The sequence below is a fragment of the Dioscorea cayenensis genome, chromosome 14 (genome assembly GCF_009730915.1).
Source record: "Dioscorea cayenensis subsp. rotundata cultivar TDr96_F1 chromosome 14, TDr96_F1_v2_PseudoChromosome.rev07_lg8_w22 25.fasta, whole genome shotgun sequence".
NCBI lineage: Eukaryota > Viridiplantae > Streptophyta > Magnoliopsida > Dioscoreales > Dioscoreaceae > Dioscorea > Dioscorea cayenensis.
Window position 1 is genome coordinate 11,766,830 of NC_052484.1, and position 72,089 is coordinate 11,838,918.

At 35.4% G+C, this 72,089-nt stretch overlaps 2 protein-coding genes across 2 annotated transcripts; one reads left to right on the top strand and one right to left on the bottom strand.

Moving 5' to 3' along the window:
• The first annotated feature begins 21,958 nt into the window (after positions 1-21,958).
• On the top strand, positions 21,959-38,036 carry LOC120275453 (serine/threonine-protein kinase BSK1-like). The gene is made up of 9 exons (XM_039282028.1): positions 21,959-22,607; positions 22,685-22,820; positions 23,660-23,793; positions 24,490-24,595; positions 26,630-26,715; positions 33,276-33,464; positions 37,022-37,183; positions 37,377-37,490; positions 37,620-38,036. The coding sequence occupies exons 1-9, from the start codon at positions 22,245-22,247 to the stop codon at positions 37,872-37,874; spliced, it is 1,545 nt and encodes a 514-aa protein (XP_039137962.1). The 5' UTR covers positions 21,959-22,244; the 3' UTR covers positions 37,875-38,036.
• Positions 38,037-57,460: 19,424 nt separating this feature from the next.
• Positions 57,461-58,105, bottom strand: LOC120276134. Its single transcript, XM_039282864.1, has 2 exons — positions 57,818-58,105; positions 57,461-57,574 (listed from the first exon to the last, which is right to left on the bottom strand). Exons 1-2 carry the CDS (start codon positions 58,103-58,105, stop codon positions 57,461-57,463), a joined length of 402 nt encoding a protein of 133 aa, XP_039138798.1.
• Positions 58,106-72,089: the final 13,984 nt, after the last annotated feature.

Below are 72,089 nucleotides of genomic sequence, written 5' to 3' on the forward strand. Positions count from 1 at the left end.
ACTCGAAAAGTAAGTGCCGGGAAAGACCCTTTTAGCTTTGTGGACGTAGCCTCCCGGATTTCCTTTTGTATGGGTTTGCGCCTCTAAACACATGCTTAGTCTGCCCGCGACCACTCTGCACTTTGCGGAGCTCGCCCACTTGGCCACCTTGTGCTTCTTTTCTGCGTCGCTGAAGTTACTCGTGCCTCTCCTGCGGCTTCGTCAGAACTCCAGCTCCTCGACTTGCGCAGCTCGAGTCTTGCGCTTTGCTGCCTTGAAAACTTCAGTAGTTGCATTTTGTCGCTTTACATGATGCATTTAGGTCTCGAGCCTTCAATGTTTTTCGAGCCTTGACCCATTTGATAAAGCGTGACCTTCCCGCAGCGTCACAGTCATTAACTTGATAATTTTGACTTGATTTTAAACCCGAACCTCGAAACTCATGAGAGACCTCATATAGTGGCTCAGGGAAAGCACCTTTTGCCAACCTTTAACTTTCTTTTCAATGAGTGCTGATCTATGGAGACATCTCTCTCTTTCTCTTTATGTAAAAATTTTCATTCATTCATATTCAAACGATCATCTGTGAAACTCTCATACTCATTCCTTCTCATTTCAAGAAAAGATACTCTTAACGAGTGTCACCTCTTCTATCTCTCCAACGGGTGTCAAAAGACTTCATGAGCTTAGGAGATATCTTTTAAGCAACTCCTTCTTTTATGAGTGTTGATGAGAGATATTTTGTGAACTTTTCATACCACTTCAAAGGATGTCTCTTTTCATTTCACTCTATCTGGAACGAGTGTCAAAAAGACTCAAAGTGAGCTCTTTCTGAAGAGAGGGAAGCCTGATTTGATGCATGAAAAATTTCCTTTACCCCAAGAGCGTCAAGACTAGTTTCAGTGGAATTAGTGAGAAATTACGATTTCTCAAGCTACCCCAAGAAAGTCAAGGTTTTGATAGGAATGAGAGAATCATGCAAAAATTCTCGTTACAACAAAGCTAAAAGCTCAAGGTGACATTAGAGAAAATATGATTCTTCCATGTTACACGAGAGCCAAAAGCTTCATGGTGCATTAGAGAAAATATGAAAATTCCTCGTTACCCCAAGCAGGCCCATGCTGAGGTGGACGAGAGAAATTTCACGGTAAATTGTCCTCATTACCCAAGTTAGTGCCCAAAGCTGCTCATGGTGGAATGAGAGAAAATTCTTTGAAAATTTTCTCTCGTTACTCCTGCTAGTTCGCCAAAGCCTGACTGAATCGATAGAGAAATTTCATGTAAAATTTGCGCAATATCCCAGAGAGCCAAGGCTCCAGGAATTAGCGAAAACAGATTTGCTTCTGTTACCCCAAGAAAGCCAAAGCTCATAGTGGAATTAGAGAAAATATGAAAATTTCTAGTTACCCCAAGAGAGCCAAGGCTCATGGTGGAATTAGAGAAAATATAAAAATTTTCTGTTACTCCAAGAAAGCCAAAGCTCAAGTGGAATTAGAGAAAATTTTATGAAAAGTCTCGTTACCCGAGAAAGTCATGGAATTAGAGAAATTTCAGGATTTTTCTAAAGGAAGCCTGCGAAGAAAATAAAAATTACCAAAAATACCCCCACTCAAATTCATCCTTTACTCCTCATCTCTCTCTTAACCCATCCTTTCATTTTCCCCATATTTTCCTTTCTTCTCTCATTTTACTCACCCTTCCATTTTTCCATATTTTTTTTCTCTCTTTTTCAAAATTCACCCTTCATTTTTCCATATTCTTGCTCTCTCTCTCAAATTCACCCTTCATTTTTCCATATTTTTCCTTCTCTTTTTGAGCTCACTCCTTCATATTTTCCCTTTCTTTCCTTTTTCACTAACTTTTCACCATTTTTCATCTCTCATCACTCATCCCTCATTTTTCAATTTTATTAATCTTTTTATCCTTCATCTTCTCTCTTTCTAACTCATAAAATCATCCTTCAATTTTTATATCCTTCATTTCTTTTCATCATTTTTACCAAAAATGCCCTCTCACCAATAAATCTCTTCCTCTATTCTTCAAAATAAAATATCATTGTTCTAAGGAGAACTATATGTAAGCTGCTAGTGGGAATAAAAAGCAGGTAGCCTGCAACACAGAACAAACAATGTCTTCCTTTCGAGCTTGCAGCCATTCATTTGTATAATAGCACTTAAAAGTGGATGCAATTATCCTCTGCTCAAAGCTTGTTTGTTTTGTCCCTTGATCACACGTACCAAATGATGAATACTATTCTATCAGTCTACTATCATCCCAGTGCATGGAAGAGAAATAACATGGTTATTAACCTTATCAATCACTTTCTTATTCTTGCCGTCTTTCTTCCAATACAGAATTCGATACTATACTGACTTAGCATGGCCTCTTTGGAATAGGAGGCGAAGGACTTTTGAATGGAGACACACCTTCATCTCCAGCCTCACAAATATCACAGCAAGGAATTGGCCTGGCTACTCTTTTGCATAGATTACTCTCTGTCTCAACTTAGCCAGCTCCAATAACCTAGAATGCTTGTACTCATTAGCTTCCATCTTCAACAGGAACTAGAGACTCTCAACCATCTTTACAGATGCACCTAAAGAATCCTCTGCATCTACAGCAGACATGCAAACTCTTGTGTCTCTCTTCATAGACCGGGCCTCGTCACTTCTCAATCTCTCATCTTTTTGCAGAACCTTTACTTCGGATAAGGATCCTAACGCCCGTTTCCTTATCCATTCTCCTTTGAGTGTTCTCACGAGGATCAATAATAAGGCCGAGAAGCTTATATTCTTGGTTCTCACGAGGAATATACAGCTTCTTATAGACTCTATGAGGCCATACAACCATCACCGATTGAAAATGGTTTCTGGCACAAACACAGTGAGGGAGAGAGAGAGAAGACGGAGGGGCATCGAAAAGAGGCTGTCGCACACCAGATCGCAGATTAAGTCAAGACCGGCTTTTTTGCTGTGAGTGCACACAGGAGCAACTTGGTACTCGTTGATGGTGGTTCTCGTGATGTTGGAGCGGAGGTGGGCTGTGAATGCACGCATCAGACCACTGACTTCGCACTCAATGTTGAGGACTTTTGAGGCCCGGATGCGCGTTGATGAGATCGTCGGCGTGTTTTTCATGGATGCGCACAGCGTCGCGGTGAGAGGTTAGGGATGGAAAAGGAAAAAGTGGAAGCTGGCCCCATATCCCCACTTGTAGACGTCGGTGACGAGGTTGTACAAGGTGTTGACGAACACAGGGACGCTGGTACAGTTGCCGGTTGTCTCCTTCGGTAATCGCCAAAAAACCGGCACTGCTTGTTCTTGTTCTGAACCTTGTTCCTTGTGATGGAACCCATCCTGAGGTCGACAGCGCACTTCCCCTTGACCTCGGCGGCGCCCATCGCCGATTAGATCCGGGGTTTTTATGGAGAAGATAATGATAAAATAAAGAGAGAGAGAGAAAAAGAGAGAAAGGGAGAGAGACACGAGAGAGAGAAAACCCGGGAGAGAAGAAAAGAGATTCATGCTAACTTGGATCATGATGCATGTACGTGCATGTGTTTTTAATGCATGAAAGAATCACAAAATGGTGGGACCCATTGCATTTTTCTTCTTAATGCATGAGAGATAGATCATGGGCAGCATATACATGCATGACATGCATTCAAAAATTATTCAAAAAGGTGGGACCCATTGCATTTTTCTTCTTAATGCATGAGAAATGGATCATGGGCAGCATATACATGCATGACATGCATTCAAAAGAAAAATTAAAAAGTGGGGACCCGTTGAATATAAATGTATGATCATGTTCATCATGCAAAAATAAGACACTTCATTATTTTTCCCTCATTATTTAGATGGGAAGTATTAAAAACAAATATTGTAACCTTTTCATTGTCGGAAATAATCCCGTTGTTTTCTACCGGCTTTCTTTTGTCATCCGTCAAACTCTCTTCGACTTCTTCACACCTTCCTCTCCCCCGCCTTCCTTTTTCTTCTTCCTTCTCCCTTCTCCTCTTTCCTCACTTTTTCTTTAGATCTCTCGTATCTTTCTTCCTTTTTCTTTTTCTCGCCTCCTCCTTGTCCCTTTTTGTCCCAAAAATCCTCAACACTCGAAGAATCTCCAACTCCCGGGAAGATATTTTTGAATTCAAAATTTCATATCCCTATCCATAATCTATATATTTATTTTTATTTTTATGAATTTCCCTCCCTTTTTTTATTATTGTTCATATATTTTGAAATTTTCAAATGAAAATATATATATGCTTATATATCTTTAAATATATAAATATATATATATATATATATATTCTCTTTCCTAGCATCTGCTCCCCAAAAATCCTCAACACCCCCTGGTAAAATCTTCAATCACGTGAGATTTTTTTAAAAAATTTAAATTCAAATTTTTCCAATTCTTATCACTTCTTCTTCTTCTGAATTTAAATTTCTTTTTAAAACTTCAAACTCCCTCTTTTTCCCTCTCTCTTTTTATTCATTTTCATTTTTATATAAATATCTTATTATTATTTTTTATTTTAATAATAAATTCCTAATGGAATTAGGAATTAAAAGAAAACCATATAAACAAATAGGTACTTGGAAAATTAAACTATTTATTTATCAAATTATAAAATTAATAATGATAAATATCATATCTCTTATTAGATTAATATTTTTAAAACAACTCTTAGGTTAATTCATCTCATAATAAATTTATGTCTTTTATTTATTTCCAGTTCATGTTTTCCTTAATCAGTTAATATTTTATATTAATATTTAAATAACTTTTCAAAATATAAATTTAGGGTAATTCATCTAATAATAAATTAAAGGTATTTATTAATCAAATTATAAAATTGATAATGATAAATAGTGTACTTTATCTTATTTTTTTAATTTTTATAGTCTATATTTGGAAATTCAAATTTCATTAATAAATCAATTATTCAATATATTATTTTGTTAATTTCTAATTTATTTGTTGTATTTGTTAATCGTGATGCTTTTTAATTGATTAGGTTAAGGACTATTTGGTTTATGCTAATGTTATATTACCACATACAGAGATTACTATAGTAATGAGATCGGGATAGCTATATGCCTAGGAATGTTGTGATAATTTATGATAACCATGTTTAGTTGAGAACTCATATTACATAGAAAAATTTTTAAATTTCCCAAAAATACCCTTGTATTTACAATTTTTAGCAAGTTCAAATTCAAAAATAAAATAAAATTTGAGGTCAAAAATAATTAAATTATAATATCAAAATTAGTTTTTGCATATTTTTTCTCAAAAATACTTTTTATATCTAAAAATTTTTGATCAAATGGAAAGTTTAATTTTCAAGTTGAAATAAAAATAAAATTTGAGGTCAAAATAATTAAATTATAATATCAAAAATTAATTTTTGCATATTTTTTTCCCAAAAATACTTTTATATCTAAAAATTTTTGATCAAATGGAAAGTTTAATTTTTCGAAGTTGAAGATATTCCCAAAATAACATTATTGAAATATCCAATGGGTAAATTATGCGTCTTTAGAAAATTATATATATTTTTAAACAAAGAAAGATATTTGGTCTTTAAAAACGTTTCGATTACCACCATCTTGGTCACTCTCATCATTGGGCTAAAAATTTATGCTTTGGCCCATCCCTAAAATTTACTCTTTCTGCCCGACTCAAACCCAAATCCAACGAGCCTCATGAAATGTTTAGGCGGCCTGGGCCTGCCCAAATGTTAAATTCGAAGCCCATGGCCCAAATCTCATGGGCTTGACTTGATGGATCAATTTTGGATCGAGCTAGGATCGGGCCTATTGTTATTTCTTTTTAACTTTTAATCAATTTTTATTTTACTTTTATATTTTTTATTGTAAAAATAAAAAAAAAATAATATAAGATGCGATAGTGATACCATATAAACTTATAAAGTATATTTTGAGAATTGATTATCAAATTATTCTCAAATATTCTTTCTCTTAAATTAGCTCCTCTAATTATGTCATTGTCTATTTTTTAATATGGCAAATATTTCAAATCTTTGTAACTTAGGATCAAAATATGTTCTTATCTTTTTAGATCATTCTATGATTCTATCAATGTATAAAATAGGGCCTATATATACTTGCTTGATCATTCTATCATTGTTTATTCTTTGTGAAATTTTTCAAATTTTACATTATTAATATTTAATAATAAATCCAATGGGTCAGCTCATGGGTCAGCCTGTTAGAGTAGCCCATATCCAATCCAAAGTTTGTTTGGGTCGGGCTTGGATTGACCTGTTAAACAATAACTTTAGATTGGGTTTGGATCGGGCTTAGGCCGGCCTTGGGCCAAATGATGAAAGTGACATCTTGGTAATCCAAAGTAGCCACCTATTTTGGTGGTAATGGGATTACCAAGTTTCTTAATAATATCCCAATGTTGGTAATCAGCTGAATGCCGAAAACATTACCGCAAAACCAAACGACCCCTAAAGATTCGATGGGATTGGTAATGCAATAGAAATTGTGAATGCTTGCACGCTATTGGTAAAATTTCTATTGTTGAAGATAACATTTTTATAAAAAGTAGGTGGCACTCAATTACTTTCGATTTCATGATTAAGATAAAAATAATGAAGAAGTAAAATAACGTATCCGTAATTTATTGATTTTCATTATTTTAGTATTTTTATAAAGGACAACTTTATTTGTGTTAATTTTGTCGGGTTTAGCTCCATTAGATTCAAGATTACCATTAAATTAAATGAAGATAATATAATTTATTTAAATTATATGCTATGAATATTAATATTACTGACTCATCATTAATATGGATATCAATAATTTCATTAAGTATATCATTAATCGGGTTTAATATAAATAGATTGTCAGTTTATATTTAATTTTTCATTGGGAAACAATAATCAATCCAGATTATTCTATAAATTAATTTAAATTATATAATAAAATTGTACCGCCCAAGAAGAAAATTAATTTATTTAAAAAAATAAAAATATTTAAGAAGGAAACCATTAATAGGCGCATACACACACACACATATATATATAACGAAATATTTTTAAATATTTTGTTTTCCCATACCAAAACATCTAAAATTAGATTCTTCTGAAAGTAATGTGTTACTTATATGTAATAAATTTATTACCATTTACTTATATATTCTCAATATGAAATTAATTTAAAATTTACTTAAAACTAAATATTTTTTAATTAAGAATTATAAAACTACTCAAGTGAAAAAAATTTTGTCATATCATTATTGTATTAATTAATTTGAAGAAAAACAAAGAATAAAGAATAATTTATGCTAGCAATTACTAATGTATATAAATATACAAATATAATTCAAAAACAATTACTATAGTTTCAAAAATCAAGAAACTTTGATATATGAATATAGTTGAATATGACTTTTTGATAATTGTTAGTTATTAGAGGGGTGTATTACAAGGGCATGAAAAAATATTTGTAATTTAGTTTTTTAAATTACTTACAAATTATTAGAGGAATTGTATGGCTAAACCACTAAGGTATTTATAATTTAATCCTAAATTAATTATGATTTATTGAAAACCATAAATTATAAATAAAATGCAAAGACAAGACCATCGAATTCATCTTTTGTATATGATTTTATCATGGCATTTTTACTAATCTACAAAGGATAAATATTTTTATCACTTAACTTTTTATTTGACTAATCCTTTAACTTCGATAAAAAGTAATATTATTTGATTGTAATATTTATTATGAATATTAATATTTAACTAGAAATCATCCACTTTTCATTAGAAAAATCAAAAATTAATTGAAGTGATTAGCAATAATTAGGATGAAGGTGCAAGGATATTGATGGGAATGGTAATACTTTAAAAATTATTGTGGATTCATGAGTACTTGTAGCTGTTGGATAAAACTGATAATGATTTTATAATTTGAAACATGATTGGAATGATATAATTTGACAATTAGTAGAGGTTAACTCGGACTATAATATGTGCTAATATCAAAATATATATATTAATATCTTGTGTAAAGCAAACTAGTCTTAGGAATAGTAAAAGTGTAAAACAGAATTTTATGGATTTTATGAATTTTTTATCCAGATTTTTCATTAATTTGATTGTTTTAGAACTTTATGGATTTTTTATTTAAAAAATAAAATATCGGGTGGCCCAGCTCAGCACCAGCCAACCCAGACTGGGTAGTACCCCTTATTGGGACAATTCTTAGGGGTAGGCAGATTATGTCAGCCCAAGACAGTCAGCAAATGGACTTTATTGGTCCAATTAACACCACCAGGTTTATTTTTTAAATTTTTTTTTAGACAAAGACCCCACGTTATCAATCAAACAATGTATGGAAAGATGAATGAAATCATTATTGTACCACTTTTCATAGGTCCATGCGTGATCCCTAATTAATGTATACAACTTGTGTATTTTCACTAAATAAATAAAAATTAAATATATAATATTAAAAAGCCTTTTATAAAAACAATTTAGATCCCACTCTAAACGTGGTAAAAATATTATATATATATATATATATATTTATTTAATTACCTAAATAAATAATTATACAGAATTATGCAAGACGGTGAATGCGCCACAGAAACGGTTTCACCCTTTTTCACCTCTCTCTTTTATACAATTTTACATTTTAACCCTAAAAATATTTTTATTATATTTCTGTATTTTTAATAGTAATACAATATTTTTACATTCTAACCCATAAAATCACCGTTTTTCCTTTGTATGCACAGCTACTGTATTTGTTTTTAGTTACTTATTTAGGTAATTAATTTATATATATATATATATATATATATATATTATTAGAGTCTCTAAACGCTCAAAACAAATGAATAAAAATGTAAAATGGTTTAATTTAGAACTGCATCGCTGTCGGTGCGTAGCCGCAGCGTTATGGAGAAGTGCGGAAATAAACATGTCTCTATGAGAATTTATTGAAAGTTCACACATCATCACTAAGCCCTAAATAAGGAAACTATAAATAATCGTTACAAAAGAAAAAAGATTATTATGGAGCAGGATGCACAGGTGGTTTAGGGGAAGGCATCTCATCAAAAATTTGCTCCTCATCCAAACCCTGCAAAGCTGAGATCTCATCATCATGACTTTCAGAGGAGACGCCATTCTTCCCAATAAACTCCCAAGGGCCATACAGATCATCTAAGTCGCTGGAAGGTCGGAGTTTAAAGAGATAGTAACATCCTCGCTGTTGGGATCAAAGCTCCTCCAAGGTAAAGGCTCCAACAATGGAGCTAGTCTTTGAAAAGACTAACTCGTGATAAGCACGCTGCCATGTTCCTTCCTCAAGAGAGACTCGAGCAAGATAAAAAGCCAGCCTTGTCAAGGTAACACTCGATCGCATATTCCTTTGATAACAATTTAAAGACTCACTGATATTCCTGACAACAGAGAGCTAGATAGATTGTCGCCCGGGTCCGAACGTCGACAAAGAGAAGATATCTCATCCTTCAACGCAGAGTAGCTTTGTCATTCGGAAGTTAAATCTTTCTCAAGAGAGTGATAGTCGAACATAAAGATGAAACCTTATCTCCGAGTCTCTTGTTCTCATCATTCAAGGTGGAACATTTGGATGCATACCCTCTCAAACTAGCAAGTTCCGCTTCTGAACTCCTTGTTGTGTTTTCGAAGGTCCTCAATAGTCAACTGCAACTTCTTCTGATGAATATTTGAATCTTCTACGCGTTGATTCAAGGATCTCATCAGCCCAAACACCAAAGAAGAACGTTGAGCAGCCTATCCTCAATAAAGAAAAAGATGTCAAAATTAAGTTATACGTAAGGAAAAGGTAAAACAAAAGAGATAAATACCTCAACCAAAAGACGTTCAGGAACATCTATATTCTCCAGCATATCGGCAAAATAGCATTCCTCATCTCGTGGAAGAATGGAAGAATACATCAATCTAGAAGCCACCCCAGGTCGAGTAATACTGTCTGTATCAACTAAACCAGGATAAAACCTAAAAGGTTCCCCTTTTAGAGTACTCCTAAGATCAGCATGATCTTTATATACTCGATGAATTGCCTGAGGTGGTTCTATGGGTGGAAATGTGAGATTGATAACTAAAAGAGACTCAGAGCGCAGTTCCCTTCTTTCACGACGCGAAACCACAAGGTTTGCAGATGATAGTAAAGGGTTAGAACCCTTTGAAGTGTCATTGTTGCCTTTATTTGGAGGGTTAGAACCCTTGCAAGTGTCAAGGTTAGAACCCTTGGAAACATCAAGGTTCAAACATTGGGGAGCATCAGGATTAGGGTCAGAACCCCTGGAGGAAGCCTTAACAACTTCAGAATTGACAAGGTTAGCACCTTTGGACGTAGGAGACTTCAATCTTTTTGGAGGAGGAGATGCACCTAATGTAAGAATCTGAGAAGATCCGGGTTAAGAAAGTTTCGATGTCTCATTGTCACGAGCACGCTTTCATTGACCCGTTTGGAGAGTAGCAAATGCAGAGTTTTTGGATACCATATCTAGTAAAAAAAAAGGAAAAAAAATAAATAAAAGAATGAAAACATATGTTGAAGGTCATAGTCAATAAAAAAAAAATCACCATAGTTCGAGTTGGTCTCTTTGCCTGTATCATCAGCATGAGAAGATGAAAGATAGGAAGAAGAATAAGAGGACAACAAAGGAGAAGATGCAAGAACGCCCCACCCTCACGCCTTTTTAAGTTAGAAGGGATCATAAGTGTACTCGATATTATGGGTGAACGCTCAATGACATGAATCTCATGAGCAAATTTCTCTCTCGAGTATGGGCAAGGGTTTTCTGATACCCCCTTTTGTTCCAACACCATTGGTAAGGACCTTAACAAGAACCTTTTGGGGGGTAAACAAGAACCCATCTGTCTTCATAATTCTTTATAGGAAGGAGATCATCAATAAGGAAAGAAGAAGTCCCATGAAGGACATAACAACCAGACTTATCTTTACAAGGTTGAAGCTCAAAAAAGATATGAAAAAGGTCTACTGAGACCCTAAGCCCACTTATAAAGCAAAAAGATATGAGCCTATAAGAAACCTCCAAGAATTTGGATGAAGTCGAGCAGGAGATATCTTGTTAAGCTTCAAGAATTCCATGATGAAGGAAGGCATAGGAAAGCTGAATGCCCATATCAAGCAACGCCTCATGAATGGCAAAAGGACATACTGTGGCTAAACAAAAAGGACAACTAGGTTCACCAGGAAGACTAATTCTCCAATCGGAAGGAATCGAATACTTGGCCTTGAAACTTTGAACATCACCTTCATTAAGAGAGGTAGGAAGACAGAAGCCCTATCATGAAGTGAGACTGAGGTCCAAAAGATGTAACAGGTCTACTAGTTTGCTTCGTTCGAGCCATGACAAGGTGATGTTATATACATATAGATATACTTAATTAATCAATTTTTTTTAAATATATATATATATATATAATAAAAATATATATATGGAATAGGTGGGACGTAAGAAAATAAAAATATGATATATAGATATATACATATATTAATTAATTAATTAATTAATATATGTATATGCGGACAGTTGGCGGAAGAAAAGGTAAATAAAATATATATGTGCATATATATAATATATATACATATACTATTAATTAATTAATTACTTAATGTATACATTTATAATCTTTAGTGCTGTCGGTTGATGAAAAGAAAAGGTAATTAATTAATTACTTAATTAATTAATTAATTAACTAAATAATACCTTCAAGCTTTAGCGAAACAAAGCAGTGCGAAAATCTTCGATGGTCATGGGAAGAATGCCGAAAAATACTTTAACTCAGTTGCGATGCCAAAAGTCTCTAACCCAATAGAGGTTGTGCGATTCTAAAAGTGGGGGTGGAGACTTCCTTATATAGAGATTGAAAGGTAAGAGTTCAAATTTGAGTTGAACTCAAGAAATAAATCTTTATCCAACGATAAAGATAAATTCAAGTATGTTAGAGCTTTATCCAACCATATTATCTAGATTTAAATTAGTTGTATCTTATCTGTAGATAAATTCAAATATTATTATCAGGATAAGTTTAGAAGAGAGAGAGAGAGAGTTTGAAACAGATAAGTACCTACTTCTATCTTTAATGTTCTAACCTAAAGATAGAAGTGGGGAGCAACTGAAGTGGACTAATTCAAACCCACGTAATACCTCACTTTTCACATCACACCCACTATCTCCATTTGCATCCACGATCTCGAACACGTGAAATATTTACGTAACTGTAAGCATACATCTATAAATAACCTCCATCATTTAAACACAAGAAGGACTTCGGAAAAGAGATCAGAGGAAGACGAGCATTTATTCTCTACTGACTTAGCCATCGGAGTGTTTGTGGGGAACACTTCCCACACTGTAACAGGTCTTGGCATCTGAAGAAGGAAAATAATCCAACTCCTTTTGTTCGACCTCCAAGCTCGAAGTTCTACAAGTTCAAGGCCCCCAATAAATTCACTGTTGTATTTTGGGCAACAACAGAAACAAAATAAGAAAAACACATTTGGTAAGGTGTTTTTGTTTCCAAAAATTTTGAAAACAACACTCATGTTTTCAAAAAAAATGAAAACACAATTTTTATGTTTTCAACTATTTTGAAAACATTTCCAATATATTAACTTAATCCATTAATGACATTAATTGTTCTCTTCTCTTAAGCATTAATGGTTTAGATAAACGTTCCGAGATTTTCAACTATTTTTTTCTTTATAATTGTTTCCGATCTCAAAATTTATTTTCTTCCATTTTTTTTAAATTTATTTCTAATTTTTTTTTAAACAGTTAGGAAATTTAAGAAAAATATAGTTAGCTATTTGAGATTTTTTTTTTGTGAAATCTCCTTAAGTTTTTTTTTTCTTTTTAAATTTCTCCTAATTTTCACATATATATATATCATATGTTCCTTTTTGTCACTAATACAAATTTATAAAAATTTGACATCTCTATATTATATATATAAAAAAATATATTACTTTGTTTACTAATGCGACTTAATTTTGTGTACTAATATAAAAAATTATAAAAATTATATTAATATAAATTAAGAAAATAATACAAATTTTACAATATTATTATTTTTGCATTTGTGCTTTTTGCTTTCCCAAACATAAAACTTTGGTATCCAAACATGTTTTTGGTTTAAAAAAATTGGTAACAAAACAAAAACAAAACAAAATCGAAACAAAAACAAAAAATAGAAAAACAAAAACAATGCCAAACTACTCCTTAGTTTTCATTGATAAAATTATATTAATATAAATTAAGAAAATAATACAAAATTTTACAATATTATTATTTTTGCATTTGTGCTTTTTGCTTTCCCAAACATAAAACTTTGGTATCCAAACATGTTTTTGGTTTAAAAAAATTGGTAACAAAACAAAAACAAAACAAAATCGAAACAAAAACAAAAAATAGAAAAACAAAAACAATGCCAAACTACTCCTTAGTTTTCATTGATAAAAACCCAGCGTGGTCTAGTCCGGGCCGAATTATAAAATATATTTATTAGTTAGTTTTGTATATACTTATATATATATATATATATATATATATGAGAATCCATCATCTAGGGACGTCCCTAGATTTCAAATCTAGGGATGCCCATAGTAGCCATCGGATGAAAATCTGACGGCTCTTATCATTATGAACAGTAGAAACCGCGTTCTACAGTGTTGTACAGTGATCATAAACAGTAAAAAGGTGTACAGTGTTCATATAATCAATCAACCATCGGATGATGATCCAACGGCTTAGATTTAAAACGTCCCTAGATTTCAAATCTAGGGACTTACTTAGATGATGTTTTCCCTATATATATATATATGTTGGTTTGAATTGTCATTAGTTATTTATTAATTAGTTTTGTAGATAATTATATAATATATATTTATTGTTACTTGTCATTGATTATAATGGCTTGAATTTTAGTTGTTGTAATTGAATAAATATTTGTATTTGATATTTTAATTTTTAAGTGTTTTGTAAAATAATATTTGGTTATATTCACATATTAATATTATTGTTAATTTTTATTTATAACTTATATAGTATTTAATGAAAACCTATTTGGGTGGGCCTTGGTAGAGATCATTAAATTTGGGGGGATTCTGGCAGGGTTAAGACCCGGATTTTTTAGCTGGGCCGTCTTGAACAAGCATGAATTTTAATAATTATGGACAATGCCCGAACCTGGTCTAATACACTCCATGATTCCACACTCTACATCTATTTATGCTCTCCAACAACCTATTTCCATTATATATATATATATATTTAAATATATATTTTTTAATTTATACACCCTTTAAAACGTCAGAAATTAGTTGCAGCATTGAAATATCTGTTATGTGCCAAACAAATAAAGAAGATGACCACACTTTACTAGGTTAGACTGCTTTGATGGCTCCACGTATTTCTATCCATATATATATATATATATATATATATATATATATTTGACAAAGCCGACAAGTGCCACCCCATAAAGAGGTATAATAAATAAGACAGGTACAAAGATGCACTAGTTACGGTGGTTTAACGACCACTTAGAAATTTATTAACTCGGCCAGACGTCACATGAGGCAATTAGATTCCTACTATTTGCACGCCCAAAAGATATCTCAAGAATAAAATCAACTTAAGAAATCCCCCTGTCATGCAATCCTAAAGGGGAGGGATATGACATCCTCCCACATAGACCCACAAATAGTGAATGTACAGTATCACTACAGTATTTTTGTACAATATTCTACAGTATATACATAGTACTGTAACAATACTGTTGACCCAGGGATTTGATCCTTATACACATCCTCCTACAAGGGACCCAGTATACAATATCCATATTTTTCCCTTTTATTTTCACTTCATTTTGGGCATAATAATAATAATAATAATAATAATAATAATAATAATAATAATAATAATGGTTTTTTCCAAACAACTTCCATAAATAATCGTGACTTTTCAAAATTCATAATAAAAATTATTTCTATTATAAAATTTAATTATAGTATGTTTATTTTATATGTATTTGTAATATCTGTCAGCTTGGGTAAAAATTTGAGTAGGGTATTGTACTTTGACCTTTTTTTATTTTGGGTACTAGCTTTTAATTTGTTTCTTTTTGAGCACCATAAACTTATTCCATTTCACTAGGAGGGTACTCAAGCGATTCCGGTGATTTTTATCCTACGTGGCCATCGGAAAAACATGTGGACTGCTGACTTGGCATATTTGGCACTCACTTATCCCTGTTTGACTTGACATGTCATCCTTGAGCCAACTCACACATTTTATTTTACACGTCAAGAGTCCATGTCAAGAAGGCTTCCACATCATCATCATCCCTTCCATCTCCACTATCCTCCTTCCGATAGAATGGTTTTTCTTCATTTAATTGAAGGGAAGCTCAGGCACAAGAGATTTCTTCTCCGATGATGCTGTTCATGGACGACTTCTCCCAATGATAGATTGCCAAAAGGAATAGGGCCATAAATCCCTAGTTTCGGTTATATGAAAAAAGACTCTGGAGTTCTAGTATGTGAGGTTTAGAAGTAGATGTACATTTGCAGGGATCTTTATTTTGCCAGCTTTAAATTTTCTCACTAGCTGTGAACCTTTTAGAAGTATATATGCATTTTTTTTGTATATGTAATGAGTTTTTTAATTGGCAATGAGTGTTCCAAATGAATTCATGGTGCATGTTTTAATGTGCTAGAAATAATATTTAAATATGTTGTAATGGTTTTTTCTCATGTTTTTTCCTCCTGGTTTAATGGATGTTTATAATTTTCTGTCAATGAGTAATGGTAAAATGAATAATGGTAATGAGTGTTTATAGGTTGCTAATTTTCTATCGATGACTAATGGTAATGAGTAATGTTAATGAGTGTTTATAATTTTCAGCTAATGAGATGCACAAAATATCTGAATTTATTATGATGATTAAAAGTTGTACAAAACATAAATCTATAGGTATTCCTGAAGCACATGAGTATATCAAAATTGTTACAGAGATGTTGAAATTCTATACAAAAACTTGGAAAATTTCTACAGTAAGTATTTCTGATAGTATATCTAAAGTTACACAGGACATTTGGACCAAGAGTTATTGGTTCATATGTTTATGGGCGTATCATCTAAAAATTGGAAGGAATTGAATTTCACATCCTCATTGAACCAAAAATCAATAATTCATCTCCATAGCAGAGTGTTTGATCACATGGTAAATTGTAATGTGAAAGTGATACACATACAGCCACAATGATATCCAAAAAATTACAAGGACCATCTAAAGGTTAGTGCTTTAATATTTTAAGTGTTGAAGGTCCCACTAGTGGTCTACACACTTTACAAAACTGTGATAAATCTTTGTTGAAACACAACCTTTAAGAACTCATTTCATGAGCACATGCAAACCCACTGCAAAATCAAGGACCTGGTGGGAGCCATGCTTTTCTCTTTTTTTCTACACCACATGCCTTGCTCTTATCTTCAGCATCTTGCTCAAGGTCTTTGTGTCTCAACATAGGGGGTTTAGCTGGGAATTGTTTTCTTGCTTGGCTTTTTGATAGGATTTGCTTCTTCCCTCTACTTGGAGCCATTTTTTGTCTTCTCAAGTCAACTGCATCTGATGATGTAGTGAGACTCTGCCCAAGTATGTCAAGTATCTATGATGTTTCAAAAAAAATTTAAATCACCATCAAGTATTGAAAAAATAAAAACTTCATCATAGTGAACAAACATGTGAGTCTACAATTTTTTATTAGAATGGTTAGGTTGCTTTTAATTTATGAGTTTTTTTTTTATTTTTTGGTATGATACAAATTGTGCAAACATAGGGATTGCAAACAAAGTACCTGTGGCATTGGGTCATCCGCAACATTTGCATTATTGATCTCATTACTTAGTTGTTCAACCTTGTCATGCCCATAGATCAAAATCAGCATAAACTACATAATATAATATTTATGTACAAAGGAGTATACCTCCAAGAAGTGTTCCTCTAGAACTTGAGGATCAATTGTGGTAGTGGGGTCTTGCTCATTATTTACACCCTACAAAAAATACCAGCCATTAAAATATAAGATGGATCACACTAACAAATTAAATTTCCAAGTGACTCACATCACTGGCATTTGCAAATGATTGATGTTGAGTGGATTTTCTCCCTATTGATTTGTCACTGTTCCCCTGTGAAGCACTCAAACATATAATTCTAAACATAATATGACAAAATCCACATCAAAAGCTGGAAATGTAAATGAAAAATTTATAAGAAAATTCTTGCATGCACACCATGATATCTTTTGTTATGCCCTGCTACTCCACAAATGCTGCAATGTATATTAATCCCTTTCCTACATACCTTCCCCTTTGTGAAACCTGTAGGCTCCTCATCTATCTCCCTCCTTCTGAGCATTGGTTTTCTTCCCCTGTTTTTGTTTGTAGGTTCTGGTGATATCATTGGTGGTTGATCACTCTTGGGCCAACAAATGTTGTCTTGAGTTGGGTTCAAGATGTGGCTATAAGTTGCTAAGAAGGTACTTTTCTTATAGCAGTCATCTAAGTATTCTTCTGGTTTGTTTTTGTTATAGTAAAGGGCTGATACAACATGACAACAAGGAACTCCTGTTAATTTCCATCTTCTACAAGTGCATGATCTCTCTCTAATGTCAACAATAAACTGCCCATCATTTCCCACCACCTGATATTTATCACCGCCATACCATGTAGTTTTACATCCCCAACTAAGCTGCTTTGATCTTTCTAGCTTTCTAATGATTTTTGGACAGTGATCAGTTGGGCATCTTTGCATATCATCTCTTCTTTTTTGAACCCTAGTCATCAATTGAGTTCTAATCATTTCATTCATTGTAATTATACCCTTGGTCCTAGCTTGAAGGATTTGGCTATTGAAGCACTCACATAGGTTGTTTAACAACATATCACACTTAATCTCAGTCTTAAAGTGTGACCTACTCCAATGGTCAGGGCTAATGTTCTTCATAAAATCATGTGCTCCTACAGACATGTCTTTAAGAACATCCATAGCTAGGTTATAGGCAGGTATATAGCTAGCTCTTGCACAAACCCATAGTTGATCTTTATGGCCCTTCCTTATGATTTTTTTTTTAAATTTGTGTGAATATGTCTTACACAAAACCTATTTTCACTATTGGGAAATAAATCTTGTATTGCATTTTGAAGTCCCTATGTGTACAAGTTTTGAAACACCACCACCAACAACCAAAACAAATACAAAATAGGAAGATGAAAAAAATGGAAAAAAACACACAAAAGAATACCAAAACAATGAATGTTAGAGCTAAACATGGATGTACAAAGAATGAATGGGAAATTAAGAATAGATGTACAAACTTAATTTTTGTCTATCACTCATGAATGCCCACCCATGACTATTATGTATCTCCAGATCCTCAGCAAGCAACTCCAAAAACCAGACCCAATTCGCACAATTCTCCTTGTCCACTACAGCCCAAGCTATTGGATAGATGCAATCATTTGCATCTATCCCAACTGCTGATAATAATTGTCCATCATAATGTCCCTTGAGAAAACATCCATCTACATAAATAATAGGTCTGCATCTTGCCATAAATCCAGCCCTAAGTGGTGACAAGCACACATACATGGATTGGAATACACCTACATTACATTTGAATTTAATGGTGGACCCTGGATGTGTTCTAAGCAACTCAAGTCTATAATCATACAATCTTGTCATCTGAGTGTGCTCATCACCATCAAGCATCCTAACCCAATACCACAAAAAATGAAAACAATTAGGTCATGAAATAATTTAAACAACATACATATTAAAAGTAACTAGCAGAATACCTTGTTGCAATGTTTTTGGCTCTCCAAGCCTTGAGCCTGCTAATGTCCACTTCTTGGTTTGTTTTAACAGCTTGTATAATGCAGCAAGCTTCCATGAAGGATCTGCTCTAAATTGCTCTAAATAGTGTTCTGCTATCCATTGACCATTGACATGTCTTATGTTGTGATCCCTGGTGCATTCGTGCTTTTAAATTACCGATTTTTATTTGAATAGTACTCTTATCCTTATACATTGGAGAGGCCCATAAATAAAAAGGGACAGCTTTTTTTCTTGCAAAATGCCTTACATCTCTTATTGTTATTGGGTTTGAAACTCATAACACATCTGTTCTTAATCCCATAGTTCTTAACTGCCTCTTTGAACTGTTTGAAGCTACTAAACTTCATGCCAATTTTTGAATTCGTGGTCTTTCATATCTATCCTGCTCATTAAATTCAAAGCATATCTAGGTTTAGCAAGATCAAATTCATCTTCATTAGTTGATGAACATGATTCCAATTCATCGATCCAGAGATATTCAGATTGTACATCATCTTCGCTCATCATTTTTCTTCTCTTCCAACTTCATCTTGTGCATTCACCCTCGTGCATAGGTATACCACTAACCCCATCATATTGAACTATGGGCAGGTCCTCTCTGTCACTTTGCAAGCTATACTCAGAATCATTTAACTCACTTCCCTCACCTTCTTCCTCATCCTCAACATCAGTATCTTTATGTTCCACAGTTTCCCCTATGGCTTCTCTTGGAGCACCAACTCCCTGTCCTAAACTCCCACAATCATTGGTAGCATTCCTTTCAACAGCATCACTACTGCATTCAACATAATCCTTGACCAACTTAACATATACCTTTGCAACCCTACTCTCATCCACAGCCAATGCCATTGACATCCAAATCATTTTTTATTTCAGACAACCCAATTCCCTGACTCAAAATGTCCTTGAACCAAAATGTGGCACCTTCTGCATCTAATTGTAATCCTTTAGCCATGTCTACAATTTCCAGTCTTGATATGTAGTCTGCAGAACTGTAATCAACATTTCCCACAAATCTATAACCCCTCCAGTTCTCAATATCAGTAACTCCACAATACATTTGCATTGTAAAATATTCTGCATGTGGCACTGAAAAAAATAATTGGAGCATAATCACACAATCAAAAACAAACACATGTATTGACAAAAAAAAACACACCAGGACCCACATAGCTCACAACATTTTGCAATCAACTTTAAAAAAAAACCAGGACCCACATAGCTCACAATACATCATATGCATTATTATGTTATCCATCAACTTAAATTTAGATTTTTAAAAAAATAATAACTGATACGCCAAACTAATATAATAAAATAAATGAACATGAAAACATGAACTGTTTCAATTTCTTACCTATAAAGTGTTGGGACCACTAATATCAATTAAGAGTTGGAATTAAACCAGGACAATACAATTAGTGGGGTTAAAACCACTACAGAAACCCTAAATAAAACAACTAGTTGTTTTTAACTTCATCTCAACGAAGACATTAGAAGTAAAACAACAACAACAATACAATTAAAAGTTGAAATAAAACAACATCATACAATTAGGGTCAAGGAATACAGCAAACATGTCTTTTAGGTGAATTAAAATAATTTATCATTCATACATAAGATCCACAAAAGTGTAAGATATCAACATGTTTTACCACTTAAAAACAACAGAATCCATACAACTTCTTCAAGGAGTGAGCCCTTTAATTACATTTCCATTTTAGTCTTTGCAGATGTACTGCATTACATATTTGCAAAACAATGGGGAGACATGATAAGGAAAGGACTTACCATTACTTGGTGCTTCGTTGTATGCTGACCTAATATGCCAAGTATTCGCCTTCCTTTCCTTTATGCCCTCATCTTCGGCGCCTAGGTTGTCACTGACTCGCAAATTTAGGGCCTCCTTCAGAATGGAAATGGGTTGCTCGCAACTCCTTGTGAATCAATTTAGGGCTAAAAAAGACAAAGAAAAGGGAAATCAAGAAAGGATGGAGTGGTGTGGAAGTCTGGAAGACAAAGGTTAAGTGGAGGCTGATGTGGGAAAATATCATGGTGACATGGCTCAGAGATGATGTGTCAAGTCCAACAGGGATAAGTGAATGCCAAGTCAGCAGTCTACGTGTTTTTCCGATGGCCACATAGGATAAAAATCACCGGAATCGCTTGAGTACCCTCCCGGTGAAATGGAATAAGTTTATGGTGCTCAAAAAGAAACAAATCAAAATCTAGTACCCAAAGTGAAAAAAGGTCAAAGTACAGTACCCTACCCAAATTTTTACCCATGTCAGCTTACTCCTAAAAGGAAAAATTATATAATTTCAGTAAAAGAATAATTTGGAAATGGTCTGATATTGACAACAATGTAGGTTGAATTTTTTTTTTTTCAAAATATAAAGAAAACATATAGGATTGATTAATGAAATTAATAAATTTTTGAAAATATCTTTATAATTTTTAAAAAGCTTCAGTAATTAATATTCAGATATGGGAATTGCTCAAAATTGAAAGCCTACACTGGACATCGGTCTTTAATGTCTTATTAATGGTAATTGATAGTCGGATCTCTATTAGAATTTTTTATAAATGATGAGGGTTTGAATCATGAGTAATAGTACATTTTTGGGAATGAGAGTAGTAATTATGTACAGATAGTTCCAATGCTTATGTGTGTGAGTCCTACCCCCAATTACTCTGTCCAAATTTATGCACTTTTGACTTTTCTTCTGACTTTTCTAATGGCCAAGTCATTCATCTTGGTAAATGAAGCTGTCAGAACAAGAGATATACAATACTTACACACAGATTTTGATATGTATTCCGAAGTTTTAGCAGATCAGAACTAATAAATTATAAAAACTGAAATAATTCCAGAATCAGAGCAATATAATCGTTGCAAGATAGGAAAGAAACAGGAGGAAAACGAAATGAGTAGGTCTCGCTTTTAAATCTCACACGGCCACACACGCGTACACTGGAAAAGCTTGATTATAAAAGAGGAAAGCTTTTCACCCTCCCAGCTTCTTTAGCTTCTTTAGAGCCATCAGTGCCCTTCTCTTTCCCAAATCCCATCAAGCCACTCAGCGACAGCACCGCAGCAGCGCTCAGAATAAAAGAATAGAATACCAGGTTGGTGGTGCACTGCATTAGAAGAGTGCTATCGCTATTATTGTCATATATATGAATAATATGAGCCTGGGTTTCTTATTCCATTGGATCAGAGTAGTTTAGTCCAATAATAACTGTATGGGAGGTTAGTGTCTGTGTCTCTGAGAGAGAGAGAGAAGAGGGCAGAATGGGGAGCTGCTGCTCCTCGGAGCTGGCGGAGACGCAGCTGGAGAAGCAGAAGCAGAAGCAGAAGCAGAAGCAGAAGCAGAAGCAGAAGCAGAAGCATCAGCAGCACCAGCCACAGAGGGCTTCCTTCTCGCTGCACCATGCGCCTCCCCCGGCGGCGGTTGGGGCTGCGCCGGCTGCCTTCGCTGAGTTCTCTCTTGCGGAGCTGAAGGCCGCCACCGGCGGATTCAGCTCCGACAACATCGTGTCGGAGAGCGGCGAGAAGGCCCCCAATCTTGTTTACAAAGGCCGGTTGCAGAATCGGACATGGATCGCTGTCAAGAAGTTCACCAGAATGGCTTGGCCGGACCCCAAACAATTTGCGGTTGGTTCTTGAGTCTCTCTGTTGGTTTGTTTTTGTTCTATGTTTTCTGAGAGGGAGATGGGTGGTGGGTTTTGCAGGAGGAGGCTTGGGGTGTGGGGAAGCTGAGGCACCGGAGGCTGGCCAACTTGATTGGGTACTGCTGTGACGGAGATGAGCGGCTCCTTGTCGCTGAATACATGCCCAATGATACCCTTGCCAAACATCTGTTTCATTGTATGTTGTGTGCTTCCTTCGAGCTTTCCGTAGTTTTTCCCCATTCACTGTTGCAATTTGTGTCCTGGCAGTCAAAGCTGCGATTTTTATGTTTTTAGGAGTGGTGTGCGAATGCCCCAAGATTGCTTCATTCTAGTGCTTGGGATCTGTGGTGTTTGTTATTTTTTGACCTGAACTTCAAAATTGATGGATGATGATCTCTGTGAAACCCAGTTATGTCTGTCTCGCCTTAATTCTACTAGTTTGTTTGCATGCCTGCTTGATCACTTCGATTAATGCAGCTTTTAAATGTTGTTCTGAAGAAACAGCATTTTGGTTGTAAATGCTAATGTTGCACAGTGAACAATGATACCGATGCTAATCTTCAACTTAGCCCCTAAAATTAGGAAAGCCATATTGACTTTCTTTTCTAGTTTGAGCTGCACATTTGCTCCTACATTATAATTTAATTCTTATTGACAAAACTTTAGTAAGAGCTGGCAATTTAGGTTTACTTGGTTTTTCTTCTATTGCAGTTAGAAGCTGATGAAAAAGGTTACCACAATGTAGAGGATTGTTTGTGTTTTTGGAAGGTGTATCCATGTTTTCTTTTTAGTCCCAAATGGTGAAACAAGCATGTAGAAAAATATGCACCAGTGAGCTAATAAAACCTTATCATTACAAGTGGCATATTCTTGTGGGTGATTTTCTTATGAATGCCTATGTTAATAGCTCAGTTATCAGTTGCATGTTAAATATATTAACATGCTCTGTTTATCTATCTTGCTGAGACTTTTGATAATGTAGCATATACTGTCATGCTTTTCTGGTTAATGTACTTAATTGTTTGTTTTTGACAGGGGAAAATCAAACCATTGAATGGGCAATGCGCCTACGGGTAGCGTTTTACATTGCAGAAGCCTTGGAATATTGCAGCGATGAAGGGAGACCTTTGTATCATGATCTTAATGCTTATAGAGTCTTATTTGATGAGGTGAAATAGCTTTTGTGACTAATTCTTTTGTTGATTACCAAACTGGTTAGTAGATTGACACATGGACAAAGCCATCACTTGCTTTAAGTGTCCACTTCATTTTTGGATGGAACTTGTACAAAGATGTAGCTTGCTTGATTAATGTTAGACTCCTTGGTTATCAATCGCCAGATACATTCTAAACTCTTCCAAACTTTATACTTCTGATTCTTCAAAATTATAAAATGGATTTTTTAGAATCCATAAACTAGGAAAAAAACTTGACATACGGAAAATAATAAAAAGATAAAGGAAAGATCCTCGAAACATCCAACAGAATTTTAGAAAGTGTGGATTCAATACGAAAATTGGGCGAGAAGAATTTCTGCAGGTTATAACATTAGGCAGGGAAAGCAGAGTTAGCATGGGAACAGAACTGATGAGTTTTTTGGGACAACATACCACCATATACCTCATGGGGTACAGAAAGCATGATAAAGATTGTAGACAATGTCACAATGTATAACCTGGTTCCACATTACTTTTGGTGCTCATGTGTGTGGTTCCGAAATTAATATCCATTTGTTGCTGCTATAATGCACCTTTTTAAGTTTTGTAACCATTAGTGTTGTTCATATTCTGAGGTGTTTATTCTCGGAGACCAGTTAGCGAGATGCCTTCTGTAAATTCAGTTATTAATGTTTTACTGCTCTGCAGGATGGTGATCCATGTCTTTCATGTTTTGGGCTCATGAAAAACAGCAGAGATGGCAAGAGTTATAGCACAAATCTGGCTTATACCCCTCCAGAGTATCTAAGAAATGGTAGTTACTTCTTCTACTTTTGGATTTGAACTTTTGATGATAATCTTTCAAATCAAACACCTCAATTGAGGTATTTCCATTTGCAGAATGTAACTCTTAGTGGTTTCTTTTATTTTTATTTTTTATTTTTTATTTTTGGGTGGTATTCTAGTACTGTTTTGTTATAGCATACTAATGAAGCATAAATCAAGAACATATGCACTACCAGATTTAGTCCTTAGTTTATAAACAATTTGAGCTTATGCACAGACTAATGCTGATTATCTGTTTGCTACAGTACGCAGGAAATATGAACCAACTTAGTGAAGAATAAATCTGTAGAAACACACACTACCAGTTATATTCTTTAGCTTGTTGGAAGTTTATGCTAACCTTAATATCCGTGCTGACTATCTGTGTGCTATATAGCATGCTGGAAATGCGTACCAACTGAACTCTGTTTTCGACATATGCTTGTATAACTTAATTTGGTTTGCTTTTCTTCTTGACCCCTTTCATCGTGGAATAAGTTAGGTTTAATCGGAGTATATAAAACTATAGAAACATACTGCCAGATATATTTTTTGGTTTGTTGCCTATTTAAGCTAGCCTTAAGATGAGTATGAACTATTTCTTTGCTATATAGCACACTGGAAATGTGTGCCTGAAGTCTGTTTCCAGCATATGCTCATATAATTTAATTTGGTTTGCTTTTCTTCCTGGCCCTTTCATTGTGGAATAAGTTAGATTTGATTGGAGTACACCAATTTGTATGATAACTAAATTTATTGACACCTGTTCCTAATATTCATATGGAAATGATGATGATACAGTTCCATTAACGGAAAAGTATAAAACCTTAGGATATTCCAACTTCAATGGCAGGAACTTTTTTATTATGTTTGCAAGCTCTTGCAAATTCTTTGTCTCTTTAACTTAAATCATGTGAGATGAACTCTTCAAGCCTTCAAACTAGTAGTGAGGATCATTACTTTTGTCTCTTCATGAATTCCGTCTTCGCGCTATTTTCTGTCAGTTTTAATAGTCCATGCGGATGTAAATTTGGTGCAGTCTTGATGTCTTGCCATTGACGACCCAAAACTCAGCAGGCATTCCAGCTCGTTGAAATAAAGGCTTTGGGCCTTTGGCAAGACTACATAACTCACTGAAACAAGTTATCAGTTGATTCTGTTTTGGTAACAAATGCATTATAGATTGGGCCTATTTTCTAACTAAGGAATTTTACAACCAAATGGAACAGTGGCAGAAGTCCCTGTCATTTCTGGACACAAACTAGCCGCAATGTGGTTATTGATCGCAAAGGATGCACCACCTGAGACTTAACCTTAATAGGTTTCTAGTGCGTTTCTTGTAGCTGGTAGAATGGCTGCAAAATGATTTAGGATGAGTTTCCTAGCTTTAGACTAGTTGTTGAGTAATGTCAATTGACTGAGTTCCTTACTTTATCTGGTTGACTTACTGGTCTACGCAAAAGATGTATTTTGTATAAAATAATCAACTGGATATTTAGTATGAATTTGGTCTGGAGGCTCATCATCATTGTCAAGCCAACTGGAAATTAAAATTGCCATGAGACTGTTTGACTTTGGCCTTCCATGAAGATTCAGATTTTGTCATTCATATCTGCGTAGAGATTGGCTTCAAGTTGAGGATAATATCCTAATTTCATTCACTACCTACTGTCACAAGTCCCACCATTCTTGTCTATAGCATCTAAATTCCACAACATGATCTTAAAGTGCACTTTTCCTGTTGTTATATCTCTGTTTTTTATCTGAAGTTGATTTTATTATTGTTATTAATTTATTTATAAGTGTTTCTTTACAAAAAGTCAGCACCATTCCATCCTTTGGTGTGGTTATTCAGGTGTGTAAGCATAATTAAATTGTCTGTGTGTCGTATGTGTATTTTCTCATTTTCTTTTTTAGTGTTCTACAACCAAATGGTTCGAGTTTTGTGGCAATCTTGAACAACTTGGGATATTGTCAACAGAAAAGTTTCTATTTGATACCCATCACAACTTTTTGATTGCAGGAAGAGTTACTCCTGAGAGTGTGATATTCAGCTTCGGAACAGTTCTTTTGGATCTCCTAAGTGGAAAGCGCATTCCTCCAAGCCATGTAATCATTTTTGTATATATTTTAATGCAGAAGCTGATTCATTCTAAGCTTCAATTATTAAAACTTAATAGTAATTCTTTTGGTGCTTATTCTATTTGGATTTGCTAATGTGTTTTAGATACTATTATTTAATTCGATATTTCATATCTATAGTGAAATGTTAAATTCATTCCACTCTGATTTGATATATCTAGCATTTATATTTAATCTTTAAAATCATAATACATGCTGAAAAATGAATTGGGATTTTCCTAATAGCTGGCTGTAGCAATCTTTGTTTTCATGTAGGTTGCTTGGATAGTCAAAGTGAGAAGAATCCCTGGGTTTGTTTTATCAATTATTAAAGTGATTTTAGGATTCTCAGGCTCTCTCATTACATAGGTGAGATTTATATGCAGGATTTCAACAAGTGAGATCAGGTCCTTCAAGGAAGTTATTTTGACCAAAGGGAAAATTTTAAATGAAAAATGCTGCATAGTACTTGATTGATTGTTTACTAGGTTGTGGCACCCTTCAAAAATTAGTGGCTTATTTTCGTATGGGGCTTGAATCTTGCTTCAATGAGAGATGCCAAATAGCTTGCTCTGCTTTTTTCCCTTTAGAAAGTTGCCATAGAAACATTTACTCAGTTTTCACATTGTTATTATTCATTTGATAATCTATTCCAAGCCTGCTAAAAAATCAAGAGCTATTTCTACATCTCGCCTTTGATGGCAATTTAATTGCTTGAACTGATAATTTACCTGTTTTTAAGTATCTCTTTTGCTAAGGGTGGTCAAAGTATCTAAGAACCGTGATCCTGTAAACATATGCCTAGCTGAACATCTCCCTTATTATCTCTTTGGACTGTTCATCTTATACTGAGCTTTGGAGGATTAAAATGTTGTGTAGCATACTAGCTTATGTCAGAGTAAACAATTCAAACCAACTTCTAATTAACTTTGCTGAGGCATAAATTGTTACTACTGGCAAGCCCTATGGGAGTCTACCGTGAAACCACACTCATCTCAAATAGGAAAATTGGGATTCGCGAATTCTTTAATTTTCATGCAGGATACCATGTATCAATAAGGCATCAATTATAAAAAGGCTCTTGCACTTTAGAACACTACCTTATTTTAAATAATGGCAGCCCCATTTCCAAAATTTTCAGTGTTTCAAGGATTGTTTCAGTTGGCGACCTACTGTCATTTATTGTGTTTTGCAACTTGAAAGAGGAGTGCTATGGAAGTTTGAGTTTTTTATGGAAGTGGAGATTGTGGACCCTTGTTTCGAGGGTAGAAAAATTCTTCATGGAAGTGGGAGTTGTGGTTGCTTGAAACAAGCGTAGAAAAGTTTTGAAAGTGTGAATTCAATTATTGCTGGTGTTTGTTTGAAGTCATAGGAAGTGTGAATGGAGGTATAGTTCCATCACTTGTATTCAGTTGCATGTTGATTGTGTGATATAATCAACTTTTGTGAGATTAGTATGACCTTTGGCCTTACTAATACACCAACCACATTTTGGTACCTAATGAATGATGTATTCCATGAGTATATTGATTATTGATGAGTTTGTGGTAGTGTACTTAAATGATAATTGTTTATAGTGAGTCCTTAGCGGACCATTTGTGTCATTTAAGGAAGTTAGTATCCAAGTTGAGGGAACACCAACTCCACTTCAAGCTGGAGAAATACGAGTTCACGCAGAGAAGCATCAAGTTCTTGGGGCATCTAATTTTCAAGGGAGAAGTTTAGATGGACCAAAGAAAGATGGAGGCAATTTGGATTGGTCGGTGCCAACCATGCTCCGGAGCTACGCTCCTTCCTCCGGTTGATCAATTACTGCTGCAAGTTCATCAAGGGTATTCAAAGATGGTGGCATCACTTGCTGACTTCTTGAATAAGAATTCACCATGGTGTTGGAAAGAAAAACAACTGCTACCCTTCGACAAGTTGAAGACCATTATCTCAATCGAGTCGATCTTAAAGCTTTCCAACTTTGAATTGCCAATTGTAATGCAAACCATTGCATCAACCAATGGTATGGGAGGAGTCTTTGTGCAGGAGGGGCACCCATTAGCTTTTGATATCTAGAAGCTCAGGAGAATAAGTTGAAAAACTTCGCCCGTAGGAAGGAAATGCTACTAGGTATGTACATTGCCATTAGGTATGGCGTATTTACTTGTTGCCCACTTTGTGATCAAAACAGATAAGTCGGCAACACCTACTTTGCCACTCAAAAGAAGTTGTCTCTAAGGCAAGCTAGATGACAAGAGTTCTTATAGCAATATAACTTTGAATGACAAGTATAAACTAGGAAAGCACAACCAAGTCCCTAATGGGCTTAGCTCGAAGCAGGTTGTGGAGTGTGTTACTACCTTCTTTAGTAAAAGTAGACCTGACAGAGCAAAAACAAGAAGTGATGAAGACAAACCCTCAGTATTGGAAGCTGATGAATAAAGTCCAAGAGATTGTTGTGCGCTGATTTTGGGTGGAAGACGGGTTGCACGCCAAGGGTGTCAATATCTGTGTCTTAAAAGCAGGCAAACTTCGGCAAGGTTTGTTGAAGCAAAATTGTGATGCCTGCTGAGTTGGTTATCTTTGCCGTGAAAGATTGAAGGCCTTATTATCTTGGTACTATTATTGGCTGGACATAAGAGAGGATATAGAAGTCCATGTAAAATCTTGCTATGCTTGTCAATAGGATAAGCCTGACGGATGGCAAGATGCAAGTCTTTTATAGGCTCTGCCGGCTTGAGATGGCCCTTGAGCGTCCATTTTCATGGACTTCATCATAGGCTTTCCCAAGGTGAATAATGTCCTCAGTGATGGTGGTGGTTGATCGGTTCACAAAATATATCATCTTCATCCTGTCTCTAGCAACATGTTTGGCAGATCGGGCTGCAAGATTATTCTTGAAACAAGTTGTAAATCGTTTTAGTGTGCCAGTAGATATAGTAAGCGAGATAGGCCTGGTCTAGACAGCATTGCTCTGTTTGCTGGGTACCGAACTAAAGTTCTCCACTGCCAGCCATCAGACCATTGGCCAGATGAAGAGGACCAATGGCTTACTAGAGGAGTATCTCTGCCATTATGTGTTCACTTAACAAAAGAACTGGCTTGATTAACTTGATGTGGCCTCAATTCCCCTAGAAATTGCATAAATCCTCATCCATAGATTGTAGCTCCTTAAAGTTGCCTTATGGCTATCAACTCCTTGCTTTGCACTAGATTGCCAAGCGACAGACCAATGACAAGTGACCAGCATTCAACACTTTGCTCTTGATGGATAGGAGGTGATGGAGATAGCAAAGGACAACTTGACCAAAGCTTCTTGATGGATCAAGAAGTATGCTGACTAAGGGAGAAGGCCTTTTGAATTCCAGGTTGGAAATTTGGTGTGACTGAAGTTAAATCTACAGGGGTGAAAAAGTTTGCTTCAGAGGGATGTGTATAAGGGCTCGGTTGCAAGGTATGATAGACCATTTGGGATTGTCCAGAAAGTGGAGAATGTTGCCTATTGGCTAAACTTCCTTGAAACGTTGAAGCTACACTTCACTCTTCATGTGAGCATTATAAAACCTTGTCATGATGACCCTATGAACACTAACAGAAATAAGCCTGGGCAGGTGCCCTCAACATTGTGTAAGTTCTCTCGGGTGGCCGAACGGATTCTTGATTGTAGGGTTCAAGGTTAGAGCAAGAAGAATCGGTGAACTTTCTTCTTGGTGCAGTGGAAAGGTCTCCCAAAGTCAGAGGAAAGCTTGAAAAAAATGCCTTTATGGCAGTTTGAAGGGTTAATTCAGGAATACCTTAGCTTCTTGCAGGAGGGTGTCGGACTTTTCTAGTGGGGGCGTTCAATATGAAGGCCATGGAGATGCTCTCGTAAGACTGGTGCCTTATTGGGCAGAGTGCCAAAGATTGGCTAATATAGGGGCCAGTCAACTAGATCAAGCTACACACGGGTGTAGTGCCTTATATGGTTGGGCGGCTTGCGTGAGCATAATTAGGAGCGGATTGGAGCACAATCAAGACCTTAGGCCAGGCCACGTGATCGACTGCGCACGGACTGGTATCACTTGCCCTAATCGAGAAACTTGCATGGAGTGGACACTTGTACGAGTGAGAAAGACCAAGAGCATGTGGGCTGGTGCCGTGCGGCCTATTCGAGCCATGCCTAGGGATGAACTATGTATATCCTCGATAAACCTATTGTCAAAGTTGGTCAGCACTTGCCTTTGTAAAGTACTTATTTATAACCCCACGGCTTTCCTTGGAGGGGATGCTTTGATTGTATAAAGGCCTAAGGTCTTGGTTGTATACTCATCTTAAATTAATAGAGGGTTTTAAGTTTTTCACTCTTTTACCTTTTATATGGGTCTCTTTGAGTCCTTGCTTTCCCTTAAGCTAGCTATTTGGCTAGCCTTGGGGACAGGTTGACTTGGTTGAGGGAACTGTCGATCAAGTGCTGCACCGGTTGTCGAGGGAATGATCACACTCATGACACTTACCCCAATGAGCTTGATTGAAAGGATACTCTTTTTAAACAATTAGGAAAATAATGCTTCATGTCACAAGTAAATTTAGATAAAATTTGCTGTAAGAGGTGGAAGTTGTATAAATTCATAGTAGCTACCATAGATGGAACATAAACTTCATACCATTTCTTTTGAAATGAAATAATTAGGCAAAAGCCTAGTTTTAACACACAAAAGACACCTTTTAGACATGGGATTGACCTTTTACTTGTCAGGAATATTTGAGTTTTGGCTCATGTCTACTTAGGAGCTTAGCCAAACGGAATGGTTTTGAGTGGAACTCCCCTTTTAGGGTTTCAGGGATTTGGGAGCTTCAATTGTGCATGAAGCAGTAGGATTTCTAATTTTTCATTTATAGCTAATTCATTTTTATTTAGAATGGCAGGTACACCTGCTATGCGGAGGTATTGGCCATTCTATATTCTCTTGCTGGAGAATGTTTGTGGGTCAAGTTTAGTATTATATCCAACTTCTCACTATTTAAATAATCCTGCTAATTCAAACTTTATAGCATCACAATATTCACCATTTCAATTTGGTTCTCGATAAGCATGGAAAATATCTGAAAATTTAAATTTTAAAATAGCATAGATCATCACTCCATTCGAACTATATATTCTCACAGTGATCATGCTGGACTGGCAAAGCATATGGAGTATGCCAACAAAAGAACCCATATTCTTTTCGTAAGGTGTCAAGTGCCATAAAAGAGTGGAATTTCAAGAAGCACATGATTGTTCAAATAACGCTGCTGATATTCCATTGAAAGTTTACATTCCATTCCAATGTGATTCCATTGCCGATTGGGCATATACCTGACTTACATGAGAAACAAAATTTTCACCGCAAAAAAAAAAATAAAATAAAATGAAGAGCTTATTGACTTTGTTGAATTCTCCATTCTATGTCACGGAGCAGCTGATGAAGATGCAACAACCTAGTAGCGGAAGATGCTATGTTAAATTATATCAATAGAAAATCGTAGTCTACACATTCCTGTGAATGTAAAGCAAAATTGAAACAAATTTTAAGGATGTGGAGAGCCTAGTAAAATCTTTTATGTTGTTATTTCAAAGTTTGGAAGAGCCAGAACAAGATGAAGATGAGGAAGAAATGTTCTCGTGAATTGAAAGGATAATTGAAACAAGTTTTAAGGCTATGGAAGGGCCTAGTAAATCCTTGTACATTATTTTGTCAAAGTTTGGAAGAAGAGGTGAAAATGGCTCCACTTGCACCAGTTCAGCCGCTTCCACACTCACTTCAGTGTGAACAATATGCCCTTAGAGAATTGGTACTCATTCCATTGCCAATGATGCTGGGGTATGTTTCTTGTAGCCCATTGTACATCTCCAAGTGTTTCAAATGTAGGAAAGCTTTGTTGCTTCTGCCCCATAAGAATCTCTTTGTCTTTATTTCTCTGCATCCATTTGACCAGGCTGACATTTGATAGAAAGCCTTTTCTACAATTTCTTTTTGCTTTCCATCATGGAAATATGGCCAGGTTTGCAATGTCAAGGCTGTCTCTGTCAAATTTCTACAGCGAGATCTAGATTGCTATCTCCAGAAGAGTTGCATGAAAAGAGTATTAGAGTAGTCTGTTACTATTATGAGTGATGATTCTTGCCTTCCCTGGCCAGATTAGCTTTTATGGAAGTTCTCAGAGTTGCCGAGGTTGAAGTTAATTGAATACTCCAAGGCTGTAGTTAAAGTTTATTGAACACTCTGGTGATCTCCTGAGCTAAAACAATGTTTCCTATCTTGAACGACCTGCTTGTGGGAAAGTATAACTCTTTAAACTCTCTTCTTTCCGGTCGCAGGCACTGGGGAACATCTTCAAACCAAGACTTGAATCTATGTTCTTGCCATTTGGCTAACAATTTGTCATTTTCCTTATACTTGAAAATCTTGATTATACATTTCTACTTTCACCATTTGCATGAGGTTTTTTGGTGTTCCTTTTTTAAATTGTAATTGTGTTGTATTTGACTCTCCATTTAGGCTACTAGTTTTCGTGATTCATTTTCTCGTGTTTCCGCACAGGCTCTTGATATGATCAGAGGTAAAAATATTCTGCTTTTAATGGATTCACATTTGGAAGGCAACTTTTCAACCGAAGAGGCTACTGCACTGGTAGACCTTGCTTCTAGATGTTTGCAATATGAACCCAGGGAACGGCCAAGTACAAAAGATCTGGTTGCAACACTTGCACCGTTGCAACCTAAATCAGAGGTAAGCTCTGCTAGCGCTGCTATTCTTGGTCATCTTGAATGTGGTTCTTCTCGTGATCTGGCCTGCCTCTTCCTTTTTGATGCAATATATGGATTTAAACCTTGTGATCTGATATCGTACTTTCAGATGGTCAAGACTAGTAATTTAATACAACTTCGATTCCTATTAGATTTTGTACCCAAAGAGGTAAAGGTACTTCAAATTCAGTAAATTAATTACATCAGGACATGTATATTTGTGCAGATCAAAATCTCTCTCGGAGTGCTTGAGTAATTACAACTATTGACTATATGCCTTCACTCATAATTTTCTGAATCTTCTTTGGTTTGGCTTAAGATAAAAGATGAGTCAAGTTATAGTTCACTGCTATTATTAGTCCATGCTTGTGTGAAAATGATATATTTCTTTTAATTTGAATATTTCAGAATTTCTTTATATTATTTGTAGTAGTAGCATCAATGTCTCTCTCATCTTGCTATGATGAAAACTTTTTTGATATTAATGCAGAGATGTTGACGTTGGATACCAAGGTAATAGCACCTAGAGTGTCTAGGTAATCACCGCTAGAAGTTTTCTAGACAATCACAAGTAGAAAACAAAGGGCAACCAGAATTGACATGATATTAACCTGAAAATGAAACATATTCATTCCTCTCTTACAACCTGTCCATCTCATTTCTATATAGCTTAAAGACCAATCAAGGAAAGTTTGAAACTTCGAGTAAAAGCAGGTTTGATGTTAAAGAAAAAAGCTCTCTTCATTAAGCAAGAACTTATCTAAAGTAGTAGATATATTTATTGATTCGGTATTTTAATAAAATTAGAACACAAAGCCACCAACTTAGCATGCTCTTGATCTGAAATTACTGAGTTATCCTAACACTGAAATTCAGATATACACATTGCATTAACTCTTAGACAATATCTCACCACCGGCCATGCCAAGTGGTAGTGTTTGGCATGGTCCATATAGATTTATCAATTTGATATCCTGTTCTATTTTTCCAAAACTCCTTGGTAATCTGAACCATTCTCCCTAGTCCAAGATATTCGACTCCTGAGCTAAAAAGATGCTTCTGAAATGTATCAACTATGTTGGAATAATTATAGTAAAATCATAAGAAAAGAGATAGCTGAAAAGATGTTTGTAACACTTATCTCTGAGGACCAAGACAGACATTTCAAGGGTGCTTTTTTCAGAGAAGTTTTTGACCTTTCACACAAGGGGTTTTATTGGCGATCTTCTCCCAAGATTCATTCCTTCTCTTTATCACACCCGTCACCAGCGTGCCATCCGGGCCCAGGGTGTCGAATCCAATTTTTTGTCTTTAGTACTGACCAAAGGTCTAGTCGAGCAAAGTCAAAGGAGAAATCTGAATAATTAGCTTTTGGGGAAATCTTCTTATGTCTATGCATTGTCTCTACATCTCACATGAAGGGATATAAATTGGTTTTCGATATCATCGGACTCAAACTTAGACCACATTAAATTCAAACTGTGAAGATAGGTATGATAATGATGATGATCATTTAAAAATGTTAATTTTAAAATTTAAAACGTAACAAAAAAACAAAATTTTATCTGTAATTTCCAACTTAAAATTCTATCAAGAATCTCATTGCAATCCAACTATGGTATGTTCCTCCATCTCATTGGATACTTTTGATTGATGCTGGTTCTCATAAAATAATCAAATCATGTCATGCTAAACACCCATACAGATGATGACTATGCATATGCTTTGGCAAATTGGCATGAGCAACATTGATGAAGTTCTCTGATAACTCAGACACCTGTTTTTTAGATGCTGTCATAGGTTGTTCAGGTAATGTATTTAGTCTCAACAACAATTGTAGTGCCCATCTTTTTGAAAGGAAACTCCATACCATCAAATCCTAAGGTGCAAGGTGGCCTTTTCTTATAGCCTTTTTAGTCCAATTCTAAGGAACTTGCAATACTTGATAAGGTCCATTGGTCATTGTTTGTAAGAATAAGATTAGGGACTTGCAACTCTTGATAATGTCCATTGGTCATTGTTTCCTAATGTAAGAACAAGATTAGGGACTTGTGGACCCTCAATTTTGTTCACTAGACTTTTGATCACTCATATCACCTGCTCTGGACTATGCTTCATGATTTATCAAGGAGTTAGTTCTTGCATTGGCATTCTTTTGATCCTATAGTTTCAAAACAATCAAACTTCTCTGTTCAACTAACTCAATCAAGATTTCCTCTCCAGGGAAATCAATCAGCTTTCCTTAATGACCTTCTCATCTACAGTTTTTAAGAACTCAAACTGAGTTCTTATTAATCCATCAGATTTGTTATAGTCCTGCAGGCCAAGATCTGAATTTGTCAAAATAGCACTTACGCTAAATTCAGGAAAGCACAAATTTTAACTCCTCGATGACTTCTAATCCTAAATCATTCCAAATAATAGTGTCTCATGTGGACCTTTGAACTCTATGGTACTCAGATATTTCCTTGACCTATATCTGCATGATATATGCTATTCTTAATCCATTTTTTGAGAATCTTCATTGATATGCATGCCACCTTTTAGGATTGATTGATGTTTCTGTGCTTCTTGGACATGTCTATGGTCTGGCAATGGTTTTCCCTAGATTGTTGCATTATGGTCTTCCAGAAGAATATATTGCGTCGGGCATTTGTTGTGAATAAAGCTGTGATTGTAATTGCCTCCCTGCTGATGGGAATTCTAAAGGCAGCACATGTTGAAGACTGCTGTTGTCTCCATTTCATTTAGATATTAAGTTAGGTAAATGCTACCCAAGTGGTGGAAAGCATCAAATAAAGGATGTTAAGAAACCCCTGTAAATCTGGAACTTTCTTCTCCTAACAAGTAACATGGTATTTTTATTGAACTGTGTGGGTTGTCGTTAATAACATTTGATCTGGACCATGGATTATATCCATCTTGACAATAACGAAACAAATAAAATAAAAGAGAATACACAAGATAACAGAATATTGTGTGCCAATTGGATGCATACACTTAACCAATACTTGCTCTACTGTGTTGCAATTGGTTGTGGTGATTTATAGCTGCAGTATTTGACTGTGGACATGACATGATTTTGTTCATTACAATTACATCTGTCATTTGAACAATGTAGGCCTGCTGGTTTTCTTACATTGAATCACTGCAGCAATTTGATAAGATGGCTTTGGGCAATTATAAATTATCAGAAAGGATCACATCAGAGATCACTATAATGTTTCTAGGAAAATAACTGAAATATCTTTCTATGAAGTTATACTTCGACCAACGAGAGTTGGCCCAAGGCTTGGGTTGATTAACCAAGTAGTTTCGAGATTGATTCTTTATGCAAAAGTCATCAGTTTGAAGAGGTCTATCCCTTATAGGGCTCGTAGTTCTTCGCCCTGGAAAACCAATGGGTCAAAGATCCACCAAAAGAAAACTTTAACTTTGTGTTTGTTATTTGTTTGAAGTAATGAACTCAATTTTATTATAAATTATAATGTAACTTGTTAATCTCCACCTATCAATGAATGATGAAATTTTGCCATACAGGTCCCATCTCATGTGATGCTGGGAATCTCGAAGGAAGAGGAAACCCCTGCACCACAGCACCCTCTCTCCCCAATGGGTGAAGCCTGTTCCAGAATGGACCTCACTGCAATCCATCAGATTTTAGTGATGACGCATTATCGAGATGATGAAGGAACTAACGAGGTATATATATGTGTATATAATGACAGCCCTAATCGGCCATTTTTTTCTGCAAAGACATTCTTCATCGTTCTCCCCTCCAGGCTTGGAGTTATTTATGCTATGTTTTAAAAATTTATACTTGGAAGAACTGTACACAGAAATTGTAGCAAGGGAAGTCTTTTGCAACTTTCATCTTTTTTTTCCCTGGTATCAGCTATCTTTCCAGGAGTGGACCCAACAAATGAAAGACATGCTGGATGCTAGGAAGAGAGGAGATTATGCTTTCCGTGATAAAGATTTCAAGACAGCCATTGATTGTTATACACAGGTATATATAGCTTCTGCATGTTCATTGAGCACATAATAACATCTTGCAGTCAGTAAAATCTGACACATGAACCCCAGAAAACTTCTGAGTCATGATTTTTCACTTAAAGTATACTATGTCTGAACCCAGTTCATCGATGTGGGAACCATGGTCTCACCAACAGTTTATGCAAGGCGAAGCCTCTGCCATCTTATGTGTGATCAGGCTGATGCTGCTCTTAGAGATGGCATGCAAGCACAATGCGTTTATCCTGATTGGCCCACGGCATTTTACATGCAGGCAGTTGCACTAGCCAAGCTAAACATGCACAGTGATGCTACAGACATGTTAAACGAAGCAGCGGGGCTAGAGGAGAAGAGACAGAGAGGTGGGAAGGGTACCTAGACAATTTAGGTGAGTTATGAACTATGAATTATAAATTATCTGTATCTCCACTGTCACTCAATGATTAGCCAAGTGACCTGAAATTTCAAGGCTCTAAGGAAAATGTATCATAGTTGATACCCCTTGATTATGTTAATGCCATTGTTTTCTTCATTGTTAGCATGTTTATTAACTGTCAAAAATGCTTATGAGCATAGTTGTCCAAAATCAGGAGTCAGCACTCTGACGTTTGGTTGGTGATTGAATATTTAGTTATGTTCCTAGAATATGATAACCTGCAACCTGTTGTTATTTCACTTCTGCCATGAATTTCTTGCCCACACTAGCTGTTGAAACCCTAGGTAGAAAACTTGGTTGTTTTTCTAAAATTTGGTAACTCAGTTTTCTCTTTATGCTATCTAAGTGTCAAAATAACTTATAGTCTAGGTATTTTCCAGCTCTGATATCATGTAGAAACTAAAATAAAACATCATGGATCATGCAGGATTATCTCGTTAAATAAAGACAATATATTCAAATAAATCTGTACAATAAGTCTTTCACATTTATATAATACTGGACTTTTTCTTATATAGAATAATACTACTAAATATGTGAAACATCATAAATAATGATATAGTAGTAAATGGGAAATGGACTAAGAGCTTAAATTTAATGCAAGCTATGTAACATCTATTGCTGTAGAAATAGATTGTGAAGTGGAACTGGATAGAAAAGTTGAAGTATGGTGGACGGAAGGGATGTATATGGGTCCACGTTGATGGTAGACGTCACATGACAAGTAACAAATATTGTTTGTTTGTTTGTTTATTTTAATTTTTAATTTTTTTGTTTTTAACAAATAGGTGAAAACACCTCTATTTAAGGGAATTTAGGGACAGGTATAGATGTGGAGCACAACCACAAGCTTAACAATCATCTATGCGCGCATCTTGCCTAAATTTGGAGGTTCAATTTTGAGTCTTTCTCGAAATGATTATCTTATGCAAAAGACTTGGTGGCAATAGGTCAAAAGGATGTTAGTTTTTTATTTGTTTTTAAAAATAATAATTAAAAAGTTAAAAAAAACCCGAAAGAACAAGGTGAACAGTGAAATAAAAGAAAAAAATTTACATAAAGTTGAGTGCAAGATATTTATGAAAAATTTTACCCTTTTAATGGTATAGTTGTATTTTCACTCTACTCATGATTTAAAAGTTAAGGGTTTGCAATTTACGCATGATTTATCTATATATTTTTTTTAAAAATTTTGTTGAGACACTAAAGTATTGTTTGATTGAGTAATAAGAGTTTTGGTTAAGGGAACGTTTTTGAAAGGAAAATTTTGATTTGAGTTATCTGGAGTTTGATTTAATTAATACCAGTAAAAATTAAATATTTAATATTGTGTGTGTGTGTGTGGAATGAGCTACTACAAAGCAACTAACTACAAATAGCCACAAAGACAACCGAGACTAGTAACCAAACAATAGCAAACTCAAAAGAGTTCTAAGTCAGGACAAGAGAAAATAAAATAAAAAGCAAAGCAGCTTTCAGTTAACATTTGTCTAATGAAAGTGATCTCCTCATCCAACCCCCAGATTGCTCCTGATGCACCTCAGGAAGGTCATGAATCAACTCTACACAATCAAACAAAACGCTATTAATCTTAATGCTCACAAAACTAGCATGAGATGGAGCGAAAGACAAAGCTTTAGTTTCTGCAATAAGTGCAGACTCCACACTCAAGCCATAATATCCTCCAGAAACAATTTGTAAGTTGGCATCGGTGATGCCGAAACCAAATCCAGGCTCAAAACTGTCCCGCACCTAAGATGCATCAATGAAAAGAATTCTGCTAGAAAATGTATGGATACTGGAATTAAGTAGATAGTTCCTCATGGGAGTAGAAGCTACCCTACTGTATTCTGTCATAAACCCAGCAGCTTTGGAGAGGATCAAAAGAAAATCAGGAGACAAACCCCTGAAAATAATATCACACATTCCTTTCCAAATAAACCACAATGTGGCAGCGATAACGGAAGGAGAAAGTTTGGCTTTAGAATTATGACTGGAAACCAACCAATCACCAGAGGTCACACCAATGCCAAAATTAATATGGACCCCCAGAGAGTCTGTAATGCATTTCTAAATACAACTAATTTTAGGACAAATATCGAAAATGTGTTCATGATTTTCCCAAGTCAAACCACAAAAGACACTTAGTAGTAGGACTAAGATTTAAAGAATGTTTTAAGGGAAAGGAGCTCGCAGAGCTAATTTATTGAATATGAAAAAAATTACAAGAGGTCTAGATTACAAACAAAACCTGAAGAGAAAACAAAACAAAGAATAGCTAAAATTAAAACAAAGACACAGTGCAAATGATTAGTAACAGAAGCCATTCTGATTAAGACTTTTCATTAGCCAATTCGGCAGCTCCTAGTCGCTACCTTGATGAAACAATGTAACCTCATGGTGATTAAGCCCATGTAAAGCTAGGGAATATGCAGCCCGATTCCAGCGTCCTGGGACAGCTAACATACTTGGGTTTCCCATGTAAGCTAAGCATTCTCTGATGATATTGATTTGAATATTCATTCTCCACACTTCCGAAAAGTATCCTTGATTGACAGGCTTGACCATCTCCTCATTTGAAGATAAAAATATTTTGATCTCCTGTCCCCCATTTGTGCAGCTCTGCATAGCAAAATACAGTACTTTGGCATCTGCATCGACAGCAGAATCAGCAGGGCAACAGCTGCTCCCAGCATAGATAAACTTTGATTGATGATCGATAACTAAAAAACCTATTCCAGCAATAGATAATTCCTCATTAACTACAGCAGCTGTTAACATTATCGGACTGTCAGAGAAAGAAAAATTGTTTAAGATAAAGCTTTTTTACCAATGTGAAGAGGAGAGAAAGAGAAATACTCCCTGACATGACTTATTGCTTAAGAAGAAACTCTTTGACTATCCAATTTATCATTTTTAAATATTATGTTGCATCTAGTTTTCCAAATAAACTATGCAGTCGATGCTATAATAGACTGAGAGAAGAGATCATTACCAGTAAGATTTTGGCAGAGCCAAAGGCCAGAGGAAATCCCATTAGACAAATTAATAGGTTTTTTAGTATCAGAACTAACAAGGTCCCAAATCTCGAGTCTTAATGCATGTTTGGAAAATATGTTCTGCAAATTCAACATTAAGATTACAGAAGCTGCAAAGGTCTAGGGGATCCAAATTCATCGTATAGAGATAATCATGGGTTTTAACTGCATTATGTAAAAGTAACCAAATGAAGTGCTTAACTCTGGGAGCAACTTTGAGACGCCGCAAGTTAGCCCAGCCTTCCCAATAATTCTGCACATTCTTAATTTGATTAAAGTGCTTGTAGATCATAGCAGATAATTTGTACCCTTAGATTTAGGAAAACAAACCCATCTATTGCTCTGGTCATAACAAATTTGACTATGACAAAATATTATCATTCAGAAAAGGACCAAAGATGGTATATAAGAGATTGATGTTCCACGTATTGTCAGTTAACAAATCAGAAATGTGAAGATTGGCATGATCAATGTCCATATTTACATATGTCGGTTTGAGAGCTAAAGGACTTTCAAAATACCAAGGGTCATTAAAAAAAGAGGTTAAAGACGGGTTGATAGACTTTATCCAAAGAAAAGGTCTAATATGCAATGCATTGCGATATAAACCCCTATATAGAACCAAGAACATCTCGCAGGAATTTTATCAGCCCAAATGTTAAAATCACCATATTTATGGTCCATGATAGAAACCCACCAAATATTGTTTTTGTTAAGCATATGAAACACATTTTTGGCCATTAGGGATATTTTTTGATAAACCAAGGTTTCGGATTGATAATCCCGCCTCAGTTCGATTAAGAGTTATTTTATTCCACCCAACTGAGTTGATGCCCTTTCTATTGTTATCCTTAGACCAAAAGAAGACCCTAGCAGCTTTAGAATACGATCAAGAACAAAATCTAGAACAGGATAGGTCGAGAGATAATACAAAGGGGTGGACATGATGGAGGAGTTTATAAGAATGGTTTTCCTTACTGGAGAAATTCTAGATTTCCTCCAAAATGCTATTGACTTCTCAATCTTATTTATCAATGAAGAAAAATAAGAGAGTGCCAATTTCTTTGGTGAAATCAGAATTCCCAGATAATTAAAAGGGAAAGAGCCAACCTTATACCCCAGAATGCTAGAGATACTTTTAATGCTAGGAAAGATGACTTCTGATTTGGAATTGTTAACCATCTGACCTGTAATTTTACCGTAAATAGAGAGACACAGTTTGACATTTCGGGATATTTTCCTAGAATCCTGAGTAATGAGGATGAGGTCATCAGCATACATCAAATGGTTAAAATTATTACTGAGATTGGGATTGAAACCAGGAATCATGTTAATTCTCATCGCAAAATTAAGCATTGAAGTAGGCTTTTGAGTAGCAAGAATAAAAAGATAAGGGGAGATCGGGTCACCATGTCTAAGGCCCCTATCAGTAGTGAACCAAGAAGTAGGAATTTTATTAATCAGAAGTGCAAATGACACTTTACTGATACAGAATTTGATCCAACTAATCCACTTAGTAGGAAGCCTCATTTGGTTAAGGTAGCAACAATTGCAGTCCAACTCAACGAGTCATATGCTTTCTCAACATCCTTGGGGCGCGAAGATATTGTCATTATCAATCGAGTGAGCCACTTCTTGGAAGGTGATAATATTATCAAAAGGGGTACGGCCATTAACAAAACCACATTGCTCTCTACCACTAAGTCCGGGAAGGATATTTTTCAAGCGGTTTGCAAGAATTTTTGAAATAATTTTATAGCAGACATTGCACAAAGATATGGGGCAGTAATCAGATGGCTTAGGGTTAGGTTTTTTAGAAATCAGAGCGATAAATGTCCTACCCCATGCATTAGGCATAACAGAGTGATAAAAATACCTGATTGCCTAAAATATATGCTCACCAACCTCATTCCAGCAGAATCAATAGAACTCCACGTTAAATCCATCCGGGCTCGGGCTCTTGCCAGATAGGAGGGAAAGAAGGGCATCATAGACTTCTTTCCTAGAGACTTCACTAATTAACATATCACCTTCACTATTGGAGACTTGAGGGAGATCATCAGGAATTACAGAAAAGGTCTCCTAAAAATTCATGTTAGTATGTGCTTTCCAGAAATTTGAAAAATAGGAGACAAAAACTTGACTAATATGCTCATGATATGTGTATAAATTACCATCGGAGTCCGTAATATGAGAGATAGTATTAACGTGGTTACGAAAACGAACCGAATTGTGAAAGAAAGAAGAGTTGTTGTCGCCACACTGAACCCACAGGAGTCTGGCCCATTGAGCCCATTTAATATTATTCTGTATTTGCAAGGCTAAAAGTTTGTTATACAAAATAGAAGGAGATTAAGGAGAGAAATCATTCATATCACTTGATCCATCCTTGGTTTCTGCATCTAGAATGGAATTCTCCAATTTAAGATTTAAAGAATGTTGACGATCATGAGTGTTAATTCTACCAAGCATTAACAACCACACAAAAAATTTTACTCCTAGGGAAACCCATAATTTCCAGAGATTATGCTAGCAAGACCACTGAAAAGTTTTCATGTTTTTCTTTTTAATAAATTAATAAACTGAGGAGGAAAACTTTGAGCTGTTAGAGGAGGGGAACCAAACCCAAGCATTGGAATTGCTATGATTGATAGTCCTATGCTCCAGAATAGGAGAGTTAAAGCATTCACCAAAAATGTATCTCAGCTTGGAAATATCCTAGGTGGGATCACTGATCAACCAATCAAAGCTAATACGATCAATATCAAAATCCATATTGAAAAAAGTGGGCTTTAAGGATAAAGGAAGCTCAAAACACCAATGATCATTATCAAAGGATGTGTCGTTAGGGTTCAAAGGTTTAATCCAAAGGGAGGAGTTAAGAGTAAGGATGGTAACAGGTCGGGTCAGGTGCGGGTTTTGCCATACCCGCATCTGAAGCCGCTATCCCGCCCCCATACCCAAACCTAAACCCGAACCCGAACCTGATGAGTTTTTAAAACCCCAACCTACATCCACACCCGACGGGTAATCGGGTACCCACGGGTATACCCGCCCCACCTTGACCCTATTTAAAAACATTTAAAATAAAATTAAAATACCAAATAAAAATAAAAAATATCAATAAAAATCATAGTTTTTTTGTTTGAATGAACGCCATAGAGTAGGAATTGAAAATATATATTCAAAGCAACACAAAATAGACAAATTAAACACCATAGAGTAGAAATTTAAAAAACCCTAACAAAAAAAAAATTAAATATATATAATTGGGTATATTTGTTAGTTGAATTTTGGGTCGGTGGGTCGGGTATCAAGATTCCCATACCCGCACTCGCACCCGCTTTACATTAGTCAGGTATTACCCGAACCTGACCCGAAACCCGGTCAAAAAGGGTTTTACTCGTCAAACTCGGGTCAGGTTTTGATAAAATTGCCATCCCTAGTTAAGATCTAGGTTATTTTGCAGAGTGGCCTGTCGAGCCAAGAACATTTGCTAGGAATATGGCCATTTCATATCTTGAATGGTTCATATTTGTTAATCATGATGTTGACCCAAATTTTCTCATGGTTATTCAGTAGAGCAAAAACATTCTTAGCCATTAAAGTATTCTTAGTCACTCTAAGATCCCTAAGACCTAGATCCCCTCAGTTTTATCATGTGTAGCAATATTCCAACCAACATAGTGGATGCCACTATTATTGCCTTTCTTGTCCCAAAGGAAATTGCTCACTAGCCTAGATATAGAATCAATGATAGTATTAGGTAAATGCTAGGCAGCTATATAGTAATTGTGAATTGAAAGAATAGAGGCATTTATCAAGACTGTCTTACCAGCATAAGCGATGCTAGCATTCTTCCAAGGAGACAAAGTGTTGGAAATCCTAGAGATCATTGGATTAAAGTGGGATAATGTGGATCCCACACTTCTTGTCTTCATGTGTATGTTTTGACTCCTCCCATTTTGTGCAACTTGTAAGCCTCATCTTGTAACCATGTTGTTTGTCCTCCTCTTACTGTCAAACCACCAACTTACCTTTAATTTGTCAACGATTAATAATCAAGGCTATCTCTTTTTATTGCTATGTATTAGTCATGGTTGTTGCTTGATCTTGGCTTCATTTGGAAGCTGGTAGTTTCTCTCTCTTTCTATTTGTTTGCCTTGGAGGTTGTTGCAAATCCAAAGACCAAAAGCCTTGAAGCTTTAGACACACCTCGTTTTTGGGCTGTTTTTCCGATCTTTACTCCTCCAAGTAATTTCCCTTGTTCTCCCTCATATTTGATTACCTCGGTCATGATAGGATAGATAGCTCACTTAGTACTCAATAGATTACTTGTTTTCACACTGAATCATCTTTCATTCACTCATCATACTTCAAATATAAGCTTACAACATAACATACTAAACAAACATGCCAATATGGAAGAACACTAAGGACATCCTAAACAAACAAAGATAATACAGTAAATATTCATAGAGAACATTTCCAATTAGCATCCATACAAACACTTGCATCTTCTCAATCAATTAAGCAAGTTTCTTCCCATGTATACATAGACACTTCAACACCAAACACCATTCATTATCACAGTGTCAATGGTTCTTCTGATCAGACTCCAACACACTCCCCATGATCAGAAGGTTCATACACTCCTAGTGCTTCATAGAAATGGTCAAACTTCTGATGAGTTAATGCCTTAGTAAAGACATCAGTCACTTGATCATTAGTTCCACAATTAACTAACTTAATTTGCTCATTCTTTACAAGATCTCGTATGAAATGGTAAAGAGTGCCTATGTGTTTCATCCGACCATGATGAACTGGATGCCTAGCAATTGAAATGGCTGACTAATTGTCACAATAGATAACAGATGAACTGAATTTCTTCTCATTTAGATCCTCTAAGAGTCCTCTCAGCCATATAGCTTTATAGGCAGTAGTAGTGAGGGCGATATACTCAGCTTCAGTGCTGGAGAGTGTAGCAATGTCTTACTTCTTCGAGCTCCATGCAATAGTAGCTGAACCCAGTGAGAAACACTACCTGGTAGTGCTTCTCCTGTCAACTAAGGACCCTCCCCAATTACTATCTGAGTGCCCAATTAATCTAAAATCTTCATTTGCAGTGAAGAGTAAACCATAGTTCAATGTTCCACTAACATACCTCAGTACTCTCTTCAATGCTCCAAAGTGATGAATTGTTGGAGAACTAATGAATCGAGAGACTACAGACACAACAAACATTAGATCTGGTCGAGCGTGAGTCAAATATGACAGCCCACCAATAATTCTTCTATATCTTGCAAAGCAAATACTTCCTGAATTATCTTGAGAATGAAGTTGTTCATTTGAGTTCATTGGAGTTGCCATAGGCTTAAAATTCTTCATTCTAGATTTGTTTATCAGGTCCACTGCATACTTGTGCTAAGAAACAAATAGAGAATCACTCAATTGATTTACCTTCAACCTGAGAATGTATTTCAATTGACCAAGATTAGACATTTCAAATTGTTTCATAATCTCTTCTTTGAACTCTCTCAACATCTTCTCAGACGAGCCCATATAAATGATATCATCAATATATAGATGCAACAACAATGTCCCGGTGTCTCCTTGATGCTTTTTATAAACTGTAGGTTCATTTGCACTGCGTTCAAACCCCATTTGAGTGAATTGTGCATCGATGCGACTTTACTAAGCTCTGGGAGCTTGGCGAAGTCCATTAGAGCTTTCCGAATCTTGTATACATGGTCTTCTTTTCCTGTGATGATGAGCCTTCCAGTTGTTCAATAAACACCTCTTCCTTTAATTCTCCATTCAAAAAGGCTATCTTGACGTCTAGTTGGTATAATTTCCATCTTCTCTGAGTTCCTATTGCCAGGAAGAGACTGTGGTCTCCATTCGAGCAACGGGAGAGAAAATTTCATCAAAGTCTTCACCTTCTCGTTGAGCATACCCTTTTGCAACCACACGTGCCTTCTTCCTAAGCAAGGAACCATTTGGTTTGAACTTTGACTTGAACACCCACTTCAAGCCGATTGCTCTCTTCCTTGGAGGCAGAGTGGCCAGCTCCCAGGTTTGGTTTTTGTGAACAGCTTCCATCTCCTCATTCATAGCTATAATCCATTCAGAGTTCATCTTCCCTTCTTTGAAGGACATGGGATCTGCAGCTGTCAATGCAAAGGAGCAAGAGGAATATATTTTAGTGATATTTTGGGTACCCCGTCGGAGCTCCATCATCAGTGATTGTTTTAGTTGAGATTCTGGGAGATAAGATGATTGGAGGGTGATGGATCTCTGCCTGTTTATTTGCTGAATCTAAAGGTGAGAATCCATCAATTCGTTCATTATCCTTATCAGCAATTGGCACAAAGTCTGATGCTACTGAGTTGGATGCCTTCAACCAATAAAAAAATTTATCTTCAAAATAGTGTATATTCCTGTTGATGTGTACACACTTCATATTTGAAACTATCACCCGATAGGTCCTCGAGCGATTGCATTAACCAATTAGAACACAAAGTTTGGATTTGGCGTCAAACTTTGTTAGTTGATGTGAGTCAACGAGCCGATACGAGAGACACCCGAATACTCTAAAGAAGTCCACAATGGGCTTTGACCTAGTTAACCCTTCAATTGGTGTCTGAGCTTCAAGCGCAAGAGTTAATGAGAGATTGAGGATTAACATAGCGGTCACCACGGTTCTCCTCAAAACTTTGATGGCATACCTGCTTCTTGTAGCATGGTGTGAGCCATCTTGGTGACCATTATGTTTTTTCTCTTTGCCACCCTGTTCTGCTGAGGTGATCGAGGAGTTGTCAATTGATGCAGGATGTCGGTGAGGTTGCAATTGCAATATTCTCTGAATTTCTTACACACAAACTCGCCTCCCTGGTTAGTCCGAAGAACCTTCAATTGTAGTGAAAATTGTTTCTCTACCAGGGATTTGAAGATCTTGAAGTTTTGAAGTGCTTCAGACTTCTTCTGCAAAAAAATATACCCAACTGTGTCTTGAATAATCATCAGTGAGAAGGAAAAAATAAAGGTTACCGTCATTGGTCGAAGTTTTCATAGGTCCCACTACAGTGGTACTTTTGCGCGAGCTAACTATTCCTTTGGGAATTCTTTGTGATCTTGCTTTCCAACTGAACAAGCTTGGTAAGGGGCTACATTGGTGATGGATGGCAGCCCAAGCACTAGGTGTTCTTCATGCAAACGCTTCAAAGTTTTATAATTTACATGGCTAAATCTCTTGTGCCAGAGATTTACAACAACTTTATCTTCTTGAGCTACATGAGCATGGATTACATCTTCAGCAATCAGAGGAAAGAGTTTGTGCTTTGCTATGCCAACTTGAGCTACTTGGCCTTTGATATGGCTTCTTTGATGATGCAGTCTCCTCCTGAGAAATTTACATCAAACCCGGAGTTCATTAGTTGTCCCATTGATGTACTCTCCACAAGTGCATGGATCGTTATAAGTAATATAGTGGTACCCCGTAAGGGTAAGGTTGTCGAACCACAGGGACTCCTAGTAGTAGTTGATCTTCTAATGTCTAGTCGGATCACTAATTTAGGGTAAGGATGATAGCTAGATAACCTAAAAAGGGGAGGGGATGACAGGTAAGGGCTGAAAATGAACAAGGTGAGAAACACAGAGATAGAGTAGTGCCTCAGACTACTCCCCTGAAGAAATGTGTATGGAATTGCTTCTAATGTCTACTAGGTACATCCTAAGATCCTTGTGGGTGCTCAAAAGGTGTTATAACATTATATGATTATGTTTATTACATTATGATGCGACTTAATAAAGTTTTTATTTGGCATTTGTTATTTATTGTGTAGTGGAGATGAACAAGGTGATCACCAAGTTTAATCATTATATGGTTGCTGTAATTTTTTCAAGTTTGTTATTTTTGGCATTTACTTCTTTTTGCTTGGATAAGAAAGTTATTTTGAGAGCAACTCTTAAATATAAATTTATGATTTGATTATTTTTTTTTATGAAATAGTATGTATGATATATATAGCAATTTTATTTTATAATTTAATGCAGGAAGTTAATGAGATTTGACAAAGGAGTGGGACGCGTATTCTCATGGATGATTTTCTTTTATAGTACAAGGGAAAAGACACAACTTAGCATTGATACTTTGGTCTTTTGATGCTTTTGTATTTGGATGGTAACTTAGGTTCTGGAATGATTGTAGACAAATGGTTATGTTGAACATTTTATTCTTGGATTCAATGTTTGCAAATTAATATTTGGAATGGATACTTTTGAATTCGATATTTATATTAACAATGAATTATGATGCTTTTGTATTTGGATGGTAACTTAGGTTCTGGAATGATTGTAGACAAATGGTTATGTTGAACATTTTATTCTTGGATTCAATGTTTGCAAATTAATATTTGGAATGGATACTTTTGAATTCGATATTTATATTAACAATGAATTATTAGTACAATTTTTTATATCGAAGTGAAAATTTAAACCATTGCCTATGATTTGTTAAATAATGACTGCAAAAATAATTGTAGCTAAAGCATGATAAAATAAGATAAATTCACTACTAACTTGAAAATCGTAGACAAAGCCCAAAACTCTCTATGAAAATTATCGTAGATAAAGCATAACGGAACAAAAAAAAATTCACTATTCTCAACAAATTTTTCGTAACTAAATTTCGTAAAGAAATAAGTAAACCATTGCCTACAATTTTATTCGTAGCCAATAATCTTTTCCCTCTACAATTTTTTAATTTAGCCACAAATATTGTCTACATTTCTCTATGAAAATAACATAGAGAAAGGTTCCAAGTTCCGGCTACGAAAATAGGAAATCGTAGGTAAATACTTTTACTTACGGGGCGTTCTCTACGCTTTGTTCTACGATTTTTTTCATAGATAATAATATTTACCTACGATTGTGACATATTTCCCTATGAATGGTTACCATAGACATTAGTCATATTTTTTGTAGATATGCTAATTTATGCAAGAACTGTTGGAGAGAAACATGACGATTAGAGTTACCAAACAGTGGTTTTATGAAAATACTGTAGTAGTGAACACGGCACTGTAGCAATGAACATGGACTTCAACACGATTTTCCCGTGCAACTCTCCGTCTTTCTTTGGTTTTGGGGACTGTAGCACCAGTAATGTAGTAAAGGTATTGTAGCTCTAGCACTATAGCAAAAATTGTAGCACACTGCAAAATATCCCGAACCTAAAATATACACCGCCTAAAACACGCTCATGTAACTCTTGGGTTCACCTGGTACTGTAGCACTTGAAGAAAATTCAGTAGTTGTAATCTAAACGGGCTAAAACACGGTTACTGTGGCATCCATGTTCTTTTCTGAATTTTCAAGATCTTCAATCTTCCCTTCTTTGAGTACAGATTTGGGATATAACAACATAATTAAAGCATAAAAACAACAAGCAAATCTCACAATTTAGTGTGGAAAAATCCCTTCAATTTAGGGATGAAATACAATGGGACCCTAAGGGCATTTAAAATCCTGTTCCACTATGTTAACAAAGGATTCCAATGTCTTCTCTAGATCAAACTACAGGTACACATGCCCAATGGCAACAATAATCACAAAGAGAGGCTTAATGCCACAAACATCATCATCATCATCATAGATGGACAACAAACACCAAGCAGGAATAAAAAAGAAAGATCAAACCTAATCAATAGGAAAAGCTTCTTGTAAGGGTTCTTCACCCATAATTTGAGTGAGATCTGAAGCCGGATCACTGTTTGATCGTCTTGCCCTAACTCACCCTCTTTCTTTCCTTCTTCTTCTTCTTCTTCTTGGTTTTTTCTCTCTCTCTGATAGCTTTTCACTTCATCTCTTAACCTCTCACTTTTCTTCCTTGTTAACATAGCTTCATTTTTTTTTATTAACTTGAGCCTTGGAGCCCATCATCCAACCCACCAAATGTGCTAGACTCAACAATTCTCCCCCTTAGCACCATTTGGGGGGCTGTACCAACTATGCTCTTTCCTGACATGCTTCAAGCTTCTCCTTAGATAATTCCTTGGAGAACATAACGGACCCATTCTCACTAGTGTATATCTTCTCCAAGTACAACTTTTTACCTTGAAGAACATCTCAAATCCAATGATGTGTTATATCGATTCCTTCAAGAACATCTCAAATCTAATGATGTCTTATATCGATATGCTTGGACTTCGAATGGAATGTTGAATTCTTGGAAAGATGGATGGCGCTCTGACTATCATAGCAGACAATGCACTTCTCCTGTTGCATGCCTAATTTTTCAAGAAACTTCTTCATGCACAAAGCTTCCTTGCAACCCTCAATAATTGCAATATATTTAGCTTCTGTGGTGGATAATGCAATACACTTCTGCAATTTTGACTGCCAAGAAATAGCTCTCCTTGCAAAGTCATCATAAACCCTGAAACTGATTTTCTACAGTCCACATCGCTTGCCATGTCTGAATCTGCATACCCATCCAAAATGGGGTTACCTTTAGCAAAGCACAAACATACCTAGGAAGTACCTCTAAGATACCCTGGTATCCATTTTATTGTAGCTTAGTGCTCCTTCCCTAGATTTGAGAGAAATCTGCTCATAACTGCAACAACTTGGGTGATATCTGGCCTTGTACACACCATAGCATACATCGAACTACCAACTATAGATGCATATGGAACTCGACTCATCTCCTCATTCTTTGTCACTTGAAGACATTTACTTGAACTGAGTTTGAAATGACCTGCAAGTATAGAATAAACAGCCTTGGCATTGTCCATATTGAACCTCTCAAGAACCTTCTTAATGTAGGCTTCTTGTGACAACCATAATTTTGCATTCATCCAGTCACGGGAGATTTCATACCAAGTATCTATTTTGATGTGCCTAAGTCCTTCATAGCAAAGTTTTTGCTCAACAATCTCTTCAGGTTCTTCAATCTTGCTTGCATCACAACCAACAATCAACATGTCATCAACATAGAGCAGAAGAATAATGAAATCATCATTTGAGTGCTTCTTCACAAACACACAATGATTAACATATGTTCTATTGTACCTTTGAGATATCATAAAGAAGTCAAACTTCTTGTACCTTTGTCTTGGCACTTGTTTGCGTCCATGCAGGCTCTTTCTCAATTTGCACACTAGATTGTCATTACTCTTGACTTTGAATCCTTCTGGTTGCTCCATGTATATCTCCTCCTCTAAATTACCATAAAGGAATGCAGTTTTCACATCAAGTTGTTCCACCTCCACGTTTAAGCTAGTAGCTAAACCAAGTACAACTCTGATGGATGACATCTTCACATCTGGAGAAAATATTTTTTCAAAGTCATTACCTTTCTTTTATCTAAACCCCTTCACAACCAACCTTGCCTTGTACTTTGGTTGTGAGCTATTACTTTCAGTCTTCAACTTGTACACCCATTTGTTTTTTGAGTGTCTTCTTGCCCTTTGGAAACTTCTCCAAATCATAGGTATGGTTTTCACACAAGAAACTCATCTCCTCTTGCATAGGTACAAAACACTCTTGCTTTTTCTCATGTTGTATAGCCTCTTGATAGGTTCCAGGCTCTCCTCCATCATTGAGTATATCATACTTATTTATACTATATCTACTAGAGGGATGACAATCTCTAGTAGATCTTCTCACTTGAGTCTCAACTGGTGGTGTAGGTGATGCTTATTTAACTTCTTCAATTGGTTCTACATCTTCAACTGGAGGAACTTCATCAGCAACAACATCAAGCCCATTTTCTTGGACATCTACCCCTTGAGCTAAACTCTGTATAGGTGAAGGAACTGGATTAACACTAATAGGAATCTCAACTGAGGAACTAGAAGTCTCACCCTGCTCTTCAAAGTCAGTCATATGGTCTTCTAGAAACACATCTCTGCCCTGACGACCTTCCTGTTTACTGGATCCCACAATATATACCCAAACTCCTCATGGCCATAACTTAAGAAAAGGCACAACTTTGTTTTATCATCAATGTTGGACCTCTCATCTTTGGGAATGTGAACAAATGCCCTGCAACCAAATACTCTCAAATGAGTATAGGAAACCTCTTTTTCAGTCCACACTTTGTTTAGCACATCACCATCTAGAGCTGTTGCTGGAGAAAGATTTATCATGTCCATTGCAGTTCTAACAAATTCCCCCTAAAAGGACTTAGGAAATTTTGCATGAGAGAGCATGCATCTTACCCTTTTCTTCAATTGTTCAGTTCATTCTCTCAACCACACCATTAAGTTGAGGTGTCTTGGCTGGAGTCTTCTCAAGCCTGATTCCATGGAGTCTACAGCATCTCTCAAATGATCCTCTATAATCACCACCATTATCTGCTCTGACTACCTTCAATTATTTTCTTGTATCACTTTCAACCTTGACATGGATATCCCTAAAGACATCAAGAACTTGATCTTTAGTCTTCAAAATAGTTGACCATGCCTTCCATGAATGATCGTCGATGAAGGTCACAAAATAGTGTCCAACCCCTAGAGTTATGTCCTGCATAGAACAAACATCAGTATGAACTAAACCAAGAATGTTTGATTTCCTGGATGTGTGTGTGTGTGTGTGTGTGAATGAAATGCCACTCTATGAGTTTTTCCTGCTAAGCAGTCAACACATGTTTTAAGAGATTCCCCTTCCATGCTTGGTAGAAGATTCTTCTTGGAGAGAAGTTGTAGCCCTTTCTCACTGACGTGCCCAAGTCTTCTATACCATAGCTCAATACTTGCATCTTTCTGAATTGCATTTAGTTCTCCTATTTGTAGTTTAGCTTTCATAACATAGAGTGTATCCATCTTCTTTCCTCTAGCAACCACTAGGGAACCTATGGTGAGCATATATTTGATCTCACCAAACTAACTGACAAACTCATCATCATTAAGCCTTCCTGTGGATATCAAATTTAGGAGAATGTCTGGAACATGCCTAACATCCTTGAGTACTATCTTAAGCCCCTGATTGGTCTCTAAGCAAATGTCTACAATGCCCACTATCTTTGATGCACCACTATTACCCATCTTGACACTTCCAAGGTCACCACTAGAGTAGGTAGAAAAGAAGTTACCATGGGAAGTAACATGGAATGAAGCTTCTGAGTCAAACACCCAATCACTCTCTTGGCTCACTAGATTAATATAGTCATCATCACAAATGACACTAATGTCACCCTCTGTGGCTACTGTATTAGTCTCCTTCTCCTCTTTACTTCCACCACTCTTCTTTCTTTTACCCCTTGTTTGGTTGGAGGATTTTGGAGGGGTAGCAATGGGTGAGGAGGAGTGATAGTTGTTTGGTTGAGGGAGTAAGGAGGAGGAGTTTGGAGGGGTGCTTCACCCCTCCAAACCCCTCACATCCCACCCCTCCAAATCGGGGTCTTTTGGAAGGGTGGAATTATTTAACAAATATTTTAAACTTTAAATGCATATGAAAAGACCAAAATACCCTTTATCAATTTGAGAAATTACCATAATATCTTTTTAAAACCTAATTTCATATCTCGTATTATTTTTGTTTTCTCTTATTTTTTTAAATGTGTCAATTTAATAATAATAATATTATTATTATTATTATTTATATATATTTTATATATTTTATATTATTATTTATATAATAATAATATAAAATATATAAAATATATATATATAATGAGTGATTATAGTATTAGTTTAATAATATTATTATTATTTATATAATATTATTAATATTATACAAATAATATTATTACAAATGTTAAAATTAATATTATAAAAGTTGGTACAAAATAATCCTAGATATGTATAAAAAAAATATTATGATCAATTTTATATAAAAAGGCAAATTGGTAAAATATACACCACACCTCTCCTCACCCCTCCTAACTCCTCCTTCTGACCAAATAAAAAAGATAGATTACCCCTCCACCCTCCTCCAATGAACCAAACATAAAATTTTTTCAAACCCACCATTCTCCTCTCCTCCTTACTCCCCTTCACTCCTCCCCTCCCCTCTCCCCCTTTGAACCAAACAAAGCCTTAAGGAGCCTGCACTCCTTTTTCAAGTGACCCAACTTATTACAATGAAAACATTTGATGTTCTTCATGTTCTTTAACCTACCTCTGGATGAATCTTTATAGCCATGACCTTGAGGATACTTCCTCTTGCTTCTACCATTGCCATCTTGCTTTTCTGAACAAGAACACCAGTGGAAGTTTCACCTCTTTTCTTCATCCTAGCCTCTTCACTCAATGGGCTTTCCTTAACCATTTCCATGGTCAGCTTCCCACTTGGTGTTGAAGTGCTCAGAGATACCACTAAAGTTTCCCAACTATCTAGCAAGGAGCTTAGGAGTAGCAATGCTTGCAACTCATCTTCAAGAGGCCTTTTCATGAAAGCCAATGGGTTTACTAAGCCTAACAATTCATTAGTATGCTCTGTCATACTTCTTCCATCTCTGTACTTCAAGTTTACTAGCCTTCGAATGATTGAGGCCTTGCTCTTGAAAGTGTTCTTTTCATACACGGCTTCTAACTTTTTTCAAAGTTCATCAGCCTTGACTTCTTCAGAGATATGATAAAATATACTAACATCTACCCATTGCCTCATCATTGTAGCAGCCTTTAGATGAAGGATTTCCCATTCATCATCGGTTACCTTCTCTGGCTTTGCTTTACCCATCACTGACAAGTACAAGTCCTTTGTAATGAGCAAGTCTTGCATTTTGCACTTCCAAATCGAATAATTTGATTGGATTAGCTTTATCACCCCACATGAAGCTTGTTCAACCATCTCAACTCACACCAAACAATCCTTTCCAACTTGAAATCTTTGATATCACTTTGTTGGGGAAAAATAGGATGATCAAAGTCACCAAACAACATTTCTCTAAAAATATTGTAGCAGTAAACACAGGCACTATAGCAATGAACACGGGCTTCAACACGATCTTCTGCATACCCATGTAACTCTCTGTCTTTCTTTGGTTTCATGCTATAGTACTAGAACTGTAGCAGACTGCAAAATATCCCGAACCTGAACACGGCCTAAAACACGACCATGTAACTCCTGGGTTCACCTGGTATTGTAGCAATCTTACTGTAGCACTTGAAGAAAATTCAGAAGCTGTAATCTACACGGGCTAAAACATGGTTACCGTAGAAAGTGTGTTCTTTTTGAATTTTTAGGATCTTCAATCTTCCCTTCTTTGAGTACAAATTTGGGATATAACAACACAATAAAAGCATAAAAAACAACAAGCAAGACTCACGATTTAGCATCGATAACCGCTTTAATCTATGGGTGAAAAACCACATAACCCTAAGGCCACTTAAAATCCTTTTCCACTATGTCAACAAATGATTACAATGTCTTCTCTAGATCAAACTAGAGGTAAACATGCCCAATGGCAACAACAATCACCAAGAGAGGTTTAATGTCACAAACATCTTCATCATCATAGATGGATAACAAGCACCAAGTAGGGATAAAAAAGAAAGATCATACCTATTCAATAGGAAGAACTTCTTGCAAGAATTCTTCACCCAGAATTTGGGTGAGATCTGAAGCCTAATCACCATTCGATCTTCTTGCCCTAGCTCACCCTCTATCTTTCCTTCTTCTTCTCGGTTTTTTTTCTCTCTGATAGCTTTTCACTTTATCTTTTAGCCTTTCAATTTTCTTCCTTGTTAACATAGCTTCATTTTTTTTATTAACTTGGGCCTTGGAGCCCATCATCCAACCCACCGAATGGGCTAGACTCAACAAGAACTATTATCAAGAGAGAAGTAGAGCTAAGGGATTGAGGATAAAAGGTTTTAGTGTATGAGAGTGAAAATTTGGATTTAGTCCTTCTCTTACCTGATCGTCTATACTAACCTTTTATAGCCTACCTACGAATTTAGTTTTCCACTTTTGGTGATTCAATCTTCCTCTTAACATGGTAAGATAAGCCTTAGTTTAATTGAGAGCGTTCTTTCCTTTTATTCAATGGCTAAGCAATCTTTCAATGCCATTGTAAATTCCATTTTCTCATTTAGATAGGTCAATAAGCTTTACCACATCTAGAGATTTAATCACCCAAATTGGATGACTAGGTACTAAGTTCTAATGTATCAGGTTAGATCACACCTCATGTTTCGTGTCTAATCATGTCACATGTTTTTGGTATTTTTTTACCCGATATCATTTTGCCCCAACTCTCTAAATTGTCTAGCTCCTTGCTATGATGAGTTAGTGAGTCATCATTTCATCAGGCCAAATGGAGAAGCTAGTTCTTCCACCTTGAATGGTGATCCTGCTAGTTCCTTTGACATGCAATTTTTCTTCATCGTTTTCCATTAATTCAATTTCTTTCAAAGTAATAGTTGGTTTTTCTCAAGCCACTATGCCAGTTCTAATTTCCTGTATCATATTGGCTTCACCTCCCTGGAATGTGAGAGGGACAAATAATACACTCAAGAGCATTGTTATTACTCTCGTAATCTCTTATGAATATCGAAGAGATTGGGTCAATCCCTCGGCCATTGTTTTATTTTGAAATGATTTAGGCACCTCATGGCCGTAACCAGGGACGGAACCAGGATTTATTGATAGGGGGGGCTGAGGGCAAAATGTTAAAAAAAAATTTTCAATCAACATAAATTGTATTCAATACAAAATAGTGCGATATTGTGACATTTAATTAAATTAATCACAAAAAACATAAAATATTTATCTATGCACACTAGAGCTAGAATTGTCATCTGTGCGACGCATGCTGCTAAGAGGAGGTAACTGAATACGACGAGTTTGCATTTTTTGAAAACATTGTAGAATTGCCTCATTGTCAATAGTTGCAAAAACCTCTTTCTCAATATAGATAATCATGCTATCGTTCATCCACTCGTCTCCCATTTTGTTGCGCAAGTCAGTTTTCACAATATTCATCGCCGAAAATGCCCTCTCTACACTAGTTGTCGCAACTGGCAAAACCAATGCCAACTCAATAAGACGATAAACGAGTGGAAAAATAGTACATTTGCCAGTATCAATCATCTTTATAGCAAAACCTCCCAAGTCCCCGATATTTACAAAATCTTCATCATGTCGCACATCATAAATAAAAGTAGTAAGTTGATCCTCAAGCATCATATGTTCGATCACTGAAAAAGTCTTCGAGGATGCATCATATGTTACATCATTGAATCCAATTTTATTATGTGTTAATGAATATTTATGATTATGAAACCTTTGGTATAACTAGTCTTATTGAAAGTTTGAAACCTATTTTGTTATGCATTTTACTATATAGATTTAATACTAAACATTATTTACTTATACATATATACATTATGATACATATTAATATTTGATATTTGATATTTTTCAACATTTTAACTCATCAAGGCATTTAATCAAACACATTGTAGGCATATTTATAAAAATGAAGTTTATCATTCATGTTATATTTATTTCACCCTATAAATTTAATACATTCATTCTCTCATTTTTCAATAAGAAGTGATCATTGATTATATAATCAAATAATTAAAAATAAATACTAAAATATACATACTCGATGAAAAGTAGAGAGGATGCGATGTAGTGTAGAAGCGATTAGGTTGAAGAAGCGACAGAAAGTCTGGAATTTTGAATATTTTTGAAACACGGAAATAGATTTTTGATTAAAGGGTAAAATTGACCTTTCAAATGTTTGAATGTTGGTTAGTTTTGAGAGGGAATGAATGAGCAGTGAGATTAATTTCATCGAAGATGATTGGTTTAAGTTCGAGGCAACCTCAAGAGTCGAGATTAGTTTTTCCAATGAATGGCGGGATGAGATAATCAAATGGATGCACATTAGTTCGAGGGCAACATTAGTTGGTTTGGTTTAACAGGAATGCAATTAACTCATGCTCTCAATGCACGTTTCATTTCGATTCTTGAAATTTACGTAAATTATAAAAAGCTTCAAACTTGGCTGGTTTTTTCTGTTTTCCTTTGAACATCTCATCTTCCGATGAATTATCCCGACTTGTACAAATGTTTTTCGAGGTCGAGTTGAATACAAAAAGTTCTTCCTCATTGTCTTTAGTATCTATGTAGTGATTATCAAAGGCGGATGAGGGGGTCTTTGGAGGGCTGCATGGCTAAAGGGGGGGCTGGTTTACATGGTTCCATAACTTCAATGTTTTCCGGCCAAACATAAAAACCTTGCTCGGTCTGAGGGGGCTGAAGCCCCTGCTAGCCCCCCCTTAGTTCCGTCCCTGGCCGTAACATCGACCCTTTAGTTCACATTAGGTTTCCTAGCCTTGATCATTACAAAAGAATAGTTCAACAATGACAGAAATTTTCTAACAAAATTTTTCATTAGTAATATTTTCTTTTATTGATAGAATATCAATAAATTACTAATAAAACTATATAACATTGACAATTTATGTTGCGGACGGAGTTACCAAAAGATTTCATGAATCTTTTTTGGTAAGTGATTAGATTCATAGAAATGAGGATAGTGTGTAACGGTACTGAAAGAATTTTAGTTGGTATGCTTGTTGGAAACTTTTCAATATACTTTTACCAAACTTTTACCAATAGAATTTGGTTAGTATTATGATTTTATAAAATTAATTATTAGTAAAATAAGGGAAAATTAGTTAAGGTACATTTTTTGTTAAAAAAGGGTTACTAAAAAAAAATTCTTTTGATATTTTAAAACATAAAATCCTTATGTCCCAAATTCCCTAAACCTCTTCTTACATCACTATATATTCACATATCAATTACTCACCCCTCCTAACACCATCTCTCGTTGTTATTGTTCCCTAATTTTCTTTTCTCTCACCCACTCTGATCAATAGCACCTCTCTTCCTAGTCTTTTGCCGATTTTCCTTCCCTTCACCCCACTCGACCCCACCCCTTCATCATTGTACGCCTCCCTCCCCATCTCCCATGTTGCCATAGCTATCTTCTTCCCTACCATACAGCTTCCTCCTTCCCTTTCTCTTTCCCCATCATGCATCAATCTTCCAAGAAGATACCTCCTTTACATATTCCTCATGAGGTGATTTCTTCATTCTTGTTCTTGTTATCTAAATATATATATATGTATCTAACCAAGAAGTTTTTGCGCTTTTCCATTTACATGAATCTTACAACCTAAAGAAAAAGTTGTAATTAAATACATGTTTTGACTTTCTAAATGCCTTTATTGAGTTAATTCATTTAATGGTGGTTCATCTTCCTCTAGTGATTGCTTTTTTTATTTTTCTTATTTCAAGGATTCTACTATAATATGTTTCTACTTTTGAAAAGAAAAAAAAAATTATTATGTGTTTATTTGAAAGGAAAATATTAGAAAAATGTGTTGCTCTATTAGGCCTTTGTACGGCAGTGGCGGAATAATGTTTAATTATTTAGTTGAACAAGTGGGTTTTGATTGGTTTTATTATACTAATGAAGTTATAGAACAATTTGATAAATGAGCCTCATCCTAACTAGTTAAATCTCTAGTCTAGACATCTATAATCTATTTTATCTATTACCAAGCTGTCATGTTCTAATTGTTAGCCAACTATTTATTGACAAATAACTAGTGGGATGCATATTGAGGGCCCAAATGTGTCCACACTATACGCAAAGTATGTGTCATCTTAAGTAATAAAGTGTGCAAGATTCTGCAGGATATCAAACCCATAAGAATCAGAAGTACTAGTACTATCTACTCACCTCCTTTCTAGCCTAAATATCGGAATGAAGGATCTAACTAAAGAAACCTAATTGGACTTCTGATGGAGAACTTTCTAAATAATTGGAAGGTCAATCAGTCATCAAAAGGAGGTAACCAGACAAAGAAACACCCTAGGGTTGCTAATGAAGCTCTAGATAATGATAATAGATTGATATGGATTGGATAAGATAGTGGGTGCTCTGAAAGCATGTTAGCCCCTTTCTCAATGTGACTAACAACTAATCCCATATAGAGTTAGGTGAGGATCTTTTCTCAACCTACTAACCCTATAATTGCATTGCATTTTATGGACCCCGGAAGAAGATTGAACTAGATTCCCTAAATTACACTAATCCCTTCCTCCTAGACCTAGTCACAAAACCCTTTACTTGTGCTAGGTAAATTTGTTCATCCAATGGGTTTCTTTCTTTCTTTCTTTCTTTTTTTTTTTGGTTGAAATCAGCTTAAATTTGTTTCTACAGCTCCATATGTCCTTATTTTATCATTGAAAGTGAAATAGAAGTGAACCTAGTACCAAATTCATCCATAACTCCAAGAATTACATGAAAAAGTATGTTTAAATGATAATGCTAAAATTTGTTCATTTAAGCACTTGTTAATAACCATGTTAGAAGAGTTGGACCCATGTGTTAACCAATTTGAAAGAAAGAATTATAATTAAAGCAACCATTTTCTTTAGTGTTTTCCATTTGCAAAATAGTTCACTATTTTACTATATTGTTATATAGCAAAAATCATATGTAATTTCATAGCAAAAAGTAAATTGCTAATGATGAAGAGTTGGACATGACATGAAAATGATGAAGTAAAAAATGGTTCTAAATTTTATTTTACCTCTGCTAGGACCTATGCAGTTGGAAGCGTAAGGACACTTCACTTAAGTATCTTCTCCTAGGAAGGTGGTGTTTGAAGTAGTTGGTGTTGCTTGCAAGTGCCACTCTAAAAATTTGAAATATGAAGTAAAGGTCACAATTACATCTTTAGTTGATTATGTTAAGATCTTTAATTGACATTATTTTTAAAAGATACAAGGAGAAGTCATGTCACACGATGCGCGCCAGATGTTTTGGGGTCTTTTATTCTTTCCTTGCCTTCTTAGAGTTGTCCGGTTAAAACTAATGAGTTGTAAATTAATTTTTAGTTATTTATATGTTTAAGTGATTGCAAGTTCATAACTTCCATAAGGGAAAGACCCTAATGTCAATTACCTTAGATTTTTGTCATGGGAACTTTACTTTAAGTATAAGTGCTAAAAAGAGATAATTTAAACTAGCAAATTAATTTTATTAGTCTCATAAAGTCACAAATACATGGACTTAAATATAGTTATTAAGATTATAATTTTTTTTTTTCTAAATTTTCTTTGTTGCATGACTTTGCCCCTTCTACTTCATAAGAAGGGGACTGTATCACTCAGTTTGTTTCCAGATTTTCTTTTGAGAAAGCATTTTTGAATATGTCTCCTTTGACTCTTTAACCTTTATTTTTTTCAAGTTTGGTTTTGTATCATGAAAAACTTTTGAGATATCAAGTTATGATCTCTCTATATTTATTAGTCACAGACTTGATCTTGATTTTGATAATTAAAGACTTTCACTTTTGATGTTTGTAAAGCCAGTCTTTGACTTATAGAACTTTGTAGGTCTTTTGACTTCTTTGTGTCTTGGAAATTTAGTGTTATATTTTTCATTCGTTTGAGATTTTTAGGTTTTGACTCTTCCATGCTTTTGAGTTTTAAATAAATATTTACATCATCAAGTCACGACCTTTCACATCATTGAGTCACTAACTTGATTACTTTAGCTTGTTTGCATTTGAACCTTTTTCTCATTGCTGACTTGAAATGTTAGATCCATTAATTCATGAACCTTTGCTTCATATGAGACTCTCTTTGTTAGTATATGAATCCATAAACTGTTAGTTGTGATTGAATCTGAAGAGAATTGAAGAAGAATTGGAGTTGAGAATCAATGCTGCTGTAGTTTTTGTCCTGGTGTCTTTAGTTTAGATTGGAAGGGTAATTGTGTCTTTTCAAGTGTTTGAATAATCGTTATGTTCGTTAGACTATTGGCTGGAAATAAATGAACGGCTGAGATGCAGATCATCAGAGAAGAGGAGTAAGTTCGAGGCAGCTGCTGAAGCAAAGGATTTGAGAATCAATAAACGGCTGGGATTTCATCATCACAAATTGTGTCTTCAGTTCTAGGCAAATCAGATGGTTCTGGATGAAAAGCGGTGGAGTTGATCAGGTTCAGACGCGTGGGTTATGACTAACCTGTTTACTTTTAATCACTGAACTTTGTATAAAGAGTTGCTTTAACTGATATTTTCTTTGTGAGATGTTTTTCTGATTATGTTTTTTAGAAGCCTCTTCTTGTATGAATTTTCATGCTTAATTGAGTGAGTTTCTATCCAAACTTTGTATAAGAAAGTTGTTGTTTATGATCTTAACTCTTGGTGTGTCAAGTTTTAGAGGAAACAGAGTTATATACAGTTTGATGTTCTTATTTTGAACAGTTGATCTATGTTTTCCTGTTTTTCTGGTTTCTTGAGCTTGTGAGAATTTTCCTGATCAAGTGGCTGAGATTTTCAGGTTACTTTCTATAAGAAACTTGTTCTTATAGATCTGAAGTTTCTACATAGTGATTATCAGTGGTATCAGATCTACGAGGTGGTGTGTGAAGCATTATTTGGGTTGAAGTTGCAGCAAGTAAACAGAAGATGGCATCTAGTTCTTTATCTACATCAACAACAGAAATTGCTCATTCTTTGTTGCCAATTTTCAGAGGAGATGGATATGAACACTGGAGTTTCAGGATGAAGACGTTTTTCAGATCTCAGAGGCTTTGGAAAATTGTTGAAGAGGGTTTCAATGAAGAGAAGCCAACCGAAAAAGAAATGGAAGATGATGCAAAAGCTTTTTTCTTGTTACAGCAGTCTGTGGATGAGTCAATTCTTCACGTGTTCGCTCGATTTAACACAACAAAAAGAAGCTTGGGAACATCTCAAGAATGAAAAATCAAGGGTCTTCTAGAATGGTTTCGTGAGACAATGGACTTTTGAGACAAAAAAATTTGATCTTTTGCGAGATGAGAGAAGAAGAAGCAGGTCCAACATTATATTACAAGAGTCTTGGCTGTTGTAAACCAAATCAGAGGTATGGGGACTGAGTTGAAGGAAGTTGAGGTAGTATTGAATGTCATGAGGAGTTTATCTTCAAGATTTGTGCATGCTGTAACCTCAATTGAAGAAGCAAGAGACATGAAGACAGTGACTTTGGATGAATTAAGCAGTGCATTACAAGCTCATGAAACTAGATATAACCAATACTCTGAAAAACAAGAAGATAGGTCTTTTGTGGTTGATGGAGAAACAAGAGGTGGAAGAAATGTGCAGAGAGGAAGGGGTAGAAGTTTCAGAGGTAGAGGAAGGTTTGATGGCAATTGGAGAGGCAGTGGTTATGTTGATCAAAGGCAAGTCAGGGCAAAAGACAACAAAAATTCTTTTTGAAAGCGAGACATGGCGTAGAGGGAGAATTGGATCAAGACCATTTGGCGATTTTTCAAGAGGGCAGAGACAGTTTGTTGGGCAGAGAGGTAATAGAGGAGGTTTGCAGAATATTCAGTGCTTCAATTGCAAGAAATATGGCCACACACAGTCACATTGTTGGTCTCAGAACAAAAATTTTGAGAAGGGATCCAGTTCTAATTCTCAAGATAATGCAAGTGCTAATGAGTATGGGAATCTGTTTCTGGTTCATGGAGGAGATGATAAGGTTATTTCTTCTCTTTGGTTGTTGGATAGTGGATGTTCAAATCATATGATAGGCAATAAAAATTTATTTTATAGCTTGGATGAATCAGTGAAGCATGTGGTGAAATTAGGCAATGATAAAGAGGTTGAGGTGCAAGGAAGAGGTTCAGTTCTTGTCATGATGCAAGGAGAGGGTAAAAAACTCATTCACAATGTAAAGTATGTTCCTGAGCTGGCTCACAATTTATTAAGTATTGGGCAGTTGACAACCTGTGATTATGAAGTTGTGTTCAAGAAGAATATGTGCAGAATTTTAAATGCATCAGGTGAGTCAGTGTTGGTGCTTCATAGAAACAAAAATAATTTATATCCTATAGAGTTCTTTTCAGATGGTGAGCAGGCAAATTTGGTTAGCAGAAAGGGTAATGAATCTCAATTGTGGCACCAAATATATGGGCATTTAAATTTTCAAGGGCTGCAGAAGTTAGCTCATAAAGAAATGGTGTTTGGTTTGCCTGAAATTCAGAAAGTTAGACATTGTGAAGATTGTGTATATGGAAAATTGGCTAGATTGCCTTTTCCTTCTGGACATTCATGGAGAGCTAGAAATAAACTTCAATTGGTTCATGCTGATGTGTGTGGGCCAATGCAAACTGAAGCAATTAATGGAGGTAAATACTTTCTTTTGTTTGTTGATGATTTTTCAAGGATGTGTTGGGTATATATTATGAAGTTTAAGCATGAAGTTTTCAGTTATTTTCAGAGGTTTATGTCTGCAGTGGAAAGACAATCTGAATGTAAACTGAAAATTCTCAGAACAGATAGAGGAGGAGAGTTTATGTCAAGAGAATTTCAGGAATTCTGTATTCAGAAGGGAGTTAAACATGAATTAACAGCTCCATACACACCTCAGCAAAATGGAATTGCAGAAAGGAAGAACATGAATTTGGTTGAAAAGGCTAGGAGCATGCTTAAGGCTAGTGGTTTGGAGAAACAATTCTGGGCAGATGCTATTTCTACAGCAGCATATATTTCCAATATATCACCAACATATGCTGTTCCTGGGAGGACACCACATGAAGTATGGTTTGGTATTAAGCCAAAGGTATCTCATTTAAAAGTATTTGGTTGTATAGCTTTTGTTCATGTACCTACTCAACATGTTCATAAATTGGATGATAGAGCAGTTAAAGGTGTTTTCATTGGGTACTGCACTGATGCTAAAGCTTACAAGGTCTATGTTCCTGATTCTGGAAAAACTCTAATCAGTAGAGATGTAAAATTCATTGAGTCTGAATTTTGGCAATGGTCTGGAAAAGGGAATTCAATTTCTGATGGTGTTATATCTCAGGAAAAGAGATTGGTATCAGTTTTAGGGAATTCTAGTATTAATGAAAAAGATAATGCAGAATCATCAACTACTAATGGTAGTGACAGTGAAGGGTCTCAAAGGCCAGTTGATCACAGATCTGATTCTAGTGTTGATGAGTCTCCTACACAGAAGGTTAGAACTCTGAAGGAATTATATGAAAGCTGTTCTTATGCTTTAAATGTTACAGATCCTAGTAGCTTTGAGGAAGCTGAAAGATTTGAACATTGGAGAAGAGCTATGGCAGAGGAAATTGATTCAATTCAGAAGAATGAAACCTGGAAATTGTGTGAATTGCCAGAAGGAAAGAAAGTAATAGGTGTCAAGTGGGTATATAAAACCAAGTTGAAGCCAAATGGAGAAATTGAGAGGCATAAGGCAAGGCTTGTAGCTAAAGGGTTTTCTCAAGAATATGGAGTTGATTATGAGGAAGTGTTTGCTCCAGTGGCTAGAATGGATACTGTAAGAATTATTTTGGCTTTGGGTGCTCAGATAAATTGGCCAATCTATCAGTTAGATATAAAATCTGCATTCTTAAATGGTAGAATTGAAGAGGAAGTGTATGTTTCTCAGCCTAAAGGTTTTGAAGTTCGAGGCAAGGAGGGTCATGTGTATAGACTGTTCAAAGCCTTGTATGGTTTGAAGCAAGCCCCTAGATCTTGGTATGAAAGGCTAGATGCTTGGTTTGTTTCACAAGGTTTTTATAAAAGCTTGACAGAACATACATTATACAAGAAATTGGGGAATCATGCTGAAATATTACTGGTTTGTGTTTATGTTGATGATTTGCTTTGTTTGAGTTCATCAACAGGAATGATTGAGAAATTCAAATCAGATATGAAAAAGGAATTTGATATGACAGACCTTGGTTTGATGAAATATTTTTTGGGTTTGGAGGTGAATCAAAGTGAAAAGGGTGTGCATGTGTCTCAGAAGAAATATGCAAAGGACTTATTAAATCAGTTCAACATGCAAGGATGTAAAGCAGTTGGTGTTCCTATGAGTCAGTGTACCAAATTGCAGTTGAATAATGAAGCTGAGAGTGTTAATGCAACCAGTTATAGAAGCTTGGTTGGTAAGCTCTTGTATTTGACACACACAAGGCCTGATTTGGTTTATGCTGTGAATTTGTTGTCTAGACATATGTCTCAGCCTACTAAAATTCATTTGGGAGCTGCAAAACATGTATTAAGGTATGTTGCTGGAACCTATGACTTTGGAATTCAATACAATAGAAATGTTCCTTGTATACTTGAAGGATATTCAGATAGTGATTGGTGTGGTGATACTCAAGATAGAAATAGCACAACAGGTTTTGTATTTAATATTGGGTCTGGTGTTGTATGTTGGGCTTCAAAGAAACAAGAAATTGTGGCTTTATCTTCTACAGAAGCTGAATATATGGCTTTGAGTGCAGCATGTTGTCAAAACATGTGGATTAACAAAATATTGGTAGATTGTGAAGTAAATAGTGATGCATCTAGTCAAATTTGGTGTGACAACAAGTCATGCATAGCAATTGCAAGAAATCCTACTCTTCATGGCAGAACAAAACACATGGATGTCAAATTTCATCATATAAGAGACCTGATAGCAAAGAAGACAATTCAGTTAAATTTTTGTAGTACAAGCATGCAAGTGGCTGATATATTTACAAAATGTTTGAGTATTCAGAAGCATGAGCAGTTTAGAGGAGAGATGGGAGTGTGTCAGCTTCAATCAAGGAGGGAATTTGTTAGTTGTGATTGAATCTGAAGAGAATTGAAGAAGAATTGGAGTTGAGAATCAATGCTGCTGTTGTTTTTGTCCTGGTGTCTTTAGTTTAGATTGGAAGGAGCAATTGTGTCTTTTTCAAGTGTTTGAAGAATCGTTATGTTCGTTAGATCTGGTATCGGAAATAAATGAACAGGGCTGAGATGCGGATCATCGGAGAAGAGGAGTAAGTTCGAGGCATTTCTTTGAAGCAAAGGATTTGAGAATCAATAAGCGGTTGGGATTTCATCATCACAAATTGTGTCTTCAGTTCTAGGCAAATCGGATGGTTCGGATGAAAAAGCGGTGGAGTTGATCAGGTTCGAGACGCGTGGGTTATGACTAACTCTGTTTACTTTTTAGTCACCGAACTTTTGTATAAAGAGTTGCTTTAACTGCTATTTTCTTTGTGAGATGTTTTTCTGATTATGTTTTTTAGAAGCCTCTTCTTGTATGAATTTTCATGCTTAATTGAGTGAGTTTCTATCCAAACTTTGTATAAGAAAGTTGTTGTTTATGATCTTAACTCTTGGTGTATCAAGTTTCAGAGGAAACAGAGTTATATACAGTTTGATGTTCTTATTTTGAATAGTTGATCTATGTTTTCCTGTTTTTCTGGTTTCTTGAGCTTGTGAGAATTTTCCTGATCAAGTGGCTGAGATTTTCAGGTTACTTTCTATAAGAAACTTGTTCTTATAGATCTGAAGTTTCTACATAGTGATTATCATAAACCATAACCTAAGTTTGTTTTTTTTCCATCATTGCATTAGGAGTCTCTCTCTTAATCATTGAATAAGAGAAGTCGCTTTTCATCATGTAAAGCATCTTTCTTCATCATTGTTTCAAAGGCTTTTTTTTCTTTATTATTTAAGAAAGGTCTCTCCTATTTATTACTGGATGATACTTATTTTCTTTATTGCTTAAAATGGTCTCTTTTCTTTCTCATTTAAGAAAGCCTCTCATTTATCCTTACTTGGAGGAATACTTTCTCTTCGTAGGTTGAGGGTGTCTCTCCTTTTCATTGTTTGAAAGGATTCCTCTTATTTATCACATTAAAGGTCTTAGCATTATTTCTTGAGCATGGGTTTCAAATGTTAGTGATAAGAAACTATACACTACACCACTCACTCTTTTGAGCATAGGTACTAGGTATTAGTAATAGGAGACCATGCACTACCTTGATTATATATAGGGGTTATTTTTGTCTTTAATCACTATAGGCGTTTAGTGTTAATAATGAACTGCACTAATCACCTCAATAACTTTCAACTTCAACCACTATGAGCATTAAAAGGCAATGGTGAGATTCCTTGAAGGGAGTAGTCAAACATGCTATGTTGGCCTTATAGTGGTCTTCGACTTCATATGTTGACCTTTATGTTGGCCTTTATGAGTATCAAGAGGCAATGAAGAAACTTCTATAAAAAAAATGTAGTCGAACAATGTGTTAACCTCACGGCAGGTCTTTAAAATCATAAGTTGTTTTCTTTAATCCTTGTGAGCATTAAGAAGTAATGATGAGTTACCCTAGAAGAGAGTAGTCAGCCACTGCTTTGACTCCATAATAAGTCTATAATTTCATTTGCTATTTTCATCAACTCTTGTGAATATGAAGATATAATGTAAGATTTCCTGAAAAAGAGTTGTAAAACATTGTGTTGATCTCATAATACATTTTTAGCATGTTGTCTTACAACTATTGTGAGTGTCAAGAGACAACTATGAAACTCTTTAAAATAGCGTAGTTAAACATTGTGTTAATTTTATAATTTTTTTTTAATTTCACATAACCTTGTAAGTGTCAAAGTGCAATAATGAGACTCTCTTCATAAAGAAGGCAAACATTGTGTTGACCTCACAATAGCTTTTTAGCTTTGAATTTTGCCTTAATCAACCGTTGGGAGTGTCAAAAGGTAATGTTGAGACTCCTTAGAAGGGAGTAATCAAACATTGTGCTACCTCCCACTAGGCTTTTGGCATCAAAGAATTGTCCCTATAAGTGTCAAGAGACAATGGTACGTGAGACACTCATAATGGTTAGTAAAGATAACATTCAAAGATAAAGGCCTACTATCGGGTGTATGCAATATTTAATAAGTCTTGTTAAGGAAGTCTCACGTACCATTGTCTCTTGAAGGGAGTAATCAAATATTGTATTGATCTGACAATAGATTTTTAGCTTTAAAGCATTGTCCGTGTGAGGATTAAGATCAGATAATAGTGAGACTCTCTTAAAGAGAATAGCCAAACACCACTTTGAGTCCACAATAGGTCCTTAGCATTGCATATTATCCTCATCAACTTTTGAGTTTCAACAGACAATACATGGTAAGTCTCCTTTGAAGGAAGTAGTTAAACAATATAATCTCACAATAAGTTCTTAGCTTCAATAGATTATCCTCAAGCACTATTTTAACCTCAAGAACTAAGCTTAAAAATTTATAAAAGGAACTCTTCTTTAATTACATTCCACCCATAATTGGTGGGTTTGGAGGGGAATAACATGAGAAATGTCATTTTTATTTATTTTTCACTTTTCTTCATTAGTTATAGCAAATTTTAATTTTGTATGATAATGCCATTTACTTTGTTTAGTTTAAATATTTAATTTTAATAATGATTAAAAGTAAATTGTTCAATTTAAATAATTAATTATAGTTGGATAAAATGTACTTTGAATTATTTAATTAAAAGTTAAATATAATCATTAAATTAATAAAAATTAAAGTAAATTATTAAATTTAAATATTTGAATATAATAATATTTCAAATTAATAATTTATTTTAACAATAATAATCAAGTTAAGTGAATTATTAATTTTAAATATTTAATTTTAACAATTAAAATGAATAATTATATTCAAAAAATTTTATAAATATGCAATTTTATTTTTTTTAAACATAATTCATCTTTCTACATATTTTTATATCATTTATTTATAATAAAAATAAAAAATAATTTCATAACAATCCTCACTACACTTTTTCCCATTCTCGATATTTATTCTTTCTAAACAAGCATTTCTTTCATTCACATTACATTGTTCCCATTTTCATCCCCATCCTCTCCATTTTCATTTGTATTCTCATTCCCGTACATGAGCACAGTCTATTAAATATAATTTTTTACATTCATTGGATTCTTTGGAGTGGGCCCTACAAGCTTTGTTGGTTTCTAATTGTAAGTATTTCTTCCAGGATTCTCTATTGATGATTGTACATAGGCCTTAAGGCTTAAGCTCCCCTCTTATGTTTTTCTGAGTTTTGTAACCATAAGGCTGAATTATTTAATGAAATTTGGCCTTAAGTTTCAATGAAATCTCTTTCTTTTTAGCTTGGTACCATAGCGAAGTTCACCTTGGGAAGACCTTCTTGTGGCCTTTTTCATGCTGGTAGCTCTTCCATCTTCAAGGAGCCTTCTCAAATTTTTCAATCAAAATTCAACCAAGCTTCTTGACATTTGAAGAACACCCAACTTTCATAAAACCCAAGGGTTTGTCCTGCAACAATGTTTCATGGGAGATCTTTCTAATTGGCCATCTTTTTCAAATCTGTTTTGTTTCTTTTTAATTTATGTATAAGAGTTTGGTGGAATATTTTGTATCTTGCCAAAAGTACACATCATTGTGTTGATTTAAGCATCTGGTTATTCTAAATTGTATTCATGGAAAAATCTAAATTTTCTAAACCCATTCAGACTGTTTGTGATTGTTCAAATTATCTGTTATGGGTTGATGAAATATGTAGCTTTGTCAAGGAAAGGAAGTTTTGCCGTTCTATTGTAGGCGAGACAACCAAACTTGTTAAGAAAGAAGATGAGAAATATGATGAATTCTTTGATCTATTTGAGGATTGGGATTGTAAAAATCATCAAGTTCTAACATGGCTTCCCAATACTATTCATCCTCAAATCAAAATTCAGTTTGGACGGATTGGAACTACAAAGGAGGTTCGGGATTTCTTGGCTCAAAGATATTCCACTAAAGGACAAGCACTTGGGTATAAATTATTCTGTGATCTTGCTCATCTCAAACAACAACCAGCCCAATCTGTTCTTGATTTTTTATCCCAAATACAATCTATTTGGGACCAAGTGTCATTGAGTGAGCCATCTTGGACGTGGAATGAAGATGCAGAAAATTATGCTAAACTCAAGGAAGATATGCAAGTCTATCAACATTGTATGACTCTTACAGATGACTTTGAGTCAGTTTGTAGTTCATTATTTCACAAGGAACCTTCACCTTCACTTGATGTTATAATTTCACAAATTTTGTATGAAGAATCTAGACTTGCTACTCTAAAATCTCAGTGCTTTACTCATACTTCATATATTCTAACAGCTGGAGTTTCAACATCATCAACTATTCCAACTTCTTCATCACCCATAACTTTTAAGAAAAGGTTTGCATGTATTGTAAAAGCTTGGTCATCTCATCTCTGAGTACTATTGTTTGTAGTTAAAACAAGCTACAGGGTCAGGTCATCATACTAATAGAAATCTTTTTCA

Bases quoted from the DNA above. Each gene is read 5' to 3' on its own strand.
- LOC120275453 (XM_039282028.1), top strand. From the start codon at position 22,245: ATGGGGAGCTGCTGCTCCTCGGAGCTGGCGGAGACGCAGCTGGAGAAG. The intron at 37,184-37,376 runs GTATATATATGT...CCCTGGTATCAG, and splicing joins ATGATGAAGGAACTAACGAG to CTATCTTTCCAGGAGTGGAC. The intron at 37,491-37,619 runs GTATATATAGCT...GTCTGAACCCAG, and splicing joins CCATTGATTGTTATACACAG to TTCATCGATGTGGGAACCAT.
- LOC120276134 (XM_039282864.1), bottom strand. From the start codon at position 58,105: ATGATGCTTGAGGATCAACTTACTACTTTTATTTATGATGTGCGACAT. The intron at 57,575-57,817 runs GTTTTTGCAACT...TTTTGCCCTCAG, and splicing joins TTATCTATATTGAGAAAGAG to CCCCCCCTATCAATAAATCC.